The sequence below is a fragment of the Chiloscyllium punctatum genome, chromosome 36, assembly GCF_047496795.1.
Source record: "Chiloscyllium punctatum isolate Juve2018m chromosome 36, sChiPun1.3, whole genome shotgun sequence".
Classification (NCBI taxonomy): Eukaryota; Metazoa; Chordata; class Chondrichthyes; order Orectolobiformes; family Hemiscylliidae; genus Chiloscyllium; species Chiloscyllium punctatum.
The window spans coordinates 55,919,087-55,991,175 of NC_092774.1; the positions used below are offsets into that span (position 1 = coordinate 55,919,087).

General features: G+C 46.9%; 3 non-coding genes across 3 annotated transcripts; all 3 read right to left on the reverse strand.

Annotated features, from left to right (window-relative positions):
* Window positions 1-23,542: 23,542 nt before the first annotated feature.
* Window positions 23,543-23,614, reverse strand: trnaw-cca (transfer RNA tryptophan (anticodon CCA)). Its single transcript has one exon. It is a non-coding gene; the product is annotated as a tRNA-Trp (tRNA).
* Window positions 23,615-26,894: 3,280 nt separating this feature from the next.
* trnan-guu (transfer RNA asparagine (anticodon GUU)) lies at window positions 26,895-26,968 on the reverse strand. Its single transcript has one exon. It is a non-coding gene; the product is annotated as a tRNA-Asn (tRNA).
* Window positions 26,969-43,144: 16,176 nt separating this feature from the next.
* On the reverse strand, window positions 43,145-43,216 carry trnae-cuc (transfer RNA glutamic acid (anticodon CUC)). The gene has a single exon. It is a non-coding gene; the product is annotated as a tRNA-Glu (tRNA).
* Window positions 43,217-72,089: the final 28,873 nt, after the last annotated feature.

Consider the following 72,089-nt stretch of genomic DNA (forward strand, 5'->3'; position numbering starts at 1 on the left):
ACGTTTGCTGATTTTCTGAAGATTCACAGAGCTTAGACTGGGTTTTGGTGATTGTTTCTTTTCCACTCCCAGGAGCCGCAGTGGTTGAGGCTTTGAGTTGGTGAGAATAAAATGTGCCCGTGAACAGCGTGTGGGGCTATTTCAGCTTCCCCTCATCTGACTGCGCTGTGAGTTGACTCAGATGTTCTCAGGGACATTTACTGACGCGAGACAGTGAAACGATTCTCATTCCCGCAGTTCTTGAATTCAAACCGTATGCCGGCTTCAGGACAATGAGAAAGATTAATTGGGGTGTGTGAAGAAGCTGTGAGCTGCATTTCAAACAGGTAGGTGGAGTCAGATGCATCATCCATTGCGCCCCGGCCCTGTGCGTATCTCACGCCACCATGCTGCAGAGTTCTGACATTAACACGGACATGCGCAGCAATGGGAACATTCACAAGGTGAACAACCAAAGATAATCACCGTCACTGATTCCCTTCCACAGGCCCAACTTTGTGAAGCAGTATCTTTCACTGGCAAAGGAAACGCCTTTGTCCACAGGTGCCTGCTTCATTTCGATCACGATTTCAAGCGTCTCACTCTTTTAGTCTCATTTCCAAACACTTTGCTCATAGCCTCAAAAGAAGCTCTGCGGGTATCTGCTTGTTCCACCCGAACCGGCAGTGGGTTGCAGATTCCCACCAGTCCCAATGTGAGTGAAATATTTTTGACCCTCCACTGATTTGAATCTGAAAGAAGAAGCCGGGGAGCAAGCTCCTTTTCTTTACGACGACATTTCTCATGTTGTACTCGGCAGGGTTCACACCTGCGTGGGGAAACCGCAATGGATTTCAAGTCCATCGCATTAACCACTCGGCCCACGAATACAGAACCACACTGACAGCTTGACTTCCCAGGTCTGTCTGCCTATGGAGCTGAGAAAGAGTGAATCATCGCAGAGTTTGTTTGAATCCAATCACGTCACAATGATTCGAAAGGGTTATATATCTGCATGCGGCGTCTCCAGTTGTTTCATCCCAAAAGATGAAATGAACTTGCAGTAAAAAACAAAACTAGAAATTGCACGAGGAACTGAGAAGGTCAGGCAACGTCTGTGGAAAGAGAATCAGAGACAACATTTCAGAATTTTGTTTTCTCCGACCGGTACTGTCAAACCTGCCGAGTTTCTCTTTTGGTCTCGTCTTCTCAGCGTACGCAGTCCCTTACGTTAGACATTAATTCAATTCGAAATCCCTTTGTGGAGAAGATTTCCGTTTGGGGAACATTTTCCTGACCCCATTAAAAGCGCACAGCTTTGAGGCCATGGCCTGTGTGAACTTGTGGCGCAACGGTAGCGCGTCTGACTCGAGTTCCCGAAGTTGCATGTTCGAATCTCGATTGGCTCCATTGCGTCGATTCCCTATGTTTCAAATCATGAAAGGAGTCCGTTGACTCCGTATATCGGTTGAGTCAAATCTTGCCGTTTGCGTCTAATGAATCTGCCTCTCTGTCAGTTCGGGATTTACTGACCTCAACCACTCCCTGTACGAAAGTATTCTTCCTGTTGTCACTTTTGGTTCTTTTCCTCGTGACTTTTAAACTCTGCCGAATCGTTGCCGATCCTTTCAGGCGTGAGAACAATTTGACGACATTACTTTCTCTGTCTAGACTTCGCATGACTTGAAAAGCTTCAATCGGGCTAGATTTCAAACTTACGTACTCCGAAGAGAGCTGTCCCAAATTTCTAATCGACCCTCATCGCTGACATCCCTCAAACACTGCACCACTCCCGTCAACTTATTCAACGCTACCTCCAATCATTTTACTTCGCTGCTTTCTGTCCCATTGGTCCTCCAGGGAGCCCAACCTCGTTTTACGAAGGTGCTTTTTGATCAAATTAAATAGGCACTTTCGCACAAGACATGAAACGCGGTCTCCTCCGGGCTTTGAACCCGCGATCTTTCGAACGCCTGCGTTAATGAGGACCCAAAGCGAGAATTACGCCCCGACACCAACGAGCCACACGGCTCGCCACACGGGCGCCCCTGCCCCCGCCCTACCTCTTGAACCAGCTGAGTCTTGCTCAGAGTAAAGTCCAGTTGACATTGAACAGGCTGGGGCTGTTTTCTCTGGAACGTCGGAGGTTGAAGGGTGACTTTATGGAGGTTTACAAAATTATGAGGGGCATGGATAGGATAAATAGGCAAAGTTAATTCCCAGGGGTCGGGGAGTCAGGAACTAGAGGGCTTTAGGGTTTAGGGTGAGAGGGGAAAGATATAAAAGAGATCCTAGGGGCAACTTTTTCACGCAGAGGGTGGTGCGTGTATGGAATGAGCTGCCAGAGAAAGTGGCGGAGACTGGTACAATTGCAACATTTAAGAGGCGTTTGGATGGATATATGAATAGGAAGGGTTTGGAGGGATATGGGCCGGATGCTGGCAGGTGGGATTAGATTGGGGTGGGATATCTGGTCGGCATGGACGGGTTGGACCGAAGGGTCTGTTTCCATGCTGTACATCTCTATGACTGTATGAACAGCTGCTTCTCATTCTGTCTCTCTGCTGCCGTTTGCCCGTCCCCAGGAACCGGGCCCTCTCTACTGGCAGAAAATTAACCCGTTTTCTTTCTAAACTTTTCTCTGACACCGGAGTGACCAGTGACAAGTATTGCCCTCCTCAACATAGGGTACAGAGAACAGGAGAAGACCCCGCAGACGTCCACGAGTGTGTCATCTCAACTCTGCATACTGGGCCTGTGTATCAGTGTGAAATATTTACGTCGAAGTTTTTTGGGAAGCAGATGAGAAGGCGAGGTGCACAACAGTGCGCCGTTATACGGGAAAGCTGCTAAACTCGACATTGAGTGAAGAGGGAAGATGGTTTCCCTTCTGGGTTATGCTCCCATCGCCCACCGGCAGAATTATCGCCGACGAGCAAATATTAACTCTGTCTAAATTGCCACATTCTGTTTTTACGAACCGTGATTTCACTCAGAAGCACAATTTACCTGCTCCCTCCTGAATATCCTTCCAGGCTCGAACATACCTTCCAGGTGAAGCAGCACTTTATCTGCACATTTGCTGCAACCTAGTCTACTGCATTCACTGCTCACAGCGTCGTTTCCCCAACGGAGCATGAAGTATAAACTGGATGACTGCTTCGCAGAACATCTCGGTTCTGCCCGCGAAAAAAGGCCCTGAGCTTTGTGCTTTCCTGCCACTTTAACACGCCACCATGTTCCCAGGCCAACATCTCTGTCTCAGGCTTACAGCAGTGTTCCAGCAAAGCTCAGCTCCAGATGAAAGAACAACGCCTCATATTCTACTTCAAAACCCTACAGCCCTCCGGTCTTCGAGATCGAGTTCCATGACTTTAGGGCCTGAAATCCCCCATGTCCTTGACCCCTACCACACACATACGAGCCCTTGTTATCACATAGTTTGCTACGACACACTACTTATTGTTAGCCACTAACGGTCTTCAATAACAGTTATTCACCCTCCCACACGGATCGTTATTTACTCCTTTGTCCCTCCTATTGTTCTCTCTCTGAGCTGGCGGGAAAGAGAGCAATGTACACTGGAGACTCTGAGCCAGCTGAAACTTGCTCACTGTGAAATACATTCCACTTTGCTCCCAGAATTGCAAGCAGCAAAGAGTTTCCAGAACATCGGCTTGTCATTCTGTCCCCGGGATGCGGTTTCTGACATGCGAATCGTCTTGTCATTCACTTCGGAACGGTCTTGGCGAACTACTGCAGGGAAAGCACGAAACCACAAGGTACGCGTTTTCAATTTTATCAGCTCATTAGCATCTCAGAGAAGTGGTTTTGCGATTCAGCTCAGAGGAAACCTACGAAGAACAGGAGAAGACCACTCAGACCTCCAAAAGCACGCTGTGAGTTTCGATATGAACCGGAACACTCAGGAAGTCGTTTGAAAGGCAAGATGCTGAACAGAGTGACATCTCGAAGGAAAGAAGCTCAACGAGGCTCTGAACAAGAGCAGATGGCGGTTTTGATCCATCGACCTCTGGGTTATGGGCCTAGCACGGTCCCCCTGTGCCACTCTGCTCCTCTGCAGAGTGCGTCTTTCCACAGGTCCCTTCAGCCTTTCGTCTGGCGCGTGGCATGCACCTCAGAGACTGATGTCAAAGATCTTCACTGCTGTCGTCTTATATGGTGTTGCGCAGACGTCTGGAGGCTGTGTAAATATAAACTTTTTCTAACTTCCCACATTCTCTTGTGATTTCACTCTGAATAGACGCCATGCGGCCCACCTTCGCTCTGCTGGGTCGACACAGTAAGTAAACGTGGGTCTCTATTCGTATCATTCTCGTGCCTTCTCCATGTAATTCTGCACATTGTTACTTTAAACATGATCACCGAATTCCCGTTTGCGTCTAATGAATCTGCCTCTTTGTCAGTGTCAGTTAGGGATTTACTGACCCCCAACCACTCCCTGTACGAAAGCATTCTTCCTAATGTCACTTTTGGTTCTTTTCCTCATGACTTTAAAACTCTGCCGAATCGTTGCCTATCCTTCCAGGCTCGAACATACTTTCCAGGTGAAGCAGCACTTTACCTGCACATTTGCCACAACCTAGTCTACTGCATTCGCTCGTCCTCGTGAGTTTAAATCTCTGCCGAATCACTATAGATCCTTACAGGCATGGGAGCATTTTCACAGCATTATTTCCTGTTTCTAGGCCCCTACTGACTTGGAAAACTTCGGTTGTCTGAGGAGAGCTGGCCCAGTTTTTCAATCTACCTTGATTGATGACATTTTTACTTTATTCCTCAAACACCGCACCACTTACATCAACCTGTTCAACGCGATCTCCAACCATTTCACTTCCCTGTTTTCTGCCTCATTCATACTCCAAGCAGCCCAACCTCGTTTCACGAAGGTGCTTTTTGAGAAAATTAATGGGGCATTTTTGCACAAATCAAGTTAAGCGACACAGCCTCGTCGCGCACAAGTCTGCACAGTTAAAGACTCTACGTGAGAATCATGCCCCGAAACCAACAAGCCAAACAGCGGCTATTTCCCGACCTCACTCCTCTTAAGCCAGCTGAGACTTGCTTAGTGTGAAATACATTTGACATTGCTCTCAGAATTGCAAGTGACGAAGAGTTTCCAGAACAGCTGCTTCTCATTCTGTCTCCCTGCTGCTCGTTGTCCCGTCCCCAGGAACCGGGCTCCCTCCACTGTTTCAAAACTTTTCTCTGACACCCGAGTGTCCAGTGACAAGCATTGCCCTCCTCAACATAGGATACAGAGAACAGGAGACCACTCAGAGGTTGTCACCTCTGGGCCAGTATATCATTGTGAAATATTTATGGCGAAGCTTTTTTGGGAAGCAGATGAGAAGGCAAGGTGCAGAACAGAGCGCCGTTATACGGGAAAGCTGCTAAAGACGACGTTGAATGAATAGGAGAGAATGGACTCCCTTTTGGGTTATGGTTCCAACACGCACACATTGTGCCATTCTCCTGCATTGCTCGGCAGTTTTTCCAGAGAAGTATTCAGCTTTTCATCTGGCGTGTGGCAGGCACGTTTGAGAATGACGTCAGAAGATCTTCACTGCTGTCGTGTCATATGCTGTTGTGCAGACATATCGTCGATGTGCAAAAATAAACTCTGTCTAAATTCCCACATTCTGTTTTTCGAACTATGATTTCGCTCAAAATCACTAATTTTCAAAACTCGCAATATTCAAACTTTAACAAATTGCTCATAGAAATGATTAGTGAACACCTGGAAGAAATTCTTCCAAACTTACCTGGGAATTTTCGCTTTGAGGGGTCTTGAACTTTGTGGAAGGAAGGGAAGTTTGCCTCGAGGCTGTTTAATGTGGAGATGCGTTTTCCATGTGAACTGGTCGGAGTTGACCATCCCAGTGCTTCCCGATGCAGGGCTGCCTGACCCCCAGGGAGGTTTACTTGGAGCAACTGGAGTGAATCCAGAGAGGGAGCAGATTCTGCAAAGGTGCTCAAATACTTTCTATCTCTCCTTTCGGTCTTTTCCTTGTGTATTCCCTCAGTTTGGCACGTGTGCAGTTTGCACCCTGGAAAATGATTGCTTTTTTCCCCATGTTCACAATTAAAAGTGTAGTTTCTCATGGAACTGAGCCGCATTGACAGGATTGTCATATTGATATATATATATATATGTACACGTATTTAGTTTAAGATTAGATTATATTTGAATGAAGTTTTCCTCTAAACACACCTGAGCCTATCTGGCTGCATGAGGGATTTCAGGTTTCTGTGTGCTGGGTATTATGTGATCAGCAGGCATCTGGCAAACTACAGGAACTGCCACCGATGTTATGTTCGTTTCAGTGTACTGCCAATTATCACTTATTTTGTGATTTTTTTTTGCAGGAAGACGTGCCGAAAGAAATCTGAAAACAAATGATCCATCAACTTCTGACAGAGCCACTTGATTCATTGGGACTTGAATATCAGCAGCCATTCCAATCAAGAAGACATGGTTGCTTTTGTTTGCTTGAGAGATTTTGGACACTGGTGCGGCAGGAAGAACACTGAGACACCGAGTGAGGGAGATTCAGTGCACTGACTGTGAAAAGTGCTTCACACCATTTACTCAGCTTGGGGGAATCAAAGTCTCACCCCTCACGGTGGGAAAGACGATGTCCCCGTTCTGATTGTAATTTCAAACCCAGACCAACACAAGGAAAGCTCTCCCAATGGGGAAACTGTGGAAATGTGGGGACTGAGGGAAAGGATTCCCTTTCCCATCCCTCCTGGAAACCCACAAATATATTCACAGCGGGGAGAGGCCATTCACCTGCTCGGTGTGCAGGAAGTGCTTCAGTCGGATCAGCCATCTGGAGACGCACGAGTGGGTCCACAAGTGAGAAAAGCCATTCACGTGCCCCATGTGCAGGAGAGAGTTCACTCAGTCAGCTGCACTGCTGACCCACCAGTGGGTCCACACCGGAGAGAGGCCGTTCACCTGCTGTCGGAGCCGAAAAGGCTTCACCTGCTCCTCCCACCTGCGGAGGCACCAGCGCGTTCACGTGCCATCGCAGGGGCGATGGGAGGAGCGATGGCCGAGCGCCGCTAACAACCCAGCTTTGGGGACTCTCAGGTTCGAATCCCATCGCGGCAGATGGCAGAATTGGGATTCGGTCAGTAATCTGGACTTCAGAATCTAAGGATGAAACCATTTTCAGAGGGCAAAAACCCATCTGATTCACTCATGTCCTTTTCAGTGATGGAAACTGCCGTTGCGGGAAAAGATTCACTCAGTCGTCCCAGCTGCATGCTTTACCCGGCTTTACGAAGGATCCAGTTACAAAGGGACAACAACTCAACTGACCAATAATAAAGAAAGTGTGGTGGGAGGAGTGGGGGTGAGCGTGTGCACTTTGAGCTTGAGGTGCTTTTTTTTTAAGAAAAGCAACTTTTTGTACGCCTTGTAATGTGGAGATCTGAAGGTGCAACAAAGTTGGGTCGCAGTAAAGGTTACCTGAACTTACGGTCAGGCTTAAACTCTCATTGAAAGCTGGGAGATCCAACAGCTTCTCATTTCATTCAGCCACCAGCACCGAGTTTCCAATGTCGTGTCTCAGAAGGAACAGTGAATGAGTAGATGGTATTGTTCGAAATTGTAAATTTTTTAGGACTGCAGGTTTATTGTTTAATTGACATTGCAAAGTTTACTGGCAACAGTGGGAGGTGCGGGCTGTATTCACTGGAAACAAAGTTTTAAAATGACACAGACACCAGGGTATATTCCAGCAGGTTTATTTGGAAGCACAAGGTTTTGGAGCGCTGTTCCTTCATCAGGTAGCTGTTGAGTAGAATGGTAAGACACAGAATATATAGCAAAAGATTATAGTGTCATGCAACATAAATGATACATTGAAGAAACCTGTTAAGTCTTTCATCTTTTAAAATGGGTTGCAGATTTCGGTTCATTAATCTGTAAATCCCAGAACTTCTTTTTATTAACATTCTCGAGGTAACTAAATGTTTTATAAAGGGAGGTGACACCTGAGTTCAGATAACGCATGAGAGCTGTGAGGTTAGAGTCGTTCTGTATCCCAGCCTTGAGTCAGACATTTTCTATTTCCAAACATATAATCCTGAAAATGCAATTCACCCCAAAGACTTCTATGTGTGAGTGCATTCATGAGTCAGAGCGTCTGTGTGTGTGTGTGTGTGTGTGTGTGCGCGCATGCTGGGTAAAGTGTGCGTGTGATGGAGTATAATTGTGTGAGAAGGTGTGTGCCATGGATGAGAGTGTGAGGGGTGTATCAATGTGTGTCTGAGAGAGAGCCCTGTCTATCAGAGAGGGTCTGCACGACCGTGTGAGTACTTGTGTATTTGTTTGTGTGCGTGTGAGAGAGAGAGAGAGACAGAGAGAGAGAGAGATAGGGTTTGTGTGTATTGTGTAGCTGGGTCTCCTGTAGTGAGACATGAATCCAAGGTTTCAGCTGAGGTCATTCTCGTGTGTTCCAAACCTGTTATCAGCCTCTGCTCGGCCACTAGAAATGCTTAAGCAGTTGAGCCGTTTCACAACACACACTGGAGAGGGCAAGGTGAAGGGCTTATGTCTGAAACATTGATTCCCCTGCTCCCTGGATGCTGCCTGACCTGCTGTGCTTTTTCAACACCACACTCTCGACTCTGCTCTCCAGCATCTGCAGTTCTCACTTTCTCCTCATGGGCGAGGTGGGATTTGTCTTTTATTCACTCATTCACTCTTACAGCCTATCCTTGTTTGTGGCCCAACTGTGCATCCTGAAGAAGGGCTTATGCCCGAAACGTCGATTCTCCTGTTCCTTGGATGCTTCCTGACCTGCTGCGCTTTTCCAGCAACACATTTTCAGCTCTGATCTCCAGCATCTGCAGTCCTCACTTTCTACTCAGAGAATAGGGCCCCTCAAAGATCAGAAAGGCGGCCTTTGTGTGGAGCCACAGAAAATGGGGGAGATACTAAATGAATATTTTGCATCAGTATTTACTGTGGAAAAGGATATGGAAGATATAGACTGAAGGGAAATAGATGGTGACACCTTGCAAAATGTCCAGATTACAGAGGAAGAAGTGTCTTGAAACGGTTAAAGATGGATAAATCCCCAGGACCTGATCAGGTGTAACCAAGAATTCTGTGGGAAGCTCGAGAAGTGATTGCTGGGCCTCTTGCTGAGTTATTTGTATCATCGATAGTCACAGATGAGGTGTCGGAAGACTGGAGGTTGGCAAATGTGGTGCCACTGTTTAAGAAGGGCGGTAAAGAGAGTCCAGATAACCATAGACCGGTGAGCCTGACCACGGTGGTGGCCAAGTTGTTGGAGGGAATCCTGAGGGGCAGGATGTACATGTATTTGGAAAGGCAAGGACTGATTCGGCATAGTCAACATGGCTTTGTGCACAGGATTTCATGTCTCAGAAACTTGATTGAGGTTTTTGAAGAAGTAACAAAGAAGATTGATGAGGGCAGAGCAGTAGATGTGATCTATACGGACTTCAGTAAGGCGTTCAACAAGGTTCCCCATGGGAGATTGATTAACGAGGTTAGATCTCAGGGAGAACTAGCCATTTGGATACAGAACTGGCTCAAAGGTAGAAGGCAGAGGGTGGTGGTGGAGGGCTGTTTTTCCGGCTGGAGGCGTGTGACCAGTGGAGTGCCACAAGGATCGGTGCTGGGCCCTCTACTTTTTGTCATTTACACAAATGATTTGGATTCGAGCATAAAAGGTACTGTTAGTAAGTTTTCAGATGACATCAAAATTGGAGGTGTAGAGGACAGCAAAGAGGGTTACCTCAGATTACAACAGGATCTGGACCAGATGGGCCAAGGAGCTGAGAAGTGGCAGATGGAGTTTAATTCAGATAAATGTGAGGTGCTGTATTTTGGGAAAGCAAATCTTAGCAGGACTTATACAATTAATCGTAAGGTCCGAGGGAGTGTTTCTGAACAAAGAGACCTTGGAGTGCAGGTTCATAGCTCCTCCTTAAAATTGGAGTCGCAGGTAGATAGGATAATGAAGAAGGCGTTTGGTATGCTTTCCTTTATTGGTCAGAGTATTGAGTACAGCATTTGGGCGGTCATGTTGCAGCTGTACCGGACATTGGTTAGGCCACTGTTGGAATATTGCGTGCAATTCTGGTCTCCTTCCTAGCGGAAAGATGTTGTGAAACTTGAATGGGTTCAGAAACGATTTACAAGGATGTTGCCAGGGTTGGAGAATCTGAGCTAGAGGGAGAGGCTGAACAGGCTGGGGCTGTTTTCCCTGGAGCATCAGAGGGTGAGGGGTGACCTTGTGGTGGTTTACACAATTGTGAGGGGCATGGATAGAATAAATAGGCAAAGGTTTTTCTCTGGGATCGGGGAGTCCAGAACTAGAGGGCATAGGTTTAGGGCGAGAGGGGAAAGATAGAAATGAGACCGAAGGAGCAACGGAATCACGCAGAGGGTGGTACGTGTATGGAATGAGCTGTCAGAGGAAACGGTGGAGGTTGGTACAATTGCCACATTTAAGAGGCTTTTGGATGGCTATATGAATAGGAAGGGTTTGGAAGGATATGGGCTGGGTGCTGGCAGGTGGGACTAGATTGGGTTGGGATATCTGGTCGGCATGGATGGGTTGGACTAAAGGGTCTGTTCCCATGCTGGACATCTCTGTGACTCGATGATTTTGTCTGGCAGCTCAACTTTTGTATATCTATTCCCCAGGGTGGAGGAAGTCCAAAACTAGAGGGGTTTAGGCTGAGAGGGAAAAGGGTTAAAAGGGACTGAACGGGGGAACTTTTTCACACAGAGCGTGGCATGTGTTTGGAATGAGCTGCCAGAGGCAGTGGTCGAGGCTGGTAGAATTACAACATTTAAAAGGCATCTGGATGGAGGTATGAATAGGAAGGGCTGTGAGAGATATGGGCCAAATGCTGGCAAACGGATCACGAGGTTAATGTAGGAAATGTTGTCTGCGTGGACCGAAAGGTTTGTTTCTCTTCTCTGCAACTCTATGACTGTATTTCTACATATTCTGAACCAATTTCACAAGACTAGGAATAGGCCATTCCAAGTTTACCGGCTATCCTCAATTGTGGCCGAACTGTGCAGATTTCAATGCAAGTTTCAGAAAGATGTCTGCAGCTTTTTTTAAACATTTGAATGTGCTTTCAGACATTACTGATGTTTCTGAATACATCATTTTACCTATTCTCAATGTTAAAGGTCAACCATTTCTCACACTTCCTTTCCCCACCCCCACCCCAGGTCGCCATCACCATCCATTCTCTCTCTATCATTAGAAGGGTTTGATACAGCGATCAAAGAGGGCTCGAGGCACGAGAAAGGACGGGGGGAGGGTACTCAGAGTGAGATTTGACCGGGGGCGCAGAGACTGGGGGAAGAGAAAGAGAGAAAATGGGTAGGAGAGCAGAGCATCGGGGGTAGAGAATGCATGGGGGTACACAGGGTGGGAGCAGAGAGAGAGAATGTGGTGAAGAGGATTGGGGAGGGGAGAGAGAATGCGGAGTTACAAAGTGTGAAGTGAAAGAAATTGGTTGCAGAGTGTGGGGAGAGAGAATGGACAGGGCAGTGGGTGGGGAGAGAATAGACGGGGGCCTGTGGTGGGGAGAGAATGGACGGGGGCAATGGGTGGGGAGAGAATTCATGGGGCAGTGGATGGGGAGAGATTGGACGGGGAGCAGTGGGTCAGGACAGAATGGACACGGGGCAGTGGGTGGGGAGAGAATGGACGGGGCAGTGGGTGGGGAGAGAATGGACGGGGGCAATGGGTTCGGAGAGAATTCATGGGGCCGTGGATGGGGAGAGATTGGACGGGGAGCAGTGGATCAGGACAGAATGGACACGGGGCAATGGGAGGGGAGAGAATGGACAGGGGTCAATGGGTGGGGAGATAATGGACGGGAATAGTGGGTGTGGAGAGAATGGACGGGGCAGTAGATGGGGAGAGAATGGATGGGGTCAATGGGTGGGGAGAGATTGGACAGGGAGCAGTGGGTGGGGAGAGAATGGACGGGCGGCAGTGGGTGGGGTCAGAATGGACGGGGCAAAGGTTGGGGTGAGAATGGACGGGTTAGAGGGTGGAGAAAGACAGCAACACTGAATGGCAGGAGAAGGTGGGGGAGAGAAGGAATGGATGGGGGCAGCGTGTGGGAGGTGAGAGAAAATGAGTGTAAGGGAAGGGACTGGATTGGGGAAGGCAGAGGGTGGAGCGATAAAGGGAATGGATGGGGACAGAGGGTGGATGAGGGACTGGACAGAGGGCAGAGGGTGCAGCGATAGAATGGACGGGGTGGGGAGAGTGGCATGTGTGGGACAGAGAGAGAAGGGACTGGTAGGTTAGGGTAGAGAGAGAGAATGGACAGGGGATGCTATGGGTGGCGGTGAGGGAATGGACAGGGGATGCTATGGGGATGATTGGATGGGGAGGTGAAAATGCATCCCACCCACTCCCAGCATCCCCTTCTCTGCACATGTGCAGTGCAGACTTTTCTGAATGACACGAGAGACGAGTCTGGAACACTGTGTGAGTGCAGTCACCCTCACATCCTGGAATCAGCAAACCACTGCCTTTCTGTTTTAAAAACTAAATAAAGATGTGGGCTATATACTAAGGATGGCGAGATGTGGCTGAGAAACTGAACAGAGGGTCAGCATTTTCAGGAGAGGGGAGCTGGGCAAAGGCAGGAGGATGGAAGGATGAATTTGGGTTGGAATACATTGAAAGGTTTTGGAATTGAGAGACAGAGATTTCGGGGAGAAGAAATAGAAGGCTGTTCTGTGCAAACTAAAATTCTCTCATCCTATTTTCTGCCCTGCACTGACAGCAGGGATCTGTTTTCTCAAGTTTTTAGCAGAGGAGGATTTGCTTTTCAGGCATGGACAAGAAATTTAGTCAGGGCCTGAATATCAGCAGGGTTTGAATCCAGGAGGGGAAATGTTCGTCTGCAGGAAATGATTTCAAATATCAACATGCATTGAGAATCCCCGTGAATACATGCAGCCTGCGTGGGAGTGCTCAAGGGTTCTAATTGCGGAGAGAACTTTAATTTTTCAGCGAAATGTGGACCAGTGTTCTCGCTATAGACGAGCCCTTCACTGGATCGTTGAATCTGCCGAGTAACAACGACCCCTGCCCCATGGAAACTCTGTGGAAGCAAATTGAATTCCTCAAACTGATTGGAGTGTCACCAGGATTGGGGAGAAGCCAATCGATTGCCGAGAGCTGGAGAGGGGATTCCTCGCAGCGCCAGGGACCTGGGTTCAATCCCACTCTCACAGTGACTGTGTGGATTTTGCACTTTCCTACCCTTCCCCCACCCCATGTCCGCGTCGGTTTCCTCTGGGTGCTCGGGTTTTCTCCCATGTTCCAAAGTTGTGCAGGCTAGAGTGGATTGGGCGTTCTAAATACAGGGATTAGCTGTGGGGTTATCGGGTGGGTTGGGGGGGGGGGGGGTATGTTCTTCGGAGGGTCAGTGTGGACTTGGTGGGCCAAACGGCCTGTTTCCACAGTGAATCCCCCAACGTGTCTGCAGCCTGGCTTCCAGCTCCATCTCTCTGTGCCGAAGGTCCTCCAGTAGGTGCATTCCTTAGTTTCCAGCACCCAGAACGTCCCACCTTCTGCAAATCGAAAGACAAGTCCCACCCTGCCCTCTCCAATGTGTGTTGTGTAACTGCTTAATCATTTCTAGTGGCCCAGCAGAGGCTGATAGCCAAGTTCGGAAACTAGGAGGATGGCCTCAATCGCGACCTTGGGTTCATGTCACATGACAGGTCACCCCACTTCACTGTTACGCGCTCTCTCTCTCTCTCTCTCTCTCTCTCTCTCTCTCACTCTCACACACACTCTTACATACTCACACACTTGTGCAGAGCCTTTCCGATAGACATGCTCTCTTTCAGACACACACTCATACGCCCCCCACTCACACCCACGCATACATCTTCGCACATGATTACACTCCATCACACACACACTTTACCCAGCATGCACACGCACATCCACACTCTCTCTCTCATGCATGCACTCACACATTTGGGGTGAATTTGCATTTGCAGGATTATATATTTGGAAATAGAAACAGTCTGAATCAAGATTGGGACACAGACAGACTCTCACCTCACAGCTTTCATGCGTTGTTTGATGTGAGGTGTTACCTCCTTTTATAAAACATCAAGTTTCCTGGAGAACGTGACTGAAAAGAAGTTCTGGAATGTACATATTAATGAACCGAAATCTTCAGCCCATTTTAAAAGATGAAAGATTTAACAGCAATCTCGATTTCTTCAATATGTCACTTATGTTGCATGACACTCTAATGTTTTTGCGATAAATTCTGTCTTGTGATTCTACACCACAGCTACCTGAAGAAGGAGTAGCACTTCGAAACCTAGTGCTTCCAAATAAACCTGTTAGAATATACCCTGGTGTTTGTGAGATTTTAAAACTTTGTTTCCATTGAATACAGCCCACACCTCCCACTGTTGCCAATAAACTTTGCAATGCCAATGAAACAATGAACCTGAAGTCCTGAAAAAATATACAGTTTGGAACAATATTAGCTACTCATTCACTGGTCCTTCTGAGACATGACATTAGTGCTGGAGGCAGAAAGAAATGAGCAGCTTTAAAACAAAAACCTGTTGGACCTCACAGAGTCTAAGCCGGGTGGTAAGTTCAGGTAACCTTTACTACGACCCTATTTTGTTACAGCTTCAGATTTCCCCAGGAAAAAGACATACAAAAAGTAGTTTTTAAAGAAAACACCTCCAGCTCAAAATGCACCCACTCTCCCCACCCCACTTTCTTTGTTGGTCAGCTGAGTTGTCCGTTTGTAACTGGATCCCTGGGACAGCCGGGGAAAACATGCAGCTGGGATGACTGAGTGAACCCTTTCCCACAACGGCAGTTTCCTTCACTAAAAAGGACATGAGTGAATCAGATGGTGTTTTTTCCCCCTAAAAGTGGTTTCATCCTTAGATTATGAAGTCCAGATTACTGACCGAACTCCAATTCTGAAATATACCACAGTGGGATTCGAACCTGGGACGCCCCAGTGCTGGGTTGATCGGAGCACTTGGCCATCGCTCCTTCAATCCCCTTGCGCTGGCACGTGAACTCGATGGCGCCTCCTCAGGTGGGAGGAGTAGGTGAAGCCCATTTGGAACTTCCTGGCCTCTCTCCAGTGTGGACCCACTGGTGGGTCAGCAGTGCAGCTGACTGAGTGAACTCTCTCCTGCACATGGGGCACGTGAATGGCTTCTCTCTGACTGAACCCCTTACTGCACACTGAGCAGGTGAACGTCCTCACCCCGTTGTGAATGTGTCTTTGGGTTTCCAGCACTGATGGGGAAGGGAATCCTTTCCCACAGTCTCCACATTTCCACGGTTTCCCCATTGGGTGGAGCTTTCCTTGTGTTGCTCTGGGTTTGAAATTACAACCAGACCGGGGACATAGTCTTTCCCACCGTGAGGTGTGTGATTTTAATTCCCCAATCTGAGTAAATGGTTTGAAGCACTTTTCACAGTCAACGCACTGAATCTCCCTCACTCGGTATCCCAGTATTCTCCCTGCCACACCAGTGTCCAAAGTCTCTCAAGCACACAAAAGCAAACATTTCTTCAGGACCATGGGGGCAATGGATGACGTAACTGACTCCACCTACTCGTTTCAACTGCAGCTCACAGCTTCTTCACACATCCCAATTAATCTTTCTCATTGTCATGAAACCGGCGTATGGGAACAATTCCTAATCTGCAGGAATGAGAATCTTTTCACTGTCTCGCGTCAGTAAATGTTCCTGAGAACATCAGAGTCACGTCATAGAGCTGTCAGAGGAGGGGAAGCTGAAATAGCCCCACACGCTGCTCATGGGCACATTTCACTTTCCCCAACACACCGCCCCAACCACTGCGGTTCTTAGGAGTGGAAAGGGAACAAGCACCAAAACCCAGTCTCAGCTTTGTAAATCTTCATGAAATAAGAAATAAATTCATCCCTTCGGATCTTCCATCCTGGGCAGACAGCGTTGATTTTAAATGGTTGTCCAATCAGTGTCGATTCTTCTTGGCTGAAAATATCTTCCTTATCTCATCCCAGCATTTCTTGCCACAGAGAACTGTGCGGCAGAGTTCATGTTTTTATTTCCTTGTATGCTATTTTGTAAATTACATTCGTTTGCTGGTTGTTTGTATCGGGTATTTCAGGTTCATTCGAGGCTGTTTAAGGGTGTTGGTAAATTTGTGGGCGACCATGATGCTGAGAGGGTTGAGTTGTCTGGACATCATTTCCCAGATGTCTTTAATGTAAAGTAATGTGGCTAGGGTTCTGCAGACGTTGTGTCTGCTTGTGTCAGTTTGTTGATGTGAAATTGGCACACTGGGTTTATTGGGTAGGCAAAAGTGAGGACTGCAGATGCTGGAAACCAGAGTTTAGATCAGAGTGGTGCTGGAAAAGCACAGAAGGTCAGACAGCTTCCGAGGAGCAGGAAAATCGATGTTTCAGGCAAAAGCCCTTCATCAGGAATAGAGGCAGGACCCCTTCCAGGGTGGAGAGATAAATTGGGGGTGGGGTGTGCTGGGCCAAAGGTAGCAAAGAGTACAATAGGTGAATGGGGGTGGGGATGGAGGTGACATATCAGAGAGCAGGGTGGTGCGGATAGGTGGGGAGGGAGATTGGCAGGTAGGACAGGTCATGAGGACAGCGCTCAGCTGGAAGGTTGGAACTGAGGTAAGGTGGGGGGAGGGGAAATGAGGAAACTGGTGCAGACCACATTGTTGCTCTGGGGATGAATGTATCCGAGGCAGAAGTTGGGACGTTCTTCCTCCAGGCATCGGGTGGGGAGGGAGCGGCGATGGAGGAGGCCCAGGACATGCATGTCCCTGGCAGAGTGGGAAGGGGAGGTTGAAATGTTGGGCCACAGGGCGCTGGGGTTGATTGTTGCGGGTGTCCTGGAGATGTTCCCTCAAACGCTGTGACTTGACTCTGCGGCGGGGCTCCAGTCTCCCCAATGTAGAAGAGACCGCATCGGGAGCAATGGCTACACGAAATGACATTGGTGTTAGCCTTCTAACTTCGTGACTCGGGTTCGACTTCCGGGCAGGGAAGCAATTTTCAGGAGAGCTGTCCAGCTTTGCCTGTGTCTCCCTGGTGGTCAAGTGGTTCGGATTCGGCGCTTTCACCGCTGCGGCACGGGTTCAATTCCCGGTCAGGGAAGCAAATTTCAGTGTGTTGCTTGGCTCTCCATTCTCCTTAAAAGCGCTGTACAGTTACTATTTGGTCTTCGTAGTCACTGGGTGCTGCACTGTGTCTTGTTTCGTTGAAATAGTGCCCTCGTTCAGAAATGTTTGTATGTGTAGAGATGATTACTTCTGTAGCTAAGTTCTTGGTTCGCGTGTGCTGTTTTCCTGTAGAGGCTGTTTTGAATTTATCATTGATTGTTCGGTGGACTGTACATCTAGAAATGGCACTTTGTTGTTGTCCTCTTTTGTGAATTTTATGCCAGTAAGGAGATTGTTGATGGTGTTGTATGTTTCCTCTAATTTGTTTCATTTTTTGATGACAGAAGTGTTTCATGGGCGTTTCGTTGATTTGTTTGTAGGGCTTGTTACTGAATATGAAGTGGGTGGTAAGGTATAGTTCCACGAGGTTGACAGTGTTATCTTTGCTGCTGAAGTTGGTTCTGTGTTTTCGTCTTTAGTTCTTCGAGTCGTGTCTTTAGTTTTCTTTGGCCACGTTGATGTTAATGGATGTGAACAGGGCTGTTATGTCAAAGGACAACATTATTCCATCCTCTTCTATCTTCGTGTCTTTGGTGTTCGGGAATTCTTGGATGGAGTAAATGGAGTGGCATGAATCTTCGACTTGGTGTTTTAGTCCTCAGTGGAGGCCTTTGACAAGTCTGTATATTGGTGTTCCAAGTAGTGAGACTATGGCCTGAGGGGGGCTCCTAGTTTGAAAAAGAGGAGAACAACAATAAACTGCATTCTTAGATGTCACAGTAGAGCGAACAGTCAATGGTGAACTTCAAACTAGCATCTACAGAAAAACAACACACACAAACCAAATACTTAACCACAGAAGCAATCATCCCAACACCCACAAACGAAGCTGCATCAGGACATTATTTCAACGAGCCACTACACACTGCAGCACAGAGAAACTACGAAGACCACAAGAGAAATACGTATATAGTGTATTTAAGGAGAACGCGTCCGCAATAAACCCATTCCGCCGATTTCTCACTGATGCTTCCAAGCTCACTCTCAAAAATTCGGTTTGTCCCTCCATTCTTTCCTGTTTGTTTTTTGTGGGTTTTGAAAGCGTTCCCAATCCTCTGACTGAGTATTGGAGTTGGGAAGGTAAAAACAATGACTGCAGATGCTGGAAACCAGATGCTGGATTAGTGCTGCTGGAAGAGCACAGCAGTTCAGGCAGCATCCAAGGAGCTTCGAAATCGACGTTTCAGGCAAAAGCCCTTCGTCAGGAATAAAGGCAGTGAGCCTGAAGCATGGAGAGATAAGCTTATGTCTCCATGCTTCAGGCTCACTGCCTTTATTCCTGACGAAGGGCTTTTGCCTGAAACGTCGATTTCGAAGCTGCTTGAATGCTGCCTGAATTGGAGTTGGGAAGTTATGTTGTGGCTGTACAGGACATTGGTGAGACCACTTTTAGAATATTGTGTGCAATTCTGGTGTTCCTCCAATCAGAAGGATATTGTGAAATTTGAAAGGGTTCTGAAGCACCAATGGGTCCACAGAGGGGAAGAGGCCCTTCTGCTGCCCTGAGTGTGGGAAGGCCTTCAGTGATTCCTCTGCCCTGCTGACGCACAAGTTGGTCCACACCAGGGAAGGCTGTTCTCCGGCCCCAAGTGCGAGATGGCCTTCAGCAGTTATTCCCACCTGTTGAGACACCAGTGGGTCCACACTGAGAGGCCGTTCTTCTGCCCCAACTGCAGGAGGGGCATTGCTCTTTCCTCCGACGTACTGGCCCATTGGTGTGTCCAAATGGTAGAGAGGTCGTTCAGTTGCCTATGTGCAGGAAGGACTTCAGCAATTCCTCGTCCCTGCTGAGGCACCAGTCTATCCACACCGGGGAGAAGCCGTTCTCCTGCCCCGAATGTGGGAAGGTCTTTACCTGCTCCTCCACACTGCTGAATCTCCAGCTGGACCACACGGGGGTTTGGGGGTGGGGTGGGGGGGGGGAGAGTGGCGGAGGAGGGGAGGCCATTCTGCTGCCCTAAGTGTGGGAAAGCCTTCAGCAATTCCTTTGCCCTACTGAAGCACCAATGTGCCCACACCTGGGAGATGCCCTCCAGCTGGACCGAGTGTGGGAAGAGGTTCATGTTTTCCTACAACTTGCGGAAGCACCAGCGGGGGCACCAGCGCTCCCAGCAATCAGATCCTACCAGTGATGATGCCTTCAGTCACCTCCCAGGTCTGAACCTCCTGCCAGTTCTGACAGTGGGTGCAGTGGGAGAGTAGGTGGGCTGTTTTAGTCTTCTGCTGGACTGCCTTTGCCTTCCCGACACCCCACAATCACAACTCCATGATGGCTCAGGGTTAGCACTGCTGCCTCATGGCACCAGGAACCCAGGAATAATTCCACCCTTGGGAGTCTGTGTGCAAGTTAAGGAGGGTAGGAAAATGGATCTGAGTGGGTTAGTTTTCGGAAGATCAGTGCAGATGTGTTCGGCTGAAGGACCTGTTTCCACATTGTGGGGGTTCTATGATTCTGTGAGCTTTGCCTTCAGTGGACACTGTTGCTCATTGAGCCCGGGACTGCACATTGCTAATGAAATGAACCAGAGAAACCTCAGACCGCAAGACCATCGGAGAAGAAGTTTGGCCGACTCTGCCATTCGTTAGTCACAAAAGTATTGGATGAGATTAGCTACAGTGTGGAAACAGGCCATTTGTCCCAACAAGTCCACACCGACCCTCCGAAGTGTAACACATCCAGACCCATTTCCCTCTGACTAATGTACCTAACTCTATGGGCAATTAAGCATGGCCCATCCACATGACCTGCACATCTTTGGTTTATGGAAGAAAACAGGACCACCCAGAGAAAACTCACTCAGACATTGGGGGAAAGTGCAAAGTCCTCACAGACAGCCACCCAAGGCTGGAATCAAATCTGGGTCCCCAGCACTGTGAGGCTGCAGTGGTAATCACTGAGCCACTACATATTGCAACCCGAAGTTGGCAAGCCGGGGGTTGGGAGAATACAGCAAGCCAGGCAGCACCAGGATGTGGAGTAGTCAGCGTTTTGGGTATAAACCCTTCTTCATGACTGAAAGAGTGACTTATCTATGAGAAAAGATTTACATGAATGTTGCTGGGGGTTGGAGGGCTTGAGCTGCAGGGAGCGGCTGAATAGCGTGGGGTTGTTTTCACTGGAGCATCGGAGTCAGAGAAGTGACCTAATAGCGGTTATAAAATCATGAGGGGCATGGACAGTGTAATAGACAATGTCCTTTCCTTGGGTAGGGGAGTCCAGAACTAGAGGGCATAAGTTTAGGGTAAGAGGCGAAACAAATTAAAAGGACAACTTCTTCATGCAGAGGGTGGTATATATATGAAATGAGCTGCCAGAGTATATGGGTCAGGTGCTGTCAAATGGGACTAGATTAATATAGGATAACAGGTCAGCATGGACAAGTTGGACCGAAGGGTCTGTTTCCATGCTGTACGTGTCTCTGACTACTAGTCCTGATGTAAGTTTAAAATAGAGTCCAAGTAACTTTGAATAGTTCAATCTTGTTGAGCTCACCTCCTGAAAAGTTTCAGATGAATCCCTCTGAGAGATACTGTTTAAACATGCTGAGTTGGACAAAGTATCCCATCAAGTTCAACACAAACCCAGAGTTGAAGAAGTCAGAAGTCAGAAGACCAAGGGGACCAAAACTGATCACAATATTCCAGGTGCAGTCTCATCAACGTCCTGTATAACTACAACATAACTTGCCAACATCTATACTCAATTCCCTAACTGATGAAGGCCAGTGTGCTGAAACCTTTCTTCACTGCCTTGTGTACTGATGTAATCAGAGATATAGGACCTACTTTAAACTGATCCACGATCCAGCTGCTGGGAGCACAGAAGTAGAGTAGTGCTGCGTGAGTGTGCTGGGTCGATAACCCAGAGGACGATGGGTAAAAATCATGTGAGTCTGTTGCTCAATATCTCTGTAAGCTGCTTTCATATACAAAGGTTCTCTGTTCTGCATCTTGCCTTTGCATCTGTTTCCCAAAGCTTCTTCAGTGGAGGCGTGGCCGCTGGAGCCCAGGAGTTCAACAACCCCCCGGCGCTGGAGGATGGTCCAAGCTCCAAGAAGCGAGAGGGGGCGGGGGGGGGTGGGGAGGCGGGGGTAAGGCTGGAAGCTGGATTTGCTCAATGCTTGTATTTTTAACTCATTTAAATGGTACCTACTGTATGGGGCTATGGTGTACATTAAAACCGAAGGATCATATCAGAGTGTTTATATTTAGCAGTGGTAGTTGGTAAAATGCACACTCTGGGGGAGCACTTTCTATGATGCTGCATTTCTTGCCTTCTGCCCTTCCCCCATTTCTTATCTCCCGTCTTGATTTTATATTTTTTTGGTCAAATTTAATTTCAGATTAATCAGACTTGCGATTCACTATGTGCTATTAATTTGTTTGTTCGAATATTTCAAGTCAAAATTAATGCTGTAATTTAATTTCTGATGTCAGAGTTTGACATTGAATGTGCAGGTGTAAATACCAGTAAGTTGTGAAAATAAATCAAGAACTTGTGGTTTTTAACAAAAAGAGCAGTTCACTGATATTCATGGCATCGTCTCATTTGGGAGTGATGATTCAAATCTGACCAACAAACCGTTTCATGCAGTCATCCAATTGAATAAAAATTTTCTTTAATTTAATAAAAGAAAATAATTCTGGCAGGCTAAGACTTATGCAATCTATTTATAAGATCATGTCCATTGCTCGCAATATGGTCTCAACCACATTGGGGAAACTGGATGCCAACTAACCGAATATTTCAGGGAACAACTCTTGGACTCTAATTCTAACCGACACACCGCCCTGTGGCTGAACACTTTATCCCACCCTCCTCTTGCTTATCTCTCCACGTTTCAGACTCACTGCCTTATTCCTGATGAAGGGCTTTTGCCCGAAACGTCGATTTCGCTGCTCGTTGGATGCTGTCTGAACTGCTGTGCTCTTCCAGCACCACTATTCCAGTATTTGGTTTTCAGCATCTGCAGTCATTGTTTTTACCACTTTAACTCCCCCTTCCATTCCACCAAGGACATGCAAGTCCTGGGCCTCCTCCACTGCCAACCTCTTCCGACCCGACACTTGTAGGAAAAACACCTCAACTTCTGCTTTAGGACCCTCCAACTACATGGTATCAATGCAGATTTCATCAGTTTCCTTATTTCCTCTCCCCCACCTTGTCCCAGATCCAACCTTCCAAATTCGACACCAACCTCTTGACCTGTCATACCTGTCCACCTTGCTTCTCACCTATTTGCTCCACCCTCATCTCTGACCTATCACCATCAATCCCTACCTCCATCTACCTATTGCACTCCCAGCTGCCTTCCCTCCAGCCCCACTTCCTTCCCATTTATCTCTCAGCCCCCTTGGGCCACCCTTTATTCCTGATGAAGAGCTTATGCTCTAAACCAAGACTGTGATGAAGCAACATCCTCAACAAGTAGGAAATAGCTCCCAAGTCAGATTTCATCCCCTCTTCTGTTTCCCAGTTCTTTCAGAAATAAGGAATGTCTTTTTCTTCCACTAGAAAGTGGTCTTCCACTTTGCGCTGTCTGAAGTGTTATCCCTCACCACTCCTTCAGCCACCTTTTAAGAATCCTTTCAACCTGTTTTTCTAACAATTGTGGAGGTGACCAAAAGCAAACATTTCACTTCTCCTCAATGTCCCATTTCTCCTCCTAAGAGCCATTTTGTCATGTTGTCTCTGTTACAAACAGCCAAGTGCACTTGGTTTCTGAATTGAAATTTTGCCATTGAAGTGAACAGGATTAATATTTATCGATGGCTAGCTGTGTTTGCACAAACTGTAATTATCCACCAATACGATGTCTTTTGTTCCACCAAAACTGGAAACAATGATCTGTGTTTCGATTGCAGTCCGATGTAGAAAATCATCCCAGCGATCTTCACGTTATTCTAGTTTTCTGAGGCCATAACATCATTCCGTGGCAGTTTGATGTGACTAAAACCTGGATGGAAATCTCTGGATTCTGTTGTAAAAGTATCGGTATAATGTGATTCACACTGCGCGGTCACCAACTGAACGAAGCGGCTGTGTGTTGAAATCCCGTGATGAACAGTTTGTGTTCGACTTGTCATATTGCGGGGAGCTCAGCATTTCCCCAAACAATGGGCACCCCACCTCCCTGACACAGTGTTCACAAATCAAACTGACAGCAAAGATTCATGCATGATCGAAAGTGTCCACAACTTTTGACACAACAGATATACGGAGTGAACGTACTCTTTTCTTCATTGGAAATGTTCGACGTTGATTGTAGTGAGCTTGACGTGATTTGAACACACAACCTTCTGAAGTGGAGTCAGACGCGCTACCGTTGCGCCACAAGCTCACAGATGGCCCATGCGCTCTCTTCATGCTTAAGGGAAGTGATCGCACTACAATGATTTTACGTTCATGTCTGTTCTGTTTCTCCCCCTTCTCCTTCTGTCTCTCGAAACAATTTCCAACTCTCTCTCAATAAAAATCTGAAAGAACTGCGGGTGCTGTATATCAGGAACAAAAAACAGGAGTTGCCGGTGACCCTTCCACAGAACAGATGGTGATTTGGAAAATGTCGGTTTATATGCAGGAGATATTGTGGGAGGAAGGCGGAGATCAGGACAGAGCCCAAAGCGAGGGAAGAACTGTTGGACAGAAAAAGGAGTTGATAACGATCTGCGTGAGAGGGTGAATAACTGTTAATGGAGACTGTTCGTGGCGAAGTAGTGTGGAATGACAGACTATGTGATAACAAGGCTTGGTGTGTGTGGAAGGGACGAGGATACTATGGAGTTCAGGTCCTAGAATTATTGAATTGGATATTGGGACCAGAGGGATGTGTGGTCCCCAAGTGCAATATTCGGTGCTCTTCGTTCTGCTGGTGCTGAGCTTCGCTGGAACACAACAGCAAACCTGAGACAGAGATGTTGGCCAGGGAACAGGGTGGGGTGTGGAATTGGCAGGCAACTGGAAGCTCAGGGTCTTTTTTGCAGGCAGAACGTAGATGTTCTGTGCAGCAGTCACCCAGAGAATGGGCAGCCCAAAAAACACACTGCAAATTGCTCCCCTGACCGGGAATCGAACCCGGGCCGCAGCGGTGAAAGCACCGAATCCTAACCACGAGACCACCAGGGAGATAGCAGCGAAGTTTGACAGCTCTACTGAAAATTGCTTCCCTGCCCGGAAATCGAACCCGGGTCACGGGAGTTCGAAGGCTTCCACCAAAGTTGTTTCTTGTATCCATTGCTCCCAATGCGGTCTCCTCTACATTGGGGAGACTGGAGCCCCGTCGCAGAATCAAGTCACAGCGTTTGAGGGAACATCTCCAGGACACCCGCAACAATCAACCCCATCGCCCTGTGGCCCCACATTTCAACCTCCCCTCCCACTCTGCCGAGGACATGCAGGACCTGGGCCTCCTCCATCGCCGCTCCCTCCCCACCCGATGTCTGGAGGAAGAACGCCCTAACTTCTGCCTCGGATACATTCAACCCCAGGACATCGATGTGGACTGCACCAGTTTCCTCATTTCCACTCCCCCCACCTTACCTGAGTTCCAACCTTCCATCTGAGCGCTGTCCTCAGGACCTGTCAATCTCCCTTCCCACCTATCCGCTCCACCCTCCTCTCTGACCTGTCACCTTCGTCCCCAACCCCATTCACCTATTGTACTCTTTGCTACCTTTGGCCCAGCACCCCCCAATTTATCTCGCCACCCCTGGAAGCGTCCTGCTTCCATTCCTGATGAAGGGCTTTTGCCCGAAACGTCGATTTTCCTGCACCTCGGAAGTTGTCTGACCTGCTGTGCTTTTCCAGCACCACTCTGATCTAAACTCTGGTTTCCAGCATCTACAGTCCTCACTTTTGCCTACCCAATAAACCCAGTGTGCCGATTTCACATCAACAAATAGACACAAGTAGACACAACGTCTACAGAAACCCGAGCCACATTACTTTACATGAAAGACATCTGGGAAATGATGTCCAGACAAATCAAACCTCTCAGCATCATGGTAGCCCACAAACCTACCAACACACTTAAACAGCGGCTAATGAACCTGAAATACCCGATACAAACAACCAGCAAACGAATGTTATTTACAAAATACCATACAAAGAAATATATACATGAACTCTGCCACACAGGTCTCTCTGGCAAGAAATGCTGGGATGAGATAAGGAAGATTTTTTTCAGCCAAAACGAGTCGGCACTGACTGGACATCCATTTAAAATCAAGGCTGTCAGCCCAGGATGGAAGATCCGAAGGGATGAACAGTTTTCTTATTTCCTGAAGATTTACAAAGCTGAGACTGGGTTTTGGTGTTTGTTTCCTTTCCACTCCCAGGAGCCGCAGTGGTTGGGGCGGTGTGTTGGGGAAAGTGAAATGTGCCCGTGAGCAGCGTGTGGGACTATTTCAGCTTCCCCTCCTCCGACAGCGCTATGACTTGACTCTGATGTTCTCAGGGACATTTCCTGACGCGAGACAGTGAAAAGAGTCTCGTTCCTGCAGATCGGGAATTCAAACCGTATGCCGGCTTCAGGACAATGAGAAAGATTAATTGGGGTGTGTGAAGAAGCTGTGAGCTGCATTTCAAACAGGTAGGTGGAGTCAGATGCGTCATCCATTGCGCCCCGGCCCTGTGCGTCACTGACGCCGCCATGCTGCAGAGTTCTGACGTTAACACGGACATGCGCAGCAATGGGAACATTCACAAGGTGAACAACCAAAGATAATCACCGTCACTGCTTCCCTTCCATAGTCCCAACTTTGTGAAGCAGTATCTTTCACCGGGAAATAAAACACCTTTATCCTCAGGTGCCTGCTTAACTTCGATCACGACTTCACGCCCCTCACTGTTCTAGTCTCATTTCCAAACTCTTGGCTCATCGCCTCAATAGCAGCTCTGTGGGTATCTGCTTGTTCCACCCTGTCAGGCAGTGGGTTGCAGATTCCCGACCAGTGCCAATGTGATTGAAATATTTCAACCCGTCCACTGGTTGCATTAAAAAAAAAACCGTGGAACAATCTCCCTTTTCTTTTGATGTCGTTTCTCAACTGTAGTCGGCAGGGATCACACCTGCGTGTGGGAACCGCAATGGATTTCATGTCCATCGCATTCACCACTCGGCCCACCAATACAGAACCACACTGACAGCTTCATTTCCCAGGTCTATCTGCCTGTGGAGCTGCGAAAGAGTAAATCATTGCAGAGTTTGTTTGAATCCAATCACTTCACAGGTTTCGAAAGGGTTAAATATCTGCAAATGGCGAGTCTGAGTGTTTCATCCCGAAAGATGAAATGGACGTTCAGTCAAAAACAGATATTGCAGGAGCAACTCAGCAGGTCAGGCAGCATCTGTGGAAAGAGAATCAGAGACAACATTTCAGAACTCGTTTTTTACCTCATCCAAGTACAGCCAAACCTGCTGAGTTTTTCCAGCAGTTTCTCTTTCTGTCTCGGATTCTCAGCATCCGCAGTCCTTTACGTTAGAAATTCAATAAATTCAGAAACCCCTTTGTGCTGCCTCAGTGGAAAAGATTTCCGTTTGGGAAACATTTTCCTGAAACCATGAAAAACGTGCACATTCGCAGCCAAGAAAGCGGTAGGAGCGAGAACACGAAGCACTCCGTCCCTGGGTGGTCTCGAACCACCAACCTTTCGGTTAACAGGCGAACGCGCTGACCAATTGCGCCACAGAGACAGGTCCCAGCATAGCCCGCAAAGTGTCTTTGAGGAACCTACTATTCAATTCATAATTCAACCCGCCCCGCCCAAAATTACCATTGTCTTCTATCAGTTTTAATTTTCCATAATAAAGCCTTGGACATTCATTATGGAGACATGGCGACAGCCTGATCCCACGATCTGCAGGCACATCCATGACACTAGGAACGAGCTCTCCTACACCGGAGCGATCGCCCTCCAAGCCTTTCAGTTTTTGCCTCTTCCCGAATTTTCTCATTGGCCCCGAGCCGAGAATGGGTTTGAATTCCTGATGTGCAGAGAATTCTTTCAATGTCTCGGGTCAGTTCATCTCCGGAGAATATCAGAGTCAATCAGCCTCTTAAACAAGGGGACGGTGTCTGGACTGTCTCTGCTCAGTCGGACAGTTCATCCTTCATTCTCCTCGAATTCCACTTCCCAAAGAGTTTCTAAAGATTCACAAAGCTGGAGACTGGGATTTGTGTTTTACTTCCTGAACATTTTTCCACCTGCTAACTGACAATATTTTGCCAAAACCTCTTCCCCATTGTAACACATGCATCATGTTCAGGGATGAGCAATTTCCATTTTGTGGAGACATTCCCAAGTTTGGGAATGCTCTCTTTGGAGCAAAGATGGTTAACTGGAGATTTCCAGGGGCTGTTGGCAATGATGGGAGAAGACGTGGTGTTTTCGCTGCTCGTTGGATGCTGCCTGAACTGCTGTGCTCTTCCAGCACCACTAATCCAGTATTTGGTTTTAAGCATCTGCAGTCATTGTTTTTACCTTGTTGATTTTACCCCAACTGCGAATCCTCTTGCAAGGATGCCTGCCTTGAAGAAGTTTTCCTCCTCTCTCTACAAGAATCTCAGGGAGTCCCTCTCCCACTGCAACTCCCAGGTCATTTCCTCTGCTCTGAAGCTCTTCAACCATGTTGTGAAACAAACTCGGTACCAGAGCCACATTTGCCTAGTTTTAAACTTCCAGCTCAGTTACTGTCTCCTTGACTTGTCCGACCTGCCTATCTTCTTTTCCACCTATCCACTCCACCCTCTCCTCCTTGACCTGTCACCTTCATCTCCTCCCCCACTCACCCATTGTACTCTATGCTACTCTCTCCCCACCCCCACCCTCCTCTAGCTAATCTCTCCATGCTTCAGGCTCACTGCCTTTATTCCTGATGAAGGGCTTTTGCCCGAAACGTCGATTTCGCTGCTCGTTGGATGCTGCCTGAACCGCTGTGCTCTTCCAGCACCACTAATCCAGTATTTGGTTTTCAGCATCTGCAGTCATCGTTTTTACCTGAATGATCAGAAGAACCTATTGCCACTGACTAGGGTCAGTTTCCAGAGGACAGGGATTGCAGTTCTTTAATGGAAAGCAGCATTTGTGTAGAACAAACACAGCGAATACTGCAGAAAGCCAACGGGAGGAGTAGCATCAGTGGAAAGGTAAACAGAGCCGACGTTTTGAGTGTGCTACGCTTTTTGTTCAGAACTCAGTGTTTTGCCTCTTCCCGAAGTTGGTCCAGGTCTGTGTCTCAATTGGCAAACCCATGGCAAGTGCAGTGCTGCAATGTGAAGTTATAGCCTTTGCTGTTTAAAAAAAAGCAGTGCATTGTTGAAATGGTGACATATTGGAATGTGGAGAAAGTGAGGACTGGAGGTGAAAGTCGAAAAATGTGGCACTGGAAAAGCACAACAGGTCAGGCAGCATCTGAGGAGCAGGACAGGGAACGTTTCGGGCACAAGCCCTTCATCAGGAATGATGTATGGATGTACTAAGGGGTCTCAGAGTCCCTCCACACCAGTCAATGCCAGTTGTCGGGCAGATGCAGCAGGCAATGAGCGAGGCAAGTGATATATTACGAAGAGGAATTGAGTTCAGAAGTGGGGTCATTGAACATATTCAAGGCTAAGTTCATCTGAGTTTTGAACAACAAAGAAGTGGATGCTTATCGGGGGAGGTAAGAAAATGGTTTTAAGAACAGTACAGGTCATTCACAGAGTCTGACAGCACTGAACAGACCCTTCATCCAACTAGCCCGTGCTGAGTATATTCTCAAACTAAACTCGGCCCACCTACCAGTGTTTGGCCCATAAACCTTCGAAAGTTTCGTATTCATGTACTTATCCAAATATCTTTTCAACGTTGTAACTGTACATGTATAAAATCATGAGGGGCATGGATAGGATTAATAGACAAAGTCTTTTCCTGGGGTGGGTGAGTCCAGACCGAGAGGGCATGGGTTTCGTGTTAGAGGGCAAAGATACAAAGAGACCTAAGGGGCAACTGTTTCACGCAGACGATGGTACGTTTATTGAATGATCTGCCAGAGGAAGTGGTGAAGGCTAGTACGATTGCAACATTTAAAAAGCATTTGGGTAGGTGTATGATTAGGAAGGGTTTGGAGGGATATGGGGCCGTGTGCTGTCAGGTGGGACTAGATTGGGTTGGGATAGTTGGTCGGCATGGACAAGTTGGACCAAACAGTCTGTTTCTGTGCTGTACATCTCTATCTCAATGTTCAACATACTCAGTGACCTGGCCTCCACAGTTTTCTGTGACAATGAATTCCATAGATTCACCACTTTCTGGCTAAAGAAATTGCTCCTAATCTCCATTCTCCCTTTATGCTTAGGCTATGCCCATTGGTATTAGTCTCTCCTCCCAATGAAAACATCTTCCCAATATCCACTCTGTCCAGGCCGTTCAATGTTCTGTACGGTTCAGTTAGATCCCCCTTGAATGTGGGCCTGTTAATCAGCATGAACCAAACCCTTCAGAATGAGGACATCCGTGATTAGATTCAACAAAGTGAGAACGGAGGGCGAGAGTTTGGGATGGAGATTTTCAGCTTTTAGGGAATAAGGTAGGAAAGAAAGTTTAATATAAATTATAATTGATCAGATGAGCCGATGGGCCAAGGATTGTGGATGGAGTTTAATTTAGACAAATATGAGCTGTTGCATTTTGATGAGGCAACTCAGGGCAGGACCAATGTGGTTAATGGTAAATTAATGGAATTCTGTGCTCAAGGAAGCAGTAGAGGCAGCTTCATTAAGACACTGTTGGATGGGTTTTTTGCGAGGTAAGGGAACTCAGGGAAGTTGGGATAATGCAATTAGGAGGAGCTGAGACGATTGATCGATCCGCCATGATTTTAATGAATGGCGGAGCAGGGTCGATGGGCCAAATGGCCTACTCCTTCTATTACTTTGAAACGATAACCCTGCGTTTCCCATGGCCAACCCACCTAACCTGCACATCCCTAAACACTGGGCAATTTAGCATAGCCAATCCAAATCAAGGCCAGTGAGCAATGTAGTGATGTGGAAACCAAACACCAGAGAATGAGAGAAAGGGACGAGGAGAATAAATGTACTAGCAATCAAAACTGGATTCTCACCATCACAAAAAATAAGACTAAAAGCTCAGTATATGAATGTGTGCTGCATTGTAACAAAAGCGAATTAATTGACTGCACACATTGTAGAGAATAATTATGATCTGAGACTCCTTCCAGAGACATGGCTTCAGAATGACAAGGATCCGGAATATCGAGGGGATACGTGGCATTCAAGTCGAGTTAGGAGCTCAGTAACGGTAGAGGGTGGGCACTGCTAATCAAAGCACTGATAGCATGGTAGTCTGGTGTCAGCTCGGATTTCAGGTCCTGATTTCTCTGTCCTCTAATCTCCCTGTTCCCACAGAGTTAAATGTTGTCTGTTCTCAGCTCTGCTCGATTTCTGTTGAAGCTTTGACCCCCTTTTACACCTTCTGGAGCAATAAAATATTCGGAGCCTCCTGGGAATGACACCTTATCTATACCCCTTCTGATTTTAAAAATCTCTATAAGGTTAACTGTCAACTTCCTCGGCTCCATTGGAAAAATGTCCCAGATTCTTCTTAACTCAAACCCGCCATTCCCTGCAACACGCTGGTAAAGTCGGGAATAGGGAATTGTATCAAATCACATAAATGTACTGTCTGAAACAATCTAGCTGTGTTCTGGCCTGAGATATTGTGAGTCCCTGGTGTAAGTAATTACGAATGCAATAATTTTGGTCACAGAATTGAACAATCATTTTGCAACAAAGGGATCTACTTTGATAAGGAGGTTTGGTCATTTCTAGGGTAAGTGAACAGTTTGTAGATCAGGGAGATGAAGTTCCAGACACTTGGGAAGGGCAAGAAATGAATTTGATAAATAAGACAAAGAACTGTGGATGCTGGAAATCTGAAACAAAAACTGAAAACACTGGAAAAACTCAGCAAGACTGGAAGCATCTGTGAAGAGAAAGCAGAGTTAAAGTTTCGAGTCCAACAACTCCTCTTCAGGATTCTGAAATAGTTTGTGAGAACCCCTTAAGTTATCTGCCGAGCTTTAAGACCACAATACACAGGAGCAGGATGAGGCCATTTGGCCCATCGAGTCTGCTCTACCAGTCGATCATGGCTGATATGTTTCTCTATCCCATTCTGCTGCCCTCTCCTCATAACCCTTGACCCCTTATTATTCAAGAACCTATCTCTGTCTTAAATGCCCTCAATGACTTGGCATCCTCAACCCTTCTCCTAGTGGAAACATCATCTCCACGTCCACACTGTCCAGTCATAGAGTAGCACAGCGCTGCCTGACCCACTGTGATCTCCAGCATTTGTTGTTTTCAGGAAGGATTCCAGCATCTCCAACAACGCGCTTCTAAATTTTGTGCCCAGTTGGTTAGCTCTCCCTGGATGCCGTGAGATTTAACCTTACTCAAGAATCCACTGTGCCGTACCATTAACAAAGTTCCCAGCCCCCACCTCTTTCTGCACACATGGGCCGCACGATGGATCAGTGGTTCGCACTGCTGCCTTACAGCGCCAGGGATCCACTTTCGATTCCAGCCTTGGGGCGACTCTCTGTGTGGAGTTTGCACATTCTCCCTGCCGTGTCTGCTGGGTTTCACCCGGGTGCTCTGGTTTCCGCCCAAAATCTAAAGGTGTTCAGTTTCGGGAGAAGTGGCCATACTAGATGGGCCCATAGTGTGCAGTAAGTGTCGTGGCATGGGATAGGGGAATGTGTCCACAGGAGTTACGCTTTGGATGGTCGGTGTGGACTTGTTGGGTTGAATGGCGTGTTTCCACATTGCAGGAATTCTACGTGGCATTCCCCCAACTCCAGAGTCTCAGCAGCCTTGGCTTTTCCCATGGACAGTGTGGGGGAGGGAAACAATGTTTTACACGGGAGTAAGGTTCTGTGAGTGTGAAGCTAAAAGGAAACGCAGTGCATTGCTTGAGCTGTTTTCCCCGGTATACCAGAGGCTGAGGGGTGATCTTACAGACGTTTATTGAATCATGAGAGGCATGGATAGGGTAAATAGACAAGGTCATTTCCCTGGGATGGGAGAAGTCCAGAACAGGAGGATAATATGTTTGAGGTGAGGGAGGCAAGTGTAAGGAATGATCTGCCGGAGGAAGTGGTGGACGTAGGTCCAATTATAACATTTGAAAGGCATCTGGACGGGTATATGAATAGGAAGAGTTCAGAGGGATATAGGCCAAGTGCTGGTAAATGTGACGAGATTAATTTAGGCTATGTGGTGGGCACGAATGATTTGGCCTGAAGGACCTGTTTCTGTGCTGTGTATCTCTATGACTCTGGCTTGCCCGTCATGTTTGCCCTGCCTATGTGTTCAGTTTCTGTCTGGTGTCGGTGTCAATGCCTTGATATCTCATTTCATCCATCCCCCCACTTCCACCTCCCCAGATGTTAACCATTTAGTGTCTGGTTGTTTCTCAAGAAGCTGCAATGAAGGTTCATCCTGAATTAACACTTTTTTTTGCTTCCCAAAATCAGACTTACTCACTCCTAGATGTCGTGAAAGATACTAACTTTCAGGTGGAGGTATCCAAAATTCAGAGGTGTCTGTCTTGATGTTTTCACTTTTCGGTCTCTGTAAGATCCTGAATCAGTACCGTCGGGAGGATTAGTTTGAGCGGAGTGAGAATAGAGGGATGAAAGGGAGTGCGATGAGGCTTTCAATTTTGTGGAAAAAGAAAAGAATGTTCTGCAGAAAGTAGAATTGCTTGTTTGGAATTTCTAACCTGGACTAACAGTGATGACTTTTGTAATCTCTTTTTACAGATTATTTGAAGATCTGAAGACGGACATTTCAATATCAATAGATGAAGAACTTTGCCTGAAACATTGACTCTGCTGCTCCTCAGATGCTGCCTGATCTGCTGTGCTTTGACTCTGACTCTCCAGCATTTGCAGTCCTCAATTTCACGTCAATGTCTGGCAGTCACTGAATCCATCGGGACTATAACAATTTTCGACTCTGATTCTGTGAGAAGGAAACAAGCTTTTTGGTTCCTCTTTCAGTATGTTTTCAGCATCAGTGAGACTGGATGAGAGACCCGACTATTGCAGCACTCTGACTGTGGAGCCAGTAAAAGTTATACATTTGGGAAAAGTAATTCACGGCGGGAAGGTGCTGTACATGCGTTTGTGTGCAGCTGAAGCTTCGGTCATGGAGAAACCCAAGGAATCCCGTCCCGTGGAGAAACCATGAAAATGTGGCGACTGTGGGAAAGGCATCCGTTTCCCATCTGACCTGGAGACTCATGGGCGCCGTCACACCGGGGTGAGACTGTCCTCCTGCTCTGAGTGCGGGAAGACCTTCAGCAATTCCCATGCACTGCAGAGGCACCAGGGGGTCCACACAGGCGAGAGGTCATTCTCCTACCCCGAATGCGGGAAGGCCTTCAGCTATTCCTCCGTCCGACTGACCCACCGCCGGGTCCACATATTAGAGAAGCCCTTCAGCTGCTCCAAGTGCGGGAAGGCCTTCAAGGATACCTCTGCCCTGCTGAGGCACCAGCGGGTCCAGACCGGGGAGAGCCCGTTCTCCTGCCACAAGTGTGGGAAGGGCTTTACCCAGGCATCCCACCTTCGGGTCCATACGGGGGAGAGGCCTTTCCCCTGTCCAGAGTGCGGGAAGGCCTTCAGCAATTCCTCGCACCTGCTGAGGCACAGGTGAGGCCCATACCGGGGAAAGGCCGTTCACCTGCCCCGAGTGGAAGCGGAGGTTCTCATCATTCTGCACCTTGCAGAAGCACCAGCGGGCACACCAGTGCTCCCAACAATCTGATTCTGCTGGTGAAGCTGCTGTGGGTCACTGAGAGGACTGAACCCCTGCACATTCTGACAGTGCTTATAGTGGGAGAGTCGGTCGGTTTTTATTGTTTTATGCCGTCGTGCTCCCCCACCCCTGAAACTTTGCTTCCATTGGGCACTGCTGCTCGTTGAGACCAGGAGCTGTTCTCTCCAGATTCTACTGTCCTGTTAAAGAATTGTTGTCTCTTTCTGGGAATGAGTCCCAGCCTGTAAGAAACAGCTGAATACTGGGGTGTCTATTCACATTCAGCAGTGACTTTTAAATTGGATTTACAGTTACGTGTCTGTGAAACAGTGATAGTCCAAAGATTGCACAAAGGCTTGGCAATCCTATGTTGGAAACTGTTTGCTTGAATTGGTATGTTTAAAAATTTTTTTTTTTCTTAATTTGGCGCTTAAGTCTCTGTCTCTGAGATGGTGGGGGACTTGATCAAAGGGTTTAAATCATTGCTATTAATTAGATTATCTTCTTTAACTTTGCCCTAGAAAATTTGCCGTATTTATAATTGTTCGTTTTTGTTAAAATTATAATGTTGAGGTGCAAGATCTGTTCTTCACCAAGTCTGGTTTGGGACAGTTGAGAAATTGAGGGATATTGCATGTTTAAATTTCACTGTGTTGTGAATCTGGTGTCAGTGACAGTCATTTGTATTGGGTTGCTTACCCTTAGTTGTCGTGTCTTCCAAACCAAGTATTCACTATGGTAGTGAGTTCTGCAGTCTCACCACACTCTGAGTTTTTTCGTGAAATCCTTAGTAGAGAATTGTAAGGGAAAATGTTGACGAGGGCAGAATATAGGGTCTTAACTACAAATGCCAGGAAGACATTCGACAAAGTAAAAACATGACAATGTATAGACAAATAAAGAACTTTGACAGCAATGAGGAGGTCACACGTCAGAGTTCAAGATAATGGTCGTGACAAAAAGAAACAGTACTCGGCAGATATTGGATATTGTAATTAAGCAAGTTTCTAGATGCTGTAGTTGGTTGAATACGATAATAAGAGATGAAATAACCAAAACCACTCATGTAATTTGATGTCGATAACCATAAAGCAAGTGCATAGTATTGATTATTATAGGCCAATTGCGTGCAAGTAGGCCATTCAGCCCATCGAGTCAACATTGACTGACCGTCCCACCCAGACCCAGTTCGTTACCCTATCCCTGTATCTCCCATGGTCAGTCTACCATCAACTGCATGTCCTTTGGACCGTGGGAGGAGGCCAGAGCACCACGGGAAGCCAACGCAGACACAAGTGGAGAATGTGCAAACTCCACACAGACAGTCTGCCCGAGGGTGGGATCAAATCCAGGTCACTGATGCCGTGAGGCAGCAGTGCTAACCACCGTGTCACCACCACATGCTGCTCTCTAAAGAGGTGAATTTCAAAGACTCGAGAACACTTGTGAGAAAAACAAAACTCTTCTATCTTAAATGAGAGACTAGTCTCTGGCTAGAATTGAGTTGACATTACATTTGCATTAAGTCCTCTCCAGATGTTATACAGCTCCATCGGATCATCTGTTTCTTCTAAACTCAGCCTGACATCCCCTTGTCCCCGATTATAAGTTGAGTAAATGAGCGACCCTCGACCTCACTGGCATGACAAAGGATGCCCTCAATCCAAGTTGACCTTCACTGTCCAACCTCTTGACCTCCACGCCACAATGTGGTCAGCCGCAACTCAGCCCTGAACGAGAGCAGAGGAACTGAATAGACAGCAGTGAGGTGGACATTGCATTCCCAGAGAATATTGTTCAAGTATGAAATTTGTTCAGCTCACATTCGGATCACTGCAGGGACTATGTCTTTGATCCAAATAACAGTCTAGTTTTGTTGTACATTGTGTGTGTTTTATCTGTGTTTCACTACATGATTTTCTGTTGCTGTCATTCCCATTAGGATGTGTGAATTCAGTACCAGATAATACTTCAGTTCTGAATTTTCCTTGAGGGTTGGTGTAGGACGTACTAAGTGTCAGTCAGAATGGAAGAAGCTCTCCTGTTTATTTAACCCTCTGCTGTCATTGTCCTGGGACTGTATGAATGGGGAAGTGTAGAGGAAGTTTTACTCTGTATCTAACCCAATGCAGTCTCTGTCTTGGCAGTGTTTGTTGGGGACAGTGTTGAGGTAGCTTCACTTGAAATTCAAGAGTAGAGGAAGCTTTATTCTGATTGTCATCCCATGCTGTCCTTGTCCTGGGAGGTTTAGATGGCATCTATAATTGAAGTGAATGCAGACTTGGCTGTGGGAGTGGAGGGTACTTGTACCTGAGCACACCCATCTTTGAGATTGCTGTGCTGATCAAGACAATCTCAGACACCTTCATGCACTTTTCCAACCAACCACAGGGTGGTTAAGGATGGGTATAAATGCTGGCATTGCCAGCGATGCCCACACCCCATGCATGAATAAATAGTTTAAAAGTTTACATTCACGTTCCAAACCCTCTAATGTATGATTACTTACATGGAAAATTCTTGTCTGTTTGTAATTTCATTTTAAAACATAGGAATGTGTCAACCATGTAGAAATATAACAAGAAAAACAAATGGAGAATTTAACAGGTAATGAGCAGGAACAGAATGCTGAGTCAGCCTGACCTCCATGGCTGAGAGAGTTCTCCCAGATGTTGAAGTTACACCAGTGCCTTTTATTCTTGCAGCTTCCCCAAAAGTTTGTCCCTGATGTAAGATCATTCAATGACCCGAAGTACGAACTGTTTTTATCTCCATAACTGGTGCCAGACTTGCTGAGTAATTCCAGCGCTTCTGCTCTACCCTTTTATGGGATTTGAGCTTCCCTAAGTCAGTGTAATGAAGAACTGCAGATGATGGAAATCTGAAACACAAAAATGCGTCAAATGCTGGAGAAACTCAATAGGACTGGCAGCACATGTGGAGAGAGAAGTAGAGTTAGCATTTCAAGTGCTGTGACCCTTCTTCACAACTGTTCTGGACTCAAGCCCGGATATTGTCTTTGTTTCTTTCTCTCTCTCTCCACCAGTGTTGCCAGACTGGCTGAGTTTCTCCAGCAATTTCTGTTATGACACTTTCACAAGGTTGATATTTGTTATCCATCCCTAAGTGCAAGGTGTCTTGCTTGTGCCAATTCAGAGGGCAGTTTAAGAGTCAACCACATTGCTGTCGGTCTGGAGTCACATGTAAGTCAGACCATGCAGGGATGGCAGTTTCCCTCTTGAAAGGACATTGGTGAACATGGGTTTTTAGGACAATTGACGTCAGTGCCATCGATACCATACTGAGACTTACTTTGTGTTCCCCATTGATGATTTGAATTATTCTCATCTCACCTCTTGCTGTGGTGGGATTTGAACTCATGTTCCCTGGATTACTCATCCTGTGACGTTATGACTACACTGTTGTTTCCCATTCGTTGCTATTTTGTGTTTGTTGTTCACGTCTTTGTCTTCTGATGTTTGGGAAATTGAACCTGTTTAAAAGATTCCCCTAAACTTGTCCCTTTGACCAAGTATTTTGTCACCTGTCTCATCTGTGCTCCGGTCTTGTGATTTTTAAAGGAATTCTCATAATGTTCACGTGAAGCACTTTGAGATAGTTAACTGTACCACAGGTATTATTTGAATGCAGCTTGTGTCCCTATCTTAATATCTGAAAGTACAGGGTCATATTTTAAATGTAGAAGACAAAAATGAGGATGATTTATTTTCTTTCTGAGGGTTGTGTGTCTTCTTCAAAAGGCAGTGGATTCAAAATCTTAAAGGCAGAGGTAGATAGGTTCTTGATAACCAAGTGGGTGAAAGATTGTCGGGGATGTGTTGGAATGTAGAGTTGAGGTTGAATTCAGATCAGCCATGATCTTATTGAATGCTGCAGCAGGCTCGAAGTGCCGAGTGGCCAACTCCCGCCCATTATATGTTTGTATCAAGCAGTCTGTGTCTCCCCTCTTATAGCTATGAACTGGGTAATTCCTTTCCAATATTGCCCCTTGTAGACAGTTAATTTCACACCGATGGCCCCCTATTGGGAGCAGGCACATTGAAGCAATTGCAGTATTTCTTGTGTTAATTTTGGTGCTTCTTATTCAGTGTTGCTGAGAATCTTCAAACATAAAACCAAAACACTTCTATTATTATCGCACGAAAAGAAGTGTTAGTTTGGATGTAACATTGTTGAATTAGCCATTCCCATCTTTTCCAGAATTCTGTGTTTAAAGCCCTGGAGTCTGGTTTCCACCCCTGAAACAGTTCTTATCAAGGTGATATTTGACATCCTTTGTCACGGTGACAGGGATGAACATTCCCTCGTCGACCTACGGACAGCCTTGATCAGAGTTAATGACAGTACTGACCCTCTTTAGCATCACTCTATCCTCTGGGAGGGTATGATTTTAGCGTCTTCCGTTCTGATTTGTTTTACCGTAGCTGCTGGTGTTGGCATCTATACTAATGATATCCAACTGTACCTGAACACCACTTCTCTCCCGACTCCTCTGTCATTCATAATTTACCAATAATTTTACCTGAATGCCTGCCCAATTTCCAGCATTGGATAACCATAAACATTCCCTTAGTTAAATGTTGTGAAGTGTGAAGCCATTGTTTTAGTCCCCAAGTTCGACCTCAGCCCCCGTACCCACCCCCCCCCCACTCCCCCACCCCCACCCCAGTAACTCTGTTGACAGTCTTTATGTCACTTTAAAACTAGGATGGATAGATTCGTGAAGAGTCAGGGGATGAACAGTTGCAGGAAAAGGGCAGGAAAGTGACTGTGGGGAATGCCAGATCACCCAGAATCCTACTGAATGGAGAAGCAGGCTCAACGGGCTGAATAACATATTCCTGTTCCTTTTTCTTATGGTTCCCGAGCCCTTACCTCTGATCCAGGACACTGACTTCAGTATGTGCCATTACTGAGAGTGCTGATTTTCCCTTGTGTAACATCAACAACTTAACAGTTGCTAAAACCTCTTGTTCCTTTGTTACCTCTGAACACAATAGGCCAATGTGTTCAGGGGAGGCGATGGCCGACTTTATTGTCACCAGACTATTCACCCAGGTAATGTTCTAGGGACTTGTGTTCAAAACCTGCCACGGCAGATGGTGGAATCTGAATTCAATATAAATCCGGAATTAAGAGTCTAATGATGACCTCGTTGTGGTTTGTTGTAAAAACTTATCTGGTTTCCTGCCGTCCGAACCTGATCTGATCGACATGTGATTCAGATCCACTGTCAGCTGGTTGAATCGTCACTGCCCTTTCAATCAAAACCTCCACTTTCACCTCCCTACTTTTATACTCCATTTAAAGGTCAATCTCCCTTTTGCCTTCCCTGTCAGTCATTGTGCCCCCAGAAGCAGGATTGTGGTTCAGTTTAAAGTAGGTCCTATATCTCTGATTACATCGATACACAATGCAATGAAGAAAGGTTTAGGTACACGAACCTTGATCAGTTCGGGAATTGAGTATAGATATAGTTATGTTGTAGTTATACAGGACGTTGATGAGGCTGTACCTGGAATATTATGATCAGTTTTGGTCCCGTTGGTGTTCTGACTTCTGACTTCTTCAACTCTGGGTTTGTGTTGAACTTGATGGGATACTTTGTCCAAATCAGCATGTTTAAACAGTATCGCTCAGAGGGATTCGTCTGAAACCTTTCAGGAGGTGAGCTCAACAAGATTGAAGTGTTCAAAGTTACTTGGAATCTATTTTAAACTTAGATCAGGACTCGTAGTCAGAGACACATACAGCATGGAAACAGACCCTTTGGTCCAACTTGTCCATGCTGACCTGATATCCTAAAGTAATCTAGTCCCATTTGACAACACCTGACCCAAATCCTGTGAAGTTGTCCCTTTAATATATTTCGCATCTCACCCTACACCCATGCCCTCTCGTTCTGGACTCCCCCATCCCAGGGAAAATAGCTTGTCTATTAACCTGTCCATGCCCCTCATGATTTTGTAACCTCTATTAGGTCACTCCTCTGCCTCTGATGGTCCAGTGAAAACAGTCCCAGCCTATTCAGCCTCTCCCTGTAGCTCAAACCCTCCAACCCCCAGCAACATTCCCGTAAATCGTTTCTCACAGAGAAATCAACGTTTCAATCATGAAGAAGGGTTAATACCCAAACCGCTGACTACTCCACATCCTGGTGCTGCCTGGCTTGCTGCATTCTCCCAACCTCCTGCTTGCCTACTTCGGGTTGCAATATGTAGTGGCTCAGTGTTTACCACTGCAGGCTCACCGTGCCAGGGACCCAGGTTTGATTCCAGCCTTGGGTGGCTGTCTGTGAGGAGTTTTCATATTCTCCCAGTGTCTGCGTGGGTTTTCTCTGGGTGGTCCTGTTTTCTTCCATAGTCCAAAGATGTTCAGGTCATGTGGATTGGTCATGCTTAATTGCCCATAGAGTTAGGTACATTCGTCAGAGGGAAATGGGTCTGGATGGGTTACTCTTCGGAGGGTCGATGTGGACTTGTTGGGACAAATGGCCTGTTTCCACACTGTAGCTAATCTCATCTGCGCTACTTTTGTCACTAACGGATTGCTGAGTAGACTCGATGGGCCGAATGGCCTAACTTCTGCTCCGATGGTCTTGCGGTCTTACGTTTCTCTGGATCATTTCATTTGGCAATGTGCAGTCCCTGGCTCAATGAGCAGCAGTTTCCAATGAAAACAAAGCTCATATGTTGGTTGAACTCTGACAGTGTGGAAACAGGTCCTTCAGCCCAACACATCTGCACTGATTCTCCGAAGAGTAACCCACTCAGATCCATTTTCCTACCCTCCATAAATTGCACACAGACCCCAAGGGTGGAAGTATTCCGAGTTCCTGGTGCCATGAGGCAGCAGTGCTAACCCTGAGCCACCATGGGGTTGTAGTTGTGGGGGGTGGGGCAGGCAATTGCAGTCCAGCAGAAGACTAAAACAGCCTACCTACTCTCCCAGTGCACCCACTGTCAGAACTGGCAGGAGGTTCAGTCCTGGGGGGTGACTAAAGGCAGCGTTACCGGTGGGATCTGATTGCTGGGAGCGCTGGTGCCCCCGCTGATGCTTCCGCAAGTTGCAGGAAAACATGAACCTCTTCCCACACTCGGGCCCGCTGAAGGGCCTCTCCCCCGTGTGGACACACTGGGGCTTCAGCAGGGCGGAGGAATTGCTGAACGATTTCCCGCACTCAGGGCAGCAGAAAGGCCTCCCCTCTCCACCCCCCATCCCTCCGTGTGGACCAGCTGGTGCTTCAGCAGTGTGGAGGAGCGGGTAAAGCCCTTCCCACACTCGGGCAGGAGAATGGCATCTCCCCGGTGTGGACGGACTGGTGCATCAGCAGGGCTGAGGAATTGATGAATTACTTCCTGCACTTAGGCAACTGAACGGCCTCTCCCCCATGTGGACCCACCAATGGGGCAGCAGGTCGGAGGAAAGTGCAAAGTCCTTCCTGCAGTCGGGGCAGAAGAACGGCTTCTCCTCAGTGTGGACCCACTGGTGTCTCTGCAGGTGGGAAGAACTGCTGAAGGCCATCTCGCACTTGGGGCTGGAGAACATCCTTCCCCGGTATGGACCAACTGGTGCGTCAGCAGGGCAGAGGAATCACTGAAGGCCTTCCCACACTCAGGGCAGCAGAAGGGCCTCTTCATCTCTGTGGACCCTTTGGTGCTTAAGAACCCTTTCAAATTTCACAATATCCGTCTGATCGGAGGGAGACTAGAATTGTGCACAATATTTCAAAAGTGGTCTAAAAAGTGTCCTGTACAACCACAACACAACCTTCCAACTCCAATACTCAGTCAGAGGATTGGGAAAGCTTTCAAAACCCACAAAAAACAAACAGGAAAGAATGGAGGGATAAACCGAATTTTTGAGAGTCACCTTGGAAGCATCAATGAGAAATCGGCAGAGAGGGTTTATTGGGGACCCGTTCTCCTTAAATACACTATATACGTATTTCTCTTGTGCTCTTCGTAGTTTCTCTGTGCTGCAGTGTGTAGTGGCTCGTTGAAATAATGTCCTGATGCAGCTTCGTTTGTGGGTGTTGGGATGATTGCTTCTGCAGTTAAGTACTTGGTTTGGGTCTGTTGTTTTTCTGTAGATGCCAGTTTGAAGTTCCCCATTGACTGTTCGCTCTACTGTGACATCAAGTAATGGCGCTTTGTTGTTGTTCTCCTCCCCGTCAAACGAGGAGCCCCCCTTAGACCATAGTCTCACGACTTGGAACAGCAATATACAGACTAGTCAAAGGCTTCTACTGAAGGCGAAAACACCGAGTCGAAGATTCACTCCACTCCATTTACTCCATCCAAGAATTCCTGAACACCAAAGACACTGAGATAGAAAAGGATGGATTAATGTTGTCCTTTGACATAACAGCCCTGTTCACATCCATTAACATCAACGTGGCCAAAGAAAACTGAAGACACTACTCGAAGAACCAAAGACAAAAACACAGCATCAACTTCATCAGCAAAGATAGCACTGTCAAGCTCGTGGAACTGTGCCTTACCATCCACTTCATATTCAATAACAAGCCCGACAAACAAATCAACAAAATACGCACGAAACCTCCAGCATCAGGATTCCTAGCAGAAGCAATAATGCAGAGACTCGAACAGACAGCCCTTCCAACGATCCAACCCAAACTTTGGGTCCGCTACAGCGATGACACTTTTGTCATCAAAAACTGAAACAAATTAGAGGAAACCTACAACACCATCAACAATATCCTTACTGGCATAAAATTCACAAAAGAGGAGACCAACAACAAAGTGCCATTTCTAGATGTCACAGGAGAGCGAACAGTCAATGGTAAATTCAAAACAGCGTCTATCGGAAAACAATGCACGCGAACCAAGAACTTAACCACAGAAGCAATCACCCCGACACATACAAACATATCTGAATCAGGACACTATTTCAACGAGCCACGACACACTGCAGCACCCAGGAACTACGAAGATCAATAAATAACTGTATAGAGCAATTACGAAGAACGGGGAGCCTATAAACCCTCTGAAAATAGCTTCCCTGACCGGGAATCGAACCCGGGCCGCAGCGCTGAGAGCGCCGAATCCTAACCACTAGACCACCAGGGAATGGCAAACACAGCCTGATAGATCTACTGAAAATTACTTCCCTGCCCAGAAATCGAATCCGGGCCGTGGTCGTTCGAAGGCTTTCACCTGTGTATCCAACAATGTCATTTCTTGTATCCATTGCACCTGATGCAGTCTCCTCTACATTGGGGAGACTGGCGACTCCTCGCAGAGTCAAGTCACAGCGCTTGAGGGAACATCTCCAGGACACCGGCACCAATCAACCCCATCGCCCTATGGCCCAACATTTCAAACCCCCTCCCACTCTGCCGAGGACATGCAGGTCCTGGGCCTCCTCCATCGCCGCTCCCTCCCCACTCGATGCCTGGAGGCTGAACGTCTCATCTTCCGCTTGGGGTAAATTCAACCCCAGGCCATCAATGTGGACTTCATCAGTTTCCTCATTTCCCCTCCCCCACCTTATCTCAATTGTAGCCTTCCAGCTCAGCGCTGTCCTCATGATCTGTCCTACCTGCCAATCTCCCTCCCCACCTATCCGCTCCACCCTCCTCTCTGATCTGTCACCTCCATCCCCACCCCCATTCATCTATTGTACTTTTTGCTACCTTTGGCCCAGCACACCCCAGCCCCAATTTATCTCTCCACCCTGGAGGGATCCTGCCTCTATTCCTGATGAAGGGCTTTTGCCCGGAACGTCGATTTTCCTGCTCCTCCGATGCTTTCTGACCTGCTGTGCTTTTCTAGCACCACTCTGATCTAAGCTCTGGTTTCCAGCATCTGCAGTCCTCATTTTTGCCGACCCAATAAACTCAGTGTGCCAATTTCACATCAACAAACTGACACAAGTAGACACAACGTCTGCAGAAACCCTAGCCACATTACTTTACAATAAAGACATCTGGGAAATTATGTCCGGAGAACTCAATCCTCTCAGCATCATGGTAGCCCACAAACCTACCAACACAACTTAAACAGCGGCTCATGAACCTGAAATACCCGATACAAACAACCAGAAAACGAATGTAATTTACAAAATACTATACAAGGAAATATATACATGAAATCTGCCGCACAGTTCTCTGTGGCAAGAAATGCTGGGATGAGATAAGGAAGGTTTTTTCAGCCAAAACGAATCGACACTGACTGGACAGCCATTTAAAATCAACGCTGTCAGCCCACGATGGAAGATCCAAAAGGATGTACAGTTTTCTTATTTCCTGAAGATTTACAAAGCTGAGACTGGGTTTTGGTGTTTGTTCCCTTTCCACTCCCAAGAGCCGCAGTGGTTGGGGCGGTGAGTTGGGGAAAGTGAAATGTGCCCATGAGCAGCATGTGGGTCTCTTTCAGCTTCCCCTCCTCTGACAGCGCTGTGACGGGACTCTGATGTTCTCAGGGACATTTACTGACGCGAGACAGTGAAAATATTCTCATTCCTGCAGATTAGGAATTGTACCCATACGCCGGTTTCATGACAATGAGAAAGCTGAATTGGGATGTGTGAAGAAGCTGTGAGGTCCAGTTGAAACAAGTAGGTGGAGTCAGATACGTCATCCATTGCCCCCATGGTCCTGAAGAAATGTTTGCTTTTGTCTGCTTGAGAGACTTTGGACACTGGTGTGGCAGGGAGAATACTGAGATACCGAGTGAGGGAGATTAAGTGCGCTGACTGTGAAAAGTGCTTTAAACCATTTACTCAGATTGGGGAATTAAAATCACACCCCTCGCAGTGGGAAAGACAATGTCCCCGCTCTGTTTGTAATTTCAAACCCAGAGCAACACAAGGAAAGCTCCACCCAATGGGGAAACCGTGGAAATGTGGGGACTGTGGGAAAGGATTCCCTTCCCCATCAGTGCTGGAAACCCACAGACGGATTCAGAATGGGGTGAGGACGTTCACCTGCTCAGTGTGCAGGAAGGGGTTCAGTCAGAGAGAAGCCATTCACGTGCCCCATGTGCTGGGGAGAGTTCACTCAGTCAGCTGCACTACCCTCCCACCAGTGGGTCCACACTGGAGAGAGGCCGTTCACCTGCTGTAAGTTCCAAAATGGCTTCATCTGCTCCTCCCACCTGCGGCGGCGCCATCGAGTTCACGTGCCAGCGCAAGGACATGAAAGGAGCGATGGCCAAGTGCTCCGATCAACCCAGCACTGGGGCGTCCCAGGTTCGAATCCCACTGCGGTAGATTGCAGAATTGGAGTTCTGTCAGTCATCTGGACTTCAGAATCTCAGGATGAAACCACTTTTAGGGGGAAAAAGTACCATCTGATTCACTGATGTCCTTTTTAGTGACGGAACCTGCCGTTGCGGGAAAGAGTTCACTCAGTCATCCCAGCTGCATGTTTTACCGGGCTGTACCAGGGATCCAGTTACAAACGGACAACTCAGCTGACCAACAAAGAAAGTGGGGTGGGGGGACTGGGTGCACTTTGACCTGGAGGTGTTTTCTTTAAAAACTACTTTTTGTATGCCTTTTTCCTGGGGAAATCTGAAGCTGTAACAAAATAGGGTCGGAGTAAAGGTTACCTGAACTTACCGCCCGGCTTAGACTCTGTGAGGTCCAACAGGTTTTTGTTTTAAAGCTGCTCATTTCTTTCAGCCTCCAGCACTAATGTCATGTCTCAGAAGGACCAGTGAATGAGTAGCTAATATTGTTCCAAACTGTATATTTTTTCAGGACTTCTGGTTCATTGTTTCATTGAAATTGCAAAGTTTACTGGCAACAGTGGGAGGTGTGGGCTGTATTCACTGGAAACAAAGTTTTAAAATCTCACAAACACCAGGGTATATTCTAACAGGTTTATTTGGAAACACTAGGTTTCGAAGTGCTGCTCCTTCTTCAGGTAGCTGTGGTGTAGAATCACAAGACACAGAATATATCGCAAAAACATTAGACTGTCATGCAACATAAGTGACATATTGAAGAAACCGAGATTACTGTTAAATCTTTCATCTTTTAAAATGGGCTGCAGATTTCGGTTCACTAATTTGTACATTCCAGAACTTCTTTTAAGTCACGTTCTCCAGGAAACTTGATGTTTTATAAAAGGAGGTAACACCTCACATCAAACAACGCATGAAAGCTGTGAGGTGAGAGTCTGTCTGTATCCCAATCTTGAGTCAGACTGGTTCTATTTCCAAATATATAATCCTGCAAATGCAAATTCACCCCAAATGTGTGAGTGCATGAATGAGAGAGACAGTGTGTATGTGCGCGTGCAGGCTGGGTAAAGTGTGTGTGTGATGGAGTGTAATCATGTGCGAAGATGTATGCGTGGGTGTGAGTGTGGGGGGCGTATTAGTGTGTGTCTGAGAGAGACCATGCCTGTCGGAAAGGCACTGCACGAGCGTGTGAATATGTGCGTGTGTGAGAGTGAGACAGAGAGAGCGTAACAGTGAAGTGGGGTTACCTGTCATGTGACATGAACCCATGGTAGCGATTGAGGCCATCCTCCTGGTTTCCGAACTTGGCTATCAGCCTTTGCTGGGCCACTAAAAATGATTAAGCAGTTACACAACACACATTGGAGTGGGCGGGGTGGGACTTGTTTTTCGATTTGCAGAAGGTGGGACTTTCTGGGTGCTGGAAACGAAGGAATACACATACTGGAGGACCTTCGGCACAGAGAGATGGAGCTGGAAGCCAGGCTGCAGACACGTTGGGGGATTCACTGTGGAAACAGGCCGTTTGGCCCACCAAGTCCACACTGACCCTCCGAAGAACATACCCCCACCCCCCCCCCGACCCACCCGATAACCCCACAGCTAATCCCTGAATTTAGAACGTCCAATCCACTCTAGCCTGCACATCTTTGGAACATGGGAGAAAACCCGATCACCCAGAGGAAACCGACGCGGACAGGGGTTGGGGGAGGGGTAGGAAAGTGCAAAATCCACACAGTCACTGTGAGGGTGGGATTGAACCCAGGTCCCTGGCGCTGCGAGGAATCCCCTCTCCAGCTCTCGGCAATCAATTGGCTTCTCCCCAATCCTGGTGACACTCCAATCAGTTTGAGGAATTCAATTTGCTTCCACAGAGTTTCCACGGGGCAGGGGTCGTTGTTACTCGGCAGATTCAACGATCCAATGAAGGGCTCGTCTATAGCGAGAACACTTTTCGCTGAAAAATTAAAGTTCTCTCCGCAATTAGAACCCTTGAGTACTCCCACGCAGGCTGCGTGTATTCACGGGGATTCTCAATGCATGTTGATATTTGAATTCATTTCCTGCAGACAAACATTACCCCTCCTGGATTCAAACACTGCTGATATTCAGGCCCTGACTAAATTTCTTGTCCATGCCTGAAAAGCAAATCCTCCTCTGCTAATAACTTGAGAAAACAGATCACTGCTGTCAGTGCAAGGCAGAAAATAGGATGAGAGAATTTTGGTTTGAACAGAACAGCCTTCTCTTTCTTCTACCCGAAATCTCTGTCTCTCAATTCCTAAATCTTTCAATGTATTCCAACCCAAATTCATCCTTCCATCCTCCTGCCTTTGCCCAGCTCCCCTCTCCTGAAAGTGCTGACCCTCTGTTCAGTTTCTCAGCCATGTCTCGCCATCCTTAGTATATAGCCCACATCGTTATTTAGTTTTTAAAACAGAAAGGCAGTGGTTTGCTGATGCCAGGATGTGAGGGTGACTGCACTCACACAGTGTTCCAGACTCGTCTCTCGTGTCATTCAGAAAAGTCTGCACTGCACATGTGCAGAGAAGGGGATGCTGGGAGTGGGTGGGATGCATTCTCACCTCCCCATCCAATCATCCCCACAGCGTCCCCTGTCCATTCCTTCACTGCCACCCATAGCATCCCCTGTCCATTCTCTCTCTCTACCCTAACCTACCAGTCCCTTCTCTCTCTCCCACACCTGCCACTCTCCCCACCCCGTCCATTCTATTGCTGCCTCTCTGCCCTCTGTCCAGTCCCTCATCCACCCTCTGTCCCCATCCATTCCCTTTATCGCTCCACCCTCTGCCTTCCCCAATCCAGTCCCTTCCCTTACACTCATTTTCTCTCACCTCCCACACGCTGCCCCCATCCATTCCTTCTCTCCCCCACCTTGTCCCGCCATTCATTGTTGCTCTCTTTCTCCACCATCTACCCCGACCATTCTCACCTCAACCTTTGCCCCGTCCATTCTCTCCCCACCCACTGCCGCCCGTCCATTTTCTCCCTATCTACTGCTCCCGTCCATTCTCTCCCCACCCACTATCCCCGTCCTTTATCTCCCCACCCACTGCCCCATCCATTCTGTCCTGATCCACTGCTCCCCGTTCAATCTCTCCCCACCCACTGCCCCCATGAATTCTCTCACCACCCACTGCCCCCTCCATTCTTTCCTCACCCACTGCCCCGTCCATTCTCTCCCCACCCACTGCCCCATGAATTCTCTCCCCACCTACTATCCCCATCCATTATCTCCCCACCCATTGACCCCTGTCCATTCTCTCCCCACCCACTGCCCCGTTTCCATTCTGTCCTGATCCACTGCTCCCCGTTCAATCTCTCCCCACCCACTGCCCCCATGAATTCTCTCCCCACACACTGCCCTCCTCCGTTCTCTCCCCACCCACTGCCCCATGAATTATTTCCCCACCCACTGCCCCCGTCCATTCTCTCCCCACCCACTGCCCCATGAATTCTCTCCCCACCCACTATCCCCGTCCATTTTCTCCCCACCCATTGACCCCTGTCCATTCTCTCCCCACCCACTGCCCCGTTTCCATTCTGTCATGATCCACTGCTCCCCGTTCAATCTCTCCCCACCCACTGCCCCCGTCCATTCTCTCCCCACCCACTGCCCCGTCCATTCTCTCCCCACCCACTGCCCCGTCCATTCTCTCTCCCCACACTCTGCAACCAATTTCTTTCGCTTCACATTCTTCAACTCCGCATTTTCTCTCTCCTCCCCAATCCTCTTCACCACATTCTCTCTGTCTGCTCCCACCCTGTGTACCCCATGCATTCTCTACCCCCGATGCTCTGGTCTCCTGCCAATTTTCTCTCTTTTTCTTCCCCCTGTCTCCGCGCCCCCCCCCCTCCAATCTCACTCTGAGTACCCTCACTCCGTCCTTTCTCGTGCCTCGAGCCCTCTTTGATCGCTGTATTAAACCCTTCTAATGATAGACAGAGAGAATGGATGGTGATGGCGACCTTGGGTGGGGGTGGGGAAGGGAAGCGTGAGAAATGTCTGACCTTTAACATTGATAATAGCTAAAATAATGTATTCAGAAACATCAGTAATGTCTGAAAGTACATTCAAATGTTTAAAAAAGCTGCAGACATCTTTCTGAAAATTGCATTGAAATCTGTGCGGTTAGGCCACAGTTGAGGACAGCTGGTAAGCTTGGAATGGCCGATTCCTAGTCTTGTGAAATTGGTTCAGAATATGTAGAAATACAGTCATAGAGTTGCAGAGAACAGAAACAAACCTTTCGGTCCACGCCGACAACATAATTTCCTAAATTAACCTAGTGATCCATTTGCCAGCATTTGGCCCATATCTCTCTCAGACCTTCCTATTCATACCTCCATCCAGATGCCTTATAAATGTTGTAATTCTACCAGCCTCGACCACTGCCTCTGGCAGCTTATTCCAAACACATGCCACGCTCTGTGTGAAAAAGTTCCCCCGTTCGGTCCCTTTTAACCCTTTTCCCTCTCAGCCTAAACCCCTCTAGTTTGGGACTTCCTCCACCCTGGGGAATAGATAGACAAACGTTGAGCTGCCAGACAAAATCATAGAGTCACAGAGATGTCCAGCATGGAAACAGACCCTTTAGTCCAACCCATCCATGCCGACCAGATATCACAACCCAAACTAGTCCCACCTGCCAGCACCCAGCCCATATCCTTCCAAACCCTTCCTATTCATATAGCCATCCAAAAGCCTCTTAAATGTGGCAATTGTACCAGCCTCCACCGTTTCCTCTGGCAGCTCATTCCAACACGTACCACCCTCTGCGTGATTCAGTTGCTCCTTCGGTCTCATTTCTATCTTTCCCCTCTCGCCCTAAACCTATGCCCTCTAGTTCTGGACTCCCCAATCCCAGAGAAAAAACCTTTGCCTATTTATTCTATCCATGCCCCTCATAATTTTGTAAACCTCTATAAGGTCACCCCTCAGCCTCTGATGCGCCAGGGAAAACAGCCCCAGCCTGTTCAGTCTCTCCCTGTAGCTCAGATCCTCCAACCCTGGCAACATCCTTGTAACTCTTTTCTGAACCCGTTCAAGTTTCACAACAGCTTTCCGATAGGAAGGAGACCAGAATTGCACGGAATATTCCAACAATGGCCTAACCAATGTCCTGTCCAGCCGCAACATGACCGCCCAAATGCTGTACTCAATACACTGACCAATAAAGGAAAGCATACCAAACGCCTTCTTCACTATCCTATCTCCCTGCGACTCCAATTTTAAGGAGCTATGAACCTGCACTCCAAGGTCTCTTTGTTCAGCAACACTCCCTAGGACCTTACGATTAATTGTATAAGTCCTGCTAAGATTTGCTTTCCCAAAATGCAGCACCTCACATTTATCTGAATTAAACTCCATCTGCCACTTCTCAGCTCCTTGGCCCATCTGGTACAGATCCTGTTGTAATCTGAGGTAACCTTCTTTGCTGTCCACTACACCTCCAATTTTGGTGTCATCTGAAATCTTACTAACAGTACCTTTTATGCTCGCATCCAAATCATTTATGTAATTGACAAAAAGTAGAGGGCCTAACACTGATCCTTGTGGCACTCCACTTGTCACAGGCCTCCAGCCAGAAAAATAGCCCTCCACCACCACCCTCTGCCTTCTACCTTTGAGCCAGTTCTGTATCCAAATTGCTAGTTCTCCCTGAGATCTAACCTTGCTAATCAATCTCCCATGGGGAACCTTGTCGAACGCCTTACTGAAGTCCATATAGATCACATCTACTGCTCTGCCCTCATCAATCTTCTTTGTTACTTCTTCAAAAAACTCAATCAAGTTTCTGAGACATGAATTCCAATGCACAAAGCCATGTTGACTATCCCGAATCAGTCCTTGCCTTTCCAAATACATGTACATCCTGCCCCTCAGGATTCCCTCCAACAACTTGGCCACCACCGTGGTCAGGCTCACCGGTCTATGGTTCCCTGTACTGTCTTTACCGCCCTTCTTAAACAGTGGCACCACATTTGCCAACCTCCAGTCTTCCGGCACCTCACCTGTGACTATTGATGATACAAATAACTCAGCAAGAGGCCCAGCAATCACTTCTCTAGCTTCCCACAGAGTTCTTGGTTACACCTGATCAGGTCCTGGGGATTTATCCATCTTTAACCGTTTCAAGACATCCAGCACTTCTTCCTCTGTAATCTGAACTTTTTGCAAGGTGTCACCATCTGTTTCCCTTCAGTCTATATCTTCCATATCCTTGTCCACAGTAAATACTGATGCAAAGTATTCATTTAGTATGTCCCCCATTTTCTGTGGCTCCACACAAAGACCGCCTTTCTGATCTTTGACGGGCCCTATTCTCTGAGTAGAAAGTGAGGACTGCAAATACTGGAGATCAGAGCTGAAATTGTGTTGCTGGAAAGGCGCAGCAGGTCAGGAAGCATCCAAGCAACAGGAGAATCGACGTTTCGGGCATAAGCCCTTCTTCAGGATGCATAGTTGGGCCACAACCAAGGACAGGCTGTAAGAGTGAATGAGTGAATAAAAGACAAGTCCCACCTCGCCCATGAGGAGAAAGTGAGAAATGCAGATGCCGGAGATCAGAGTCGAGAGTGTTGTGTTGAAAAAGCACAGCAGGTCAGGCAGCATCCAAGGAGCAGGGGAGTCAACGTTTCAGACATCAGCCCTTCACCTTGCCCTCTCTAGTGTGTGTTGTGAAACTGCTTAACTGCTTAATCATTTCTAGTGGCCGAGCAGAGGCTAATAACAAGTTTGGAACACACGAGAATGACCTCAGCTGAAACCTTGGATTCATGTCTCACTACAGGAGAACCAGCTCCACAATACACACAAACCCTATCTCTCTCTCTGAATCTGTCTCTCTCTCTCTCTCTCTTCTCTCTCATACACACACGCACACACACACACACACACACACAAGTCCTCACACGGTCGTGCAGACCCTCTCTGATAGACAGGGGTCTCTCTCAGACACACATGGATACATCCCTCACACTCTCATCCATGCACACACCTTCTCACACAATTATACACCATTACACGCACACTTTACCCAGCATGCAAACACACACAGACACACTCAGACGCTCTGTCTCATGAATGCACTCACACATAGAAGTCTTTGGGGTGAATTGCATTTGCAGGATTATATGTTTGGAAATAGAAAAAGTCTGACTCAAGACTGTGATACAGAACGACTCTAAACTCACAGCTTTCATGCGTTATCTGAACTCAGGTGTCACCTCCCTTTATAAAACATTATTGTACCTGGAGAATATTACTAAAAAGAAGTTCTGGGATTTACAGATTAATGAACCGAAATCTGGAACCCATTTTAAAAGATGAAAGACTTAACAGGTTTCTTCAATGTATCAGTGGGTGTGGACCCACTGGTGGGTCAGCAGTGCAGCTGACTGAGTGAACCCCCTTCCGTACATGGGGCACGTGAATGGCTTCTCTCACTTGTGGACCCACTCGTGCGTCTCCAGTTGGCTGATCCGAATGAAGCCCTTCCTGCACACCGAGCAGGTGAATGGCCTCTCCCCGCTGTGATTACGTCTGTGGGTTTCCAACACGGATGGGGAAGGGAATCCTTTCCCTCAGTCCCCACATTTCCACAGTTTCCCATTGGGGGAGCTTTCCTTGTGTTGGTCTGGGTTTGAAATTACAATCAGAACGGGGACATAGTCTATCCCCACTGTCAGGGATGAGACTTTGATACCCCCAAGCTGAGTAAATGGTGTAAAGCACTTTTCACAGTCAGCGCACTGAATCTCCCTCACTCGGTGTCTCAGTATTCTTCCTGCCGCACCAGTGTCCAAAATCTCTCAAGCAAACAAAAGCAACCATGTCTTCTTGATTGGAATGGCTGCTGATATTCAAGTCCCAATGAATCAAGCGGCTCTGTCAGAAGTTGATGTATCATTTGTTTTCAGATTTCTTTCGGCACGTCTTCCTGCAAAAAAAAGTCACAAAATAAGTGGTCATTGTCAGTATACTTAAACGAACATAACATAGGTGACAGTTCCTGTAGTTTGCCAGATGCCTGCTGATCACATAATACCCAGCACACAGAAACCTGAAATCCCTCATGCAGCCAGATAGGCTTAGGTGTGTTTAGAGGAAAACTTCATTCAAATATAATCTAATCTTAAACTAAATACGTGTACATATATATATATCAATATGCCAATCCTGTCAATGCGGATCAGTTCCAAGCGAAACTACACATTTAATTGTGAACATGAGGAAAAAAGCAATCATTTTCCAGGGTGCAAACTGCATACGTGCTAAACTGAGGGAATACACAAGGAAAAGACCTAAAAGAGAGATAGAAAGTATTTGAGCACCTTTGCAGAATCTGCTCCCTCTCTGGATTCTCTCCAGTTGCTTCAAGTAAACCTCCCTGGGGGTCAGGCAGCCCTGCATCGGGAAGCACTGGGATGGTCAACTACGATCAGTTTACATGGAGAACACATCTCCACATTAAACAGCCTCGAGGCAAATTTCCCTTCCTTCCACAAAGTTCAAGACCCCTCAAAGCGAAATTCCCCAGGTAAGTTTGGAAGAATTTCTTCCAGGTGTTCACTAATCATTTCTATGAGCACTTTGTTAAAGTTTGAATATCGCGAGTTTTGAAAATTAGTGATTCTGAGCGAAATCACAGTTCGAAAAACAGAATGTGGGTATTTAGACTGAGTTTATTTTTGCACATCGACGATATGTCTGCACAACAGCATATGACACGACAGCAGTGAAGATCTTCTGACCTCATTCTCAAACGTGCCTGCCACACGCCAGATGAAAAGCTGAATACTTCTGTGGAAAAACTGCCGAGCAATGCAAGAGAATGGCACAACGCGTGCGTGTTGGAACCAGAACCCAAAGGAGAGACCATTCTCTCCTATTCATTCAACGTCGTCTTTAGCAGCTTTCCCGTATAATGGCGCTCTGTTCTGCACCTTGCCTCCGCTTCCCAAAAAAGCTTCGACATAAATATTTCACAATGATATACTGGCCCAATGTGTACAGTTAAGGTGACAACCTCTGAGTGGTCTCCTGTTCTCTGTATCCTATGTTGAGGAGGGCAATGCTTGTCACTGGCTATTCTGGTGTCAGAGAAAAGTTTCGAAACAGTGGAGGGAGTCCGATTCCTGGGGACGGGACAAACAGCAGCAGGGAGACAGAATGAGAAGCAGCTGTTCTGGAAACTCTTTGTCACTTGCAATTCTTAGAACAATGTCAAATGTATTTCACACTAAGCAAGTCTCAGCTGGCTCAAGAGGTGTGTGGTGGATGAGGAATGAATCGCTGTTTGGCTTGTTGGTCTAGGGGCATGATCCCAGGTAGAGTCTTTAACAGTGCAGACTTGTGTGCGGTCCTGGATTCACATCCCAGACAAGGCTGCGTCACTTAACTTGATTTGGGCAAAAATAACCCATTAATTTTCTCAAAAACCACCTTCGTGAAACGAGGTTGGGCTGCCACGAATACGAATGAGGCAGAAAACAGGGAAGTGAAATGGTTGGAGATCGCGTTGAACAGGTTGACGTGAGTGGTGCGGTGTTTGCGGAATGTCAGCAATAAAGGTAAATTGAAATATTGGGCCAGCTCTCCTCGGAGAACCGAAGTTTTCCAAGTCAGTAGAGGCCGAGAAACAGGAAATAATGCTGTGACAATGCTCCCATGCCTGAAATGATCTATAGTGATTCGGCAGAGATTTAAAGTCACGAGGACGAGCGAATGCAGTCGACGAGGTAGCAGCAAATGTACAGGTAAAGAGTTGCTTCACCTGGAAGGATATCCAGGAGGGAGCAGGTAAATTGTGCTTCTGAGTGAAATCACGGTTCGTAAAAACAGAATGTGGCAATTTAGACAGAGTTAATATTTGTTCGTCGCCGATATGTCTGCCGGTACGCGATGGGAGCATAACCCAGAAGGGAAACCATCTTCCCTATTCACTCAATGTCGAGTTTAGCAGCTTTCCGGTATAACGGCGCACTGTTGTGCACCTCGCCGTATCATCTGCTTCCCAAAAAACTTCGACGTAAATATTGATACAAAGGCCCAGTATGCAGAGTTGAGATGCCACACCCGTGGAGGTCTGCGGGGTCTTCTCCTGTTCTCTGTACCCTATGTTGAGGAGGGCAATACTTGTCACTGGTCACTCCGGTGTCAGAGAAAAGTTTAGACAGAAAACGGGTTAATCTTCTGGCAGTAGAGAGGGCCCGGTTCCTGGGGACGGGCAAACGGCAGCAGAGAGACAGAATGAGAAGCAGCTGTTCATACAGTCATAGAGATGTACAGCATGGAAACAGACCCTTCGGTCCAACCCGTCCATGCCGACCAGATATCCCACCCCAATCTAGTCCCAGCTGCCAGCACCCGGCCCATATACCTCCAAACCCTTCCTATTCATATATCCATCCAAACGCTTCTGAAATGTTGCAATTGTACCAGTCTCCGCCACTTTCTCTGGCAGCTCATTCCATACACGCACCACCCTCTGCGTGAAAAAGTTGCCCCTTAGATCTCTTTTATATCTTTCTCCTCTCACCCTAAACCTATGCCCTCTAGTTCTTGACTCCCCGACCCCAGGGAAAAGGCTTTGCCTATTTATCCTATCCATGCCCCTCATAATTTTATAAACCTCCATAAAGTCACCCTTCAACCTCCGACGTTCCAGAGAAAACAGCCCCAGCCTGTTCAATGTCAACTGGACTTTCCTCTGAGCAAGACTCAGCTGGTTCAAGAGGTAGGGTGGGGGCAGGGGCGCCAGCGCGCTAGCCGTGTGGCTCGTTGGTGTCGGGGTGTGATTTTTGCTTTGGGTATTCATTGACGCAGGCGTTCGAGAGATCCAGGGTTCAAATCGCGGAGGAGCCCGCGTTTCATGACTTGTGCGAAAGTGCTGTTTAATTTCCTCAAAAAGCACCTTCGTAAAACGAGGTTGGGCTCCCTGGAGAACCAATGGGACAGAAAGCAGCGAAGTGAAATGATTGGAGATTGCGTTGAAGAGGTTGACGTGAGTGGTGCAGTGTTTGAGGGATGTCAGCGATGAGGGTCGATTGGAAATTTGGGAGAGCTCTCTTCGGAGTACAGAAGTTTGAAATCTGGCCCGATTGAAGCTTTTCAAGTCATGCAAAGTCTAGACAGAGAAAGTAATGTCGTCAAAATGTTCCCACGTCTGAAAGGATCGGCAACGATTCGGCAGAGTTTAAAAGACATGAGGAAAAGAAACAAAAGTGGCATTACGAAGAACGCTTTTGTAAAGGGAGTGGTTGGGGTCAGTAAATCACAAAAAGGCAGATTCATTATACGCAAACGGCAAGACTTGGCCAAACGATACACGGAGCCAACGGACTCCTGTCGTGATTTGAAACGTAAGGAGACGACGTTATGGAGCCATTTGAGATTCAAACATGCAACTTTCGGATCTCGAGTCAGACGCGCTACCGTTGCGCCACAAGCTCACACATGCCCGGACCCTGAAGCTGTGCGCTTTTAATGGGGTCAGGAAAATGTTCCCCAAACGGAAATCTTCTCCACAAAGGGGTTTCTGAATTGAATGAATGTCTCACGTAAGGGACTGCGTCTGCTGAGAAGCCGAGACCAAAAGAGAAACTCGGTAGGTTTGACAGTACCTGTCAGAGAAAACAAAATTATGAAATGTTGTCGCTGATTCTCTTTCCACAGACGTTGCCTGACCTTCTCAGTTTCTCCTGCAATTTCTAGTTTTGTTTTTTACTGAAAGTTCATTTCATCTTTTGGGATGAAACAACTGGAGTCGCCGTATGCAGATATATAACCCTTTCGAATCACTGTGACGTGATTGGAGTCAAACAAACTCTGCGATGATGCACTCTTTCTCAGCTCCACAGGCAGACAGACAAGGGGAAGGAAGCAGTCAGTGTGGTTCTGTATTCGTGGGCTGAGTGGTTAATGCGATGGACTTGAAATCCATTGCGGCTTCCCAACGCAGGTGTGAACCCTGCCGAGTACAAAATGAGAAGTGTCGTCGAAAAGAAAGGGAGTTTGCTCTCCGGCTTCTTCTTTAAGATTCAAATCAGTGGAGGGGGAAAAACATTTCACTCAAATTGGGACTGGTGGGAATCTGCAACCCACTGCCTGTTCGGGTGGAACAAGCAGATCCCCTCAGAGCTTCTTTGGACGCTATGAGCAAAGTATTTGGAAATGAGACTAGAAGAGTGAGGGGCTTGAAATCGTGATCGAAATGAAGCAGGTACCTGTGGACAAAGGCGTTTCCTTTGCCAGTGAAAGATACTGCTTCACAAAGTTGGGCCTGTGGAAGGGAATCAGTGACGGTGATTATCTTTGGTTGTTCACCTTGTGAATGTTCCCATTGCTGCGCATGTCCGTGTTGGCGTCAGAACTCTGCAGCATGGTGGCGTTGGATGCGAACAGGGACTGGCGCACCAAACTCCACCTACCTGTTTGAAATGCAGCTCACAGCTTGTTCACACACCCCAATTAATCTTTCTCATTGTCCTGAAGCCGGCATACGGTTTGAATTCCCGATCTGCGGGAATGAGAATCCTTACACTGTCTCGCGTCAGTAAATGTCCCTGAGAACATCTGAGTCAACTCACAGCGCAGTCAGATGAGGGGAAGCTGAAATAGCCCCACACGCTGTTTACGGGCACATTTTATTCTCCCCAACTCAATGCCTCAACCACTGCGGCTCCTGGGAGTGGAAAAGAAACAATCACCAAAACCCCGTCTAAGCTCTGTGAATCTTCAGAAAATCAGCAAACGTTCATCCCTTCGGATTTTCTATCCTAGGCTGACAGCGATGGGTTTTGTCACTCTTTTGTAGGACATTGCAAGTAGATGTTTTGCAGAAAAGCACCACAATGCCATCTGATTAATCAGGACCTGGATGTTTTCGGTCTTTGAATGTCAGTGTTGTGCTGCAGAACTTTGTTGTTGCCAGTTTCTAATACTTATCTTCCCAGTCCCCTGTATCACTTGTCGAAAATGTTTAATTTGTGTCTTGTAATCCTTTCACTGTCTGCTAATGAGGATAGTGTTTCCATGTTTTACCTAAATTATCTTGACCTTGCATACCTCAAGCCTCAAGCTAATTTCACGAGAAACCCTCTCCAGTTCAAAAGCAAACTGTTACTGATGGCTCTGTTCCTTGTCACGTGTCCAATTTCAGATCGATGTTGTTAATGTCCCTTTGTACTCCTTCAGATCCAGGTTTCGCTCACAGGGCTAGAACAGAACTGTCACCAAATACATTTACCAATCTACGTTCATCCTATCGATTGTATTAGCATCATCAACACTTCTCATCAAAATAACTCGAGAGACTTTCATCACAATTTTCTGTGAACAGTTCTACATTAGCTTTGCTGAATGAACCCCAAATTTCTTGAAGTGGCTCCTTATTTTCGGCCCTGATTATTAATCTCTCTACGCATGGGAATGGATCCTTCCCAACCGCTCTATCTCTCATCAATGTGTGTAGTTCAATTCGATCTCCCATCAGCCTCCTCTGTCCTGATCAAATCCAGGGGAACAGGAAACGTTGGGGCTATGGCACGGACAGGACAAGCCCAATACTCACCTTTCCTGTTAGAACTATTCCATGAGAAAGTTTAGACCTCTACTTTGGGCGTGTAGTTGTGGCCGAACACTTAAGGTGTTGGCGTAGAGATCATTTGGGGCTCCCCGCCCAGGGTGCTAACCTGCTGGCTATGCTTTCTTCGCTGGCGATTTTAAATAACTTCCTGTTGGTTGCATTATCGCTCAATCTTCACAAAACCCGTCTCAATAAAGACCCGTTTTCTCATGTCTGGGAATTGATTGCCATGCAGGAAACTCGGGTTCTGAACAAACAACGTATCAGACTCACAACGTCAGCTCTGTTTACCTTTCCACAGATGCTGCTCGACCTGTTGGCTTTCTGCAGTATTCTCTGTGTTTATTAGGCACAAGTGCTGCTTTTCATTCAAGAACTTCAATCCCTGTCCTCTGGTAACTGACTCTGGTCAGTGGCAATTGGTTCTTCTGATCATTAATCTGCCCATTCCCAACGCTTCTTCTCCCATCATTACCAACAGCCCCAGGAAATCTCCAGTTATCCTTGTTTGCTCCAAAGCGAACATTCTCAACATTGGGAATGTCTCCCCAAAATGGAAATTCCTCATCCCTGGACATGAGACAAGGCGTACAATTGGGAAGAGATTTTGGCAAAATATTGTCAGTTAGGAAATGGAAAAATGTTCAAATGTTCATGAAGCAAAACAGAAATCCCAGTCTCCAGCTTTGTGAACCTTTAGAAACACTTTGGGAAGCGGATTTGGAGGAGAATGAAAGATGACCTGTCCGACAGTCCAGACATGGTCCCCTTGTTGAAGAGGCCGGGAGGTTGATTCTGATGTTCTCGGCACACGAACTGATCTGAAACATTGAAAGAATTGTCGTTCCTGCACATCAGGAATTCAAACCCCTCCTCGCCTCCGAGCCAATGAGAGAACTCGGGAACAGGCAAAACACTGAAAGGCTGGAAGGGCGACGGCCCCGGAGTAAGAAAGCTAGTTCCTCGTGACATGGATGTGTCTGTAGACAGCCCCCGGTATCTCCAGAATGCATCTCCCAGGCTTGATTATGGAAAAGTTAAACTGATAGACGACAATTGTAATTCTAGGCGGGGAGGCTGAATTATAAAATCACTAAGCGATGGTGCCGCCCGCATCTGCGCCTGTCTCTGTGGCGCAATTGGTCAGCGCGTTCGGCTGTTGACCAAAAGGTTGGTGGTTTGAGCCCACCCAGGGGCGGGGTGTTCGCTGTTCTCCTTTGGCTTCGATGCTGTGCGCTTTTAATGGGGTCAGGAGAATGTTCCCCAAACGGAAATCTTCTCCCAAACGGGTTTCGAATTGACTTCATGTCTAACCTAAGGGACTGCGTATGCTGAGAAGACGAGACCCAAACAGAAAATCAACAGGTTTGACAGTACCTGTCGGAGAAAACCAAATTTTGAAATGTTGCCTCTGATACTCTTTCCACAGATGTTGCCTGCCCTGCTGAGTTCCTCCTGCAATTTCTCACTGAAAGTTCATTTCATCTTTTCGGGAGAAACACCTAAATATCTGCAAACACCATGTGCCGATATTTAACCCTTTCGAATCACTGTCAAGTGATTGGAATCAAACAAACTCTGCGATGATTCACTCTTTCTCAGCTCCACAGGCAGACAGACCTGGGAAGTCAAGCTGTCAGTGTGGTTCTGAATCGTGGGCCGAGTGGTTAATGCGATGGACTTGAAATCCATTGCGGTTTCCCCACGCAGGTGTGAACCCTGCCGAGTACAAAATGAGAAATGTCGTCGAAAAGAAAGAGAGTTTGCTCCCCCGCTTCTTCTTTAAGATTCAAATCAGTGGAGGGGGAAAAATATTTCACTCAAATTGGGACTGGTGGGAATCTGCAACCCACTGCCTGTTCGGGTGGAACAAGCAGATACCCTCAGAGCTTCTTTGGAGACTATGAGCAAAGTGTTTGGAAATGAGACTGGAAGAGTGAGGGGCTTGAAATAGAGTTCGAAATAAAGCAGGCACCTGAAGACATGGGTGTTTCCTTTGCCAGTGAAAGGTACTGCTTCACAAAGTTGGGCCTGTGGAAGGGAATCAGTGACGGTGATTATCTTTGGTTGTTCACTTTCTGAATGAACCCATTGCTGCGCATGTCCGTGTTAACGTCAGAGCATGGTGGCGTTAGGTACTCTCAGGACCATGGGGCAATGGATGACGTATCTGACTCCACCTACTTGTTTCAAATGCAGCTCACAGCTTCTTCACACCTCCCAATTAATCTTTCTCATTGTCCTGAAACCGGCGTATGGGTACAATTCCTAATCTGCAGGAAAGAGAATCTTTTCACTGTCTCGTATCAGTAAATGTCCCTGAGAACATCAGAGTCAAGTCACAGCGCTGTCAGAGGAGGGGAAGCTGAAAGACCCTACACACTGCTCACGGGCACATTTCACTTTCCCAACACAGAGCGTTGATTTTAAATGGCTGTGCAGTCAGTACCGATTCGTTTTGGCTGAAAAAAATCTTCCTTATCTCATCCCAGCATTTCTTTCCACAGAGACCTGTGTGGCAGAGTTCATGTATATATTTCCTTGTAAGGTATTTTATAAATAACAAACTTTTCTGGTTGTTTGTATCGGGTATTTCAGGTTCATTAGCCGCTGTTTAAATGTGTTGGTAAATTTGTGGGCGACCATGCTGCTGAGAGGTTTGAGTTGTCTGGACATCATTTCCCAGATGTCTTCAATGTAAAGAAATGCGGCTAGGGTTTCTGCAGACGTTGTGTCTACTTGTGTCAGTTTGTTGATGTGAAATTGGCACACTGGGTTTATTGGGTAGGCAAAAGTGAGGACTGCAGATGCTGGAAACCAGAGTTTAGATCAGAGTGGTGCTGGAAAAGCACAACAGGTCAGACAGCTTCCGAGGAGCAGGAAAATCGACGTTTCGGGCAAAAGCCCTTCATCAGGAATAGAGGCAGGACCCCCTCCTCCTCCCCCAGGGTGGAGCGATAAATTGGGGGTGGGGTGTGCTGGGCCGAAGGTAGCAAAATGTACAATAGGTGAATGGGGGTGGGGATGGAGGTGACAGATCAGAGAGCAGGGTGGAGCGGATAGGTGGGGAGGGAGATTGGCAGGTAGGACAGGTCATGAGGACAGCGCTCAGCTGGAAGGTTGGAACTGAGGCAAGGCGGAGGGAGGGGAAATGAGGAAACTGATGAAGTCCACATTGATGGCCTGGGGTTGAATTGACCCCAAGCGGAAGATGAGGCGTTCATCCTCCAGGCATCGGGTGGGGAGGGAGCGGCGATGGAGGAGGCTCAGGACCTGCATGTCCTCGGCAGAGTGGGAGGGGGTTTGAAATGTTGGGCCATAGGGCAATGGGGTTGATTGGTGCGGGTGTCCTGGAGATGTTCCCTCAAGCGCTGTGACTTGACTCTGCGAGGAGTCTCCAGTCTCCCCAATGTAGAGGAGACTGCATCAGGTGCAATGGATACAAGAAATGACATTGTTGGATACACAGGTGAAAGCCTTCGACCGACCATGGCCCGGATTCGATTTCCGGGCAGGGAAGAAATTTTCAGTAGATCTATCAAGGCAGGGCTGCATCTAGTGGTTAGGATTCGGTGCTCTCACCGCTGCGGTCTGGGTTTGATTCCCAGTCTGGGAAGCTATTTTCAGGGGGTCTATAGGCTACCCGTTTTTCTTAAATGCTCACTACAGTTTTTTTTTGTTCTTCGTAGTTTCTGGGTGCTGCAGTGTGTAGTGGCTCGTTGAAATAGTGTCCTGATTCAGATTTGTTTGTATGTGTAGGGATGATTGCTTCTGCAGTTAAGTTCTTGGTTCGTGTGCATTGTTTTCCGGTGGACGCTGTTTTGAATTTACCATTGACTGTTCGCTCTCCTGTGACATCTCGAAACGGCACTTTGTTGTTGTTCTCCTCTTTTGTGAATTTTATGCCAGTAAGGATATTGTTGATGGTGTTGTAGGTTTCTTCTAATTCGTTTCATTTTTTGATGACAAATGTGTCATCGCGGTAGCGGACTCAAAGTTTGGGGTGGATCGTTGGAAGGGCTATTTGTTCGAGTCTCTGCATTATTGCTTCTGCTCGGAATCCTGATGCTGCTGGTGGTATCATGGGTATTTCGTTGATTTGTTTGTAGGGCTTGTTATTGAATATGAAGTTGGTGGTAAAGCACAGCTCCACGAGCTTGACAGTGTTATCTTTGCTGATGAAGTTGGTGCTGTGTTTGTGTCTTTGGTTCTTCGAGTAGTGTCTTCAGTTTTCTTTGGCCACGTTGATGTTAATGGATGTGAACAGGGCTGTTCTGTCAAAGGGCAACATTATTCCATCCTCTTCTATCTTCGTGTCTTTGGTGTTCAGGAATTCTTGGTAGGAGTAAATGGAGTGGAGTGAATCTTCGACTTGCTGTTTTAGTCCTCAGTGGAGGCCTTTGACAAGTCTGCATATTGGTGTTCCAAGTCGTGAGACTATGGTCAGAGGGGGTGGGGGTGGTGGTGGTGGTGCTCCTGGTTTGAAGGTGAGGAGAACAACAAGGTGCCATTCCTAGATGTCACAGTAGAGCGAACAGTCAATGGGGAACTTCAAACTAGCATCTATAGGAGAACAACACACACAAACCAAATACTAAACCACAGAGGCAATCATCCCAACACCCACAAACGAAGCTGCATCAGGACATTATTTCAACGAGCCACTACACACTGCAGCACAGAGAAACTACGAAGAGCACAAGAGAAATACGGATGTAGTGTATTTAAGGAGAACGGGTCCCCAATAAACCCCCTCCGCCGATTTCTCATTGATGCTTTCAAGCTGACTCGCAAAAATTCGGTTTATACCTCCATTCTTTCCTGTTTGTTTTGTTTGGGTTTTGAAAGCTTTCGCAATCCTCTGACTGAGTATTGGAGTTGGGAAGTTGTGTTGTGGCTGTACAGGACAGTTTTTAGACCACTTTTGGAATATTGTGTGCAATTCTGGTCTCCCTGCTTGCAGAAGGATATTGTGAAATTTGAGAGGGTTCTGAACTACGAATGGGTCCATAGAGATGAAGAGGCCCTTCTGCTGCCCTGAGTGTGGGAAGGCCTTCAGTGATTCCTCTGCCCTGCGGACGCACCAGTTGGTCCACACCAGGGAAGGCTGTTCTCCGGCCCCAAGTGCGAGATGGCCCTCAGCAGTTCTTCCCACCTGCTGAGACACCAGTGGGTCCACACTGAGAGGCCGTTCATCTGCCCCGAGTGCAGGAAGGGCATTGCTCTTTCCTCCGACCTACTGGCCCATTGGTGGGTCCACATGGGGGAGAGATCGTTCAGTTGCCTAAGTGCAGGAAGGCCTTCATCAATTCCTCAGCCCTGCTGATGCACCAGTCCGTCCACACCGGGGAGAAGCCGTTCTCCTGCTCCTCCACACTGCTGAATCACCAGCTGGTCCACATGGGGGGATGGAAGGGGCGGAGGGGGGAGGCCTTTCGGCTGCCCTGAGTGCGGGAAGTCCTTCAGCAATTCCTCCGCCCTGCTGAAGCACCAGTGTGTCCACACCGGAAGAGGCGCTTCAGCTGGCCCGAGTGTGGGAAGAGGTTCATGTTTTCTTGCAACTTGCAGAAGCACCAGCGGGGGCACCAGCGCTCCCAGCAATCAGATCCCACCGGTGACGCTGCCTTTAGTCACCCCCAAGGACTGAACCTCCTGCCAGTTCTGACAGTGGGTGCAGTGGGAGAGTAGGTGGGCTGTTTTTGTTTTCTGCTGGACTGCAATTGCCTCCCCCACCCCCCGAAACCACAACCTCATGGTGGCTCAGGGTTAGCACTGCTGCCTCATGGCACCAGGAACCCAGGAATACTTCTACCCTTGGAGGTCTGTGTGCAATTTATGTAGGTAAGGAAAATGGATCTGAGTAGGTTGCCATTCGGAGAATCAGTGCAGATGTGTTGGGCTGAAGGACCTGTTTCCACTCTGGAGGAGTTCAACCATCATATGAGCTTTGTTTTCATTGGAAGCTGCTGCTCATTGAGCCAGGGACTGCACATTGCCAAATGAAATGATCCAGAGAAACCTAAGACCGCAAGACCATCGGAGCAGAAGTTCGGCCATTCGGCCCGTCGAGTCGACTCTGCCATTCATTAGTGACAAAGTAGTGCAGATGAGACTAGCTACAGTGTGGAACCAGGCCATTTGTCCCAACAAGTCCACATCGACCCTCCGAAGAGTAACCCATCCAGACCCATTTCCCTCTGACTAATATACCTAACCCTATGGGCAATTAAGCATGACCAATCCACATGACCTGAACATCTTTGGACTATGGAAGAAAACAGGATCGCCCAGTGAAAACCCACGCAGACACTGCGACAATGTGCAAACTCCTAACAGACAGTCAGCCAAGGCTGGAATCAATCCTGGGTCCCTGGCGCTGTGACGCTGCAGTGGTAAACACTGAGCCACTACATATTGCAACCCGAAGTAGGCAAGCAGGAGGCTGGGAGAATACAGCAAGCCAGGCAGCACCAGGATGTGGAGAAGTCAGCGTTTTGGGTATTAACCCTTCTTCAGAACTGAAACGTTGACTTCTCCATGAGAAACGATTTACAGGAATGTTACTGGGGGTTGGAGGGTTTGAGCTACAGGGAGAGGCTGAATAGGCTGGGACTGTTTTCACTGGAGCATCGGAGGCAGAGGAGTGACCTAATAGAGGTTACAAAATCATGAGGGGCATGGACAGGGTTATAGACAAGGTCTTTTCCCTGGGCTGGGGGAGTCCAGAACTAGAGGGCATAGGTTTAGGGTGAGAGGCGAAATATATTAAAGGGACAACTTCTTCATTCAGAGGGTGGTACATATATGAAATAAGGTGCCAGAGTATATGGGTCAGGTGCTGTCAAATGGGACTAGATTAATATAGGATATCAGGTCAGCATGGACAAGTTGGACCGAAGGGTCTGTTTCCATGCTGTATGTGTCTCTGACTACTGGTCCTGATGTAAGTTTTAAATAGAGTCCAAGTCACTTTGAATAGTTCAATCTTGTTGAGCTCATCTCCTGAAATGTTTCAGATGAATCCCTCTGAGCGATACTGTTTAAACATGCTGAGTTGGACAAAGTATCCCATCAAGTTCAACACAAACCCAGAGTTGAAGAAGTCAGAAGTCAGAACACCAAGGGGACCAAAACTGATCACAATATTCCAGGTGCAGCCTCATCAACGTCCTGTATAACTACAACATAACTTGCCAACATCTATACTCAATTCCCTAACTGATGAAGGTTAGTGTGCTGAAACCTTTCTTCACTGCCTTTTGTACCGATGTAATCAGAGATATAGGACCTACTTTAAACTGATCCACAATCCTGCTTCTGGGAGCACAGTGACTAATAGGGAAGGCAGAAGGGAGAGTGGCCTTTAAATGGAGTATAAAAGTAGGGAGGTTATCGTGGAGGTTTTGATTGAAAGGGCAGTGAAGATTCAACCATCTGACAGTTGATCTGAATCACATGTAGATCAGACCAGTTTCCGACAGCAGGAAACCAGATAAGTTTTTACAACAAACCACAACGATTTCATCATTAGACTCTTAATTCCAGATTTATATTGAATTCAGATTCCACCGTCTGCCGTGGCAGGTTGTGAATCCAAGTCCCCGGAACATTACCTGGGTGAATAGTCTGGTGACAATAAAGTCGGCCATCGCCTCCCCTGAACACATTGGCATATTGTGTTTGGAGGTAATAAAGGAGCAAGAGGTTTTAGCAGCTGCTAAGTTGTTGATATTACACAAGGGAACATCAGCACTCTCAGTAATGGCACACACTGAAGTCAGTGTCCTGTATCAGAGGGAAGGGCTCGGGAACCATAAGAAATAGGAACAGGAATATGCCATTCAGCCCCTTGAGCCTGCTTCTCCATTCAGTAGGATTCTGGGTGATCTGGCATTCCCCACATTCACTTTCCTGCCCTTTTCCTGCAACTGTTCATCCCCCAACTCTTCACGAATCTATCGATCCGAGTTTTAAAGTGACATGAAGGCTGTCAACAGAGTTACTGGGGTGGGGACGGGGGTGGGGGGGGGACGGGGGCTCAGGTCGAACTTGGGGACTAAAACAATGGCTTCACACTTCACAATATTTAACTAAGGGAATGTCTACGGTTATCCAATGCTGGAAATTGGGCAGGCATTCAGATGAAATTATTTGTAAATTATGAATGATAGAGGAGTCGGGAGAGAAGTGGTGTTCAGGCACAGTTGGATATTATCAGTATAGATGCCAACACCAGCAGCTACGTTAAAACAAATCAGAATGGAAGACGCTAAAACCAGACCCTCCCAGAGGATAGAGTGATGCTGGAGAGGGTCAGTACTGTCATTAACTCTGATCAAGGCTGTCCGCAGGTCGACGAGGGAATGTTTATCGCTATCACCGTTTCAAAGGATGTCAAATATGACCTTGATAAGAACTGTTTCAGGGGTGGAAACCAGACTCGAGGGCTTTAAACACAGAATTCTGGAAAAGATGGGAATGGCTAATTCAACAATGATACATCCAAACCTACACTTCCATTGGTGCGATAATAATACAAGTGTTTTGGTTTTTATTTAGAAGTTTCTCAGCAACACTGAGTAAGAAGCAACAAAATTAACACAAGGAATACTGCAATTGCTACAATGTGCCTGCTCCCAATAGGGGGCCATCTGGTGTGAAATTAACTGTCTACAAGGGGCAATATTGGAAAGGAATGACCCAGTTCATAGCTATAAGAGGGGAGACACAGACTGCTTGATACAAACATATAAGGGGCGGGAGTAGGCCAATCGGCACTTTGAGCTTGCTGCAACATTCAATAAAATCATGGCTGATCTGAATTCAACCTCAACTCTACATTCCAACACATCCCCGACAATCTTTCATCCACTTGGTTATCAAGAACCTATCTACCTCTGCCTTAATGATCTTGAATCCACTGCCTTTTGAAGAAGACACACAACCCTCAGAAAGAAAAGAAATCATCCTCATTTTTGTCTTCTACATTTAAAATATGACCCTGTACTTTCAGATATTAAGATAGGGACACAAGCAGCAATCAAATAATACCTGTGGTACAGTGAACTATGTCACAGTGCTTCAAATGAACATAATGAGAATTCCTTTAAAAATCACAAGACCGGAGCACAGATTAGGACAGGTGACCAAAGATTAGGTCAAAGGTCCAGGTTTAGGGCAATCTTTTAAACAGGTTCAATTTCCCAAACATCAGAGGAAAAAGACGTGCACAGCAAACACAAAATAGCAAAGAATGGGAAACAACAGTGTAGTCATAATGTCACAGGATGAACACAGCAAGAGGTGAGATGTGAATAATTCAAATCATAAATGGGGAACACAAAGTTAGTCTCAGTATGGTATCGATGGCACTGACGACAATTGTCATAAATCCCATGTTCACCAATGTCCTTTCAGGAGGGAAACTGCCATCCTTGCATGGTCAGTCTTACATGTGACTCCAGACCCACAGCAATGTGGTTGACTCTTAAACTGCCCTCTGAATTGGCACAAGCAAGATACCTTGCACTTCGGGATGGATAACAAACATCAACCTTATAAAAGTGTCATAACAGAAATTGCTGGAGAAACTCAGCCAGTCTGGCAACACCGGTGGAGAGAGAGAGAAAGAAACAAAGACAATATCCTGGCCTGAGTCCAGAACAGTTGTGAAGAAGGGTCACAGCACTTGAAATGCTAACTCTGCTTCTCTATCCACATGTGCTGCCAGTCCTATTGAGTTTCTCCAGCATTTGATGCACTTTTGTTTTTCAGATCTCCAGCATCTGCAGTTCTTCATTACATTGACTTAGGGAAGCTCAAATCCCATAAAAGGGAAGAGCAGAAGGGTTGGAATTACTCAGCAAGTCTGGCACCAGATATGGAGATAAAAACAGTTCATACTTCGGGTCATTGAATGATCTTACATCAGGGACAAACCGTTGGGGATGCTGCAAGAGTAAAAGGCACTGGTGTAACTTCAACATCTGGGAGAACTCTCTCAGCCTTCGGGGTCAGGCTGACTCAGCATTCTGGTCCTGCTCATTACCTGTTAACTTCTCCATTTGTTGTTCTTGTTATATTTCTACATGGTTGACACAATCCTATGTTTTAAAATGAAATTCTAGCAGACAGGAATTTTCCATGTAAGTAATCATACATTAGAGGGTTTGGAACGTGAATGTAACATTTAAACATAAAGTATTTATTCATGCATGGGGTGTGGGCATCCCTGGCAATGCTAGCATTTATATCCATCCTTAACCACCCTGTGGTTGGTTGGAAAAGTGAATGAAGGTGTCTGAGATTGTCTTGATCAGCACAGCAATCTCAAAGATGGGTGTGCTCAGGTAGAAGTACCCTCCACTCCCACAGCCAAGTCTGCATTCACTTCAATTATAGATGCCATCTAAACCTCCCAGGACAAGGACAGCATGGGATGACAATCAGAATAAAGCTTCCTCTACTCTTAAATTTCAAGTGAAGCTACCTCAACACTGTCCCCAACAAACACTGCCAAGACAGAAACTGCATTGGGTTAGATACAGAGTAAAACTTCCTCTACACTTCCCCATTCATACAGTCCCAGGAGAAGGACAGCAAAGGGTTAAATAAACAGTAGACCTTCTTCCATTCTGACTGACACTTAGTACGTCCTACACAATCCTCAAGGAAAATTCAGAACTGAAGTATTATCTGGTACTGAATTCACACATCCTAATGGGAATGACAGCAACAGAAAATCATGTGGTGAAACACAGATAAAACACACAAAATGTACAACAAAACTAGACTGTTATTGGGATCAAAGACATTTAAATGACAGGAGACATAGTCCCTGCAGTGATCCGAATGTGAGCTGAACAAAATTCACACTTGAACAATATTCTCTGGGAATGCAATGTCCACCTCACTGCTGTGTATTCAGTTCCTCTGCTCTCGTTCAGGGCTGAGTTGCAGCTGACCACATTGTGGCGTGGGGGTCAAGAGGTTAGACAGTTAAGATCAACTTGGATTGAGGGCATCCTTTGTCATGCCAGTGAGGTCGAGGGTCGCTCATTTACTCAACTTATAAGCGGGGACAAGGGGATGTCAGGCTGGGCTTGTATCAGTTTGAGTTTAGCAGAAACAGATGATCCGATGGAGCTGTATAACATCTGGAGAGGACTTAATGTAAATGTAATGTCAACTCAATTCTAGCCAGAGACTAGTCTCTCATTTAAGATAGGAAAGTTTTGTTTTTCTCACAAGTGTTCTCGAGTCTTTGAAATTCACTTCTTTAAAGACCAGCATGTGGTGGTGGCGCGGTGGTTAGCACTGCTGCCTCACGGCATCAGTGACCTGGATTTGATCCCACCTTCGGGCCGACTGTCTGTGTGGTGTTTGCACATTCTCCCCTTGTGTCTGCGTGGGTTTCCTCTGGTGCTCTGGCCTCCTTCACAGTCCAAAGGACGTGCAGTTGAGGGTAGACTGACCAGGGGAGATGCAGGGTTACAGGGATTGGGTAACGAACTGGGTCTGGGTAGGATGGTCAGTCAATGTTGACTCGATGGCCTGAATGGCCTACTTGCATGCAATTGGCCTATATCAATCAACAGAATACACTTGTTTTCTGGTGACCGACATCAAATTACATTCGTGGTTTTGGTTATTTCATCTTTTACCTTATCGTATTCAACCAAGTGCAGCATCTAGAAACTTGCTTAATTACAATATCGAATATCTGCAGAGTACTTTTTCTTTTTGTCACGACCATTATCTTGACCTCTGACGTGTGACCTCTTCATTGCTGTCAAAGTTCCTTATTTGTCCCTACATAGTCATGATTTTACTTTGTCGAATGTCTTCCTGGCTTTTGCAGTTAAGACCCTATATTCTGCCCTCGTCAACATTTCCCCTTACAATTCTCTACTAAGGATTTCATGAAAAACCTCAGAGTGTGGTGAGACTGCGGAACTCACTACCATAGTGAATAGTTGGGGTGGAAGACACTACAACTAAGGGTAATCAACCCAATACAAATGACTGTCACTGCCACTAGATTCACAACACAGTGAAATTAAAACATGCAATATCCCTCAATTTCTCAACTGTTCTGAACCAGACTTGATGAAGAACAGATGTTGCACATCAACATTATAATTTAAACAAAAACCAACAAGTATAAATATGGCAAATTTTCTAGGGCAAAGTTAAAGAAGATAATCTAATTAATAGCAATGATTCAAACCCTTTGATCAAGTACCCCACCATCTCAGAGACTGAAACTTAAGTGGAAAATTAAGAAAAAAAATTTTTTAACTTACCAATTCAAGCAAACAGTTTCCAACAATGTATTGCCAAACCTTTGTGCAATCGTTGGACTATGACTGTTTCACAGACACGTAACTGTAAATCTAATTTAAAAGTCACTGCTGAATGTGAATAGACACCCCAAAGTATTCAGCCATTTTTTTACAGGCTGGGACTCATTCCCAGAAAGAGCCAACAATTCTTTAACTGGACAGTAGAATCTCGAGAGAACAGCTCCTGGGCTCAACAAGCAGCAACGCCCAATGGAATCAGTTGGCGGCAGGGCTAGGTGGGGCAAGGGCATAAAACAAAAAAGCCCACTGACTCTCCCACTTCACACACACTGTCAGAAATCACAGGGGCTCAGTACTGGGAGTTACCCACAGCAGTTCCATCAAGAGAACCACACTTGATGAACAGATCTTGCACACCAGAATTATAATTTAAACAAAAACAAACAATTACGAATACCACAAATTTACTCAGGCAAAGTTAAACAAGATAATCCAGTTAATAGCAATGATTTAATCCCTTTGATCAAGTCCTCCACCATCTCAGAGGCAGAAACTTGAAGGGTAAATTAAGGAAGAGAATTTTTAAAATTATTAATTCAAGCAAACAGTTTCCAACAATGGCTTGCCAAGCCGTTGGGCAATCCTTCAATGATGAGTTCTTCACAGGCACATAACCATAAATTTAATTTCTAAGTCACAGATGAATGCGAATGGACACCCTGGAGTATTCAGCTATTTCTTACAGACTGGAGCTCGTTCCTAGTCAGAGTCAATAATTGTTTAACTGGACAAAAAAAACTGAAGAGAACAGCGCCTGGTCTCAATGAGCAGCAG